Here is a 70,646-nt window from a genome sequence, read left to right as displayed (position 1 = left end):
TCCCGACACTCACTAAAAACAAAAAACAAAACCCAAGAGCAGCCCCATGCACGCACCTCACCTCTAACCCCAACGCTGGGGAGGCAGAGGTGAGAGGAGCCAATCAAAGTTAACCCCAGTCCTGAGGAGGCAGAGGTGGGAGGAGCCAGTCAAAGCTAAAGATTCAGTAAGAGACCCGTGCCTTAAAGCTCAGGTGGAGCACACTTGAGAAAGGCACCCCCTGTCACCCTCTTGGCCAGGAATGTGGCAACAAGTGCCAGACATAGAGGCAGGAACACGAAAGCTCGCAATTGAACTGTAAGCAGGAAACAGAACGGGCAAACTGGGAATAGCAAGAGTCACTTCCTCCAAGGCCATCATGCCTCCTATGCCTCCCCCAAACAGCGCCACCAACTGGGAACCAAGTATTCCAAAGCCCGAGACTGTGGGGGACATCTCATTAAAACCGCCACATACACATACATGTGTGTGCCCCCAGACACGTGAACACAGTCTAAGGAAGAGAGAGGAGAAGATGAAAACAGTTCTACTGGTTAAAAACACTTGCAATCCAAACCTAATGGCGGAAACTAGATCCCCAGAGCACATGTCATAGTCACACAGTCATAGCACAGCCTCCGGCAAGATGGGAGGCAGAGAGAGGCGAAGCAGCCAGGAGCTCCTGGGCCCGCCAGCCTGCAGCACACAGCGCGGCTGTCAACCAGAGACCCTGCCTCAAAAACAAGGAGGACAGGAGAAACTGTCCGCTGACTTCACACCTCTAGTTCTGCACACATATACCAAACGCTATAATTTTTTGAAGACTTTTTTTTTTCAAGACAAGGTTTCTCAGTGTAGCCCTGGCTGTCTTAGAACCAGACTGGCTTCAAACTCAGAGATCTGTCTGCCTCTGCCCAAGGCATGCGTCACCATACCTGGCTAAAGACTTATTTTTTAAGATTAAAAGAAAAAAAAAAAGGGCTGGAGAGATGGCTCAGTGGTTAAGAGCACTGACTGGTCTTCCAGAGGTCCTGAGTTCAATTCCCAGCAACCACATGGTGGCTCACAACCATCTGTAATGAGATCTGATGCCCTCTTCTGGTGTGTCTGGAAGCTATAGTGTATTCATAAATAAAAGGAAGTAAATAAGTATTTTTTAAAAACCTTTTATTTTATTTTATATATAGGACTTTTCCCTGCATGTGTGTCTGTGTATCACGAGAATGCCTGGTGCCTGCAGAGGCCAGAATCAGACATCAGATCCCCTGGAACTGGAGTTACAGATGATTATGAACCGTTGTGTGGGTTCTAGGAACCAAACCTGAGTCTTCTACTGTAACAGTCGGGTGCTTTTAACTGCTGAGTCATCTGTTCAACCAAATTCATTTTATTTTTAATCGTGTGTTTCACTATCCCTCAGTGTGTGGATATATGTGGTGTCTGCAGAGGCCAGAGGAGGATGTCAGGAAGCTGCCAGTGTGTGCTCAGTGCCTCTGGGAGAGCAGTAAGCACCCTTGGCTTGGCGTTTTGGTTTTTTGGTTGGTGTTTGGTTGGTTGGCGGTTTGGTTGGTTTTTTGAAACAGGGTTCCTCTGTGTAGCCCTGGCTGTTCTGGAGTTTGCTCTGTAGACCAGGTTGGCCTCGAACTCAGAGATCTGCCTGCTTAAAGGCGTGTACCACCACACCAGGTGTCCAGTGCACAGTCTTAACTGCTGAAACATCTCTCCACCTGCTCCCCCCTACCTCCTGAGCCATCTCTCCAGCCCCCGACATGTTCTTTTTTTAAAAAATACCATCTGTTGTTTTATTTACTTTCAATTGCATCTTGTTTACTTATTTTTTGCATGCAGAGGAAAGGGCTCCATGTGCTGCCGTGGGGGGGTCACAGGACAACTCTCTGTTGTTGGTTCTCGCCTTCCACTATGTGAGACGTGGGACTTGAACTCAGGTTGTCAGGCTTGGAGGCAGGCACCTTTATCCAGACCCTCTGTCTCTATTTCTGACAATTTCTTAAATATGGGGAGGATCAGCTAGACATGCAAATGTATGAAACGGGAGAATGTGAGCTTGAGGCCTGGGCTTCGTATGGGGAGCTTGGGGTGAGGGGAGAGGGGAATACAGTAAAACTATCTCAAAAAAGAAGGAAAAGAAGAAGAAGAAGAGGAGGAGGAGGAAGAGGAGGGGGAGGAGGAGGAGGAGGAGGAGGAGGAAGAAGAAGAAGAAGAAGAAGAAGAAGAAGAAGAAGAAGAAGAAGAAGAAGAAGAAGAAGAAGAAGAAGAAGAAGAAGAAGAAGAAGACGACGACGACGACGACGACGACGACGACAACAACAGGGCTGGAGAGATGGTTCAGCGGTTAAGAGCACTGACTGCTCTTCTAGAGGTCCTGAGTTCAATTCCCAGCAACCACATGGTGGCTCACAACCATCTGTAATGGGATCTGATGCTGCCTTCTGGTGTGTCTGAAGATGGCTAGAGTGTACTCATATATAGTAAATAAATAAATGTTTTTTAAAAAGACAGGGGAAAAGGGAAGGGAACATGGTTTGCAGTTTCAAATAGGGTAGTATGTAGGACTTACTGCAAGAGATCTTTGTCCATGTGGGCGTTGCTTGCCTTTAATCCCGTCACCTGGGAGGCAGAGGTAGGTGAGTGTCTGAGTTTTATGCCAGCCTGGTCTACATGACAAATTCCAGGATAGCCTGGTCTACATAGTGAGACTCTGTTTCAAAAAGAAAAAGAGAGAGGGAGCCTTCGAATAGAAATCAGAGGATGTGGCGGGGCGGGCCATGAGGACCTCTGAGGGAGGGATGTCTCAAGTAGACGGGGCAGCAAGTACAAAGGCCCTGGGGTAGCACGGTAACACAGGCAGTTAGTTTTCTGACCGGGTGGAAATGAGTCAGGGAAATAAAGCAAGGAGGCCAGATGTGGGAAAGCCTCCCAGACAGGGGTACCCAGAGGAAGCTGTGGCCTCTGTGACAGAGACATACGTGGAGAGAGGAGGCGCAGGACTGCCTTCCCCGGCTTTGCATTTGCGTCCCATTACCCGACCACACCTCCTGCGGCGCAGAGGAATTAATATTTTCTATAAATCCTGTAATTATCCCGTGAATAGCACAATTAAGCTGCATTACATTTTGTGCCTGTTCTAAGCTTTCATTCGTTAGACGTAAACATTTAAAATGCGCTGTGCTCTCCGCAAGCTTCCGTCCCCCCCCCCTTTTTTTTTTATTTAATACGATGGAAACCTAAAATGAGAAGCCACGGGGGCTCTCCTTGTCCTCCAAGGGGCTCTGGGGAGAAGGCTGGGGCTCACACCCACACACAAACACACAGCTTCCCACCCTCGCACTAACCCACACCCACCCACAGAGCCCCACCAGAGCTGAGAGCCTGAGACCTAGTCCCCTGCCAGCTCAGGGTGACCTTGGGCAAATCATCACAGCGTTTTCCTCTCTCCTGGCCCCTGACACTTCAACACATTTTGGCATCCCTGGTCCTTAACTACAAAATGGGCAGAGGTTAGTGTGTCCACTGCAAACAGGTAAACTGAGGCTCTGATAGGTGTAGCTGCTGAAGAAATCTAAGGAGACGGAGAGAGGAGGTTGAAAGTGTGGCTCAGTGGTTTGAGGCTTGCTTTGCTAGTCTATATGAGGCCCAGGGGTCCGTCCTCAGCCCGGCAAGAAGAAGAGAGAAGGGCAGAAGAGAGGCGCACAGGACCTCAGGCCAGCCTGCGGTTGAGCCCCTAACCCACATTTATTTATCTTGGTCCAATGATAAAATCTCCTAGATCCTTGTCTGATGGCACAGTGTCCACAGTGGCGGTGATCGTGACCCTAGTTCCTACCTTGTGATTTGATATTGCCAAGAGGTAAGGTAAAACCTTTATTATTATTATTATTATTATTATTATTATTATTATTATTATTATTATTATTCAGTCTTACCAAGTCTCATGATCCTGGAAGGGGACAGGCAACAGGCAGGATGGGAGGAAAGCCCCCAGGTCAGACCCAGCCTGGCCACACCCGGCTGTGGGGACAGTGGTTATTTTGCGGTCACTGTTTGTCTGTTTGGTTTGGTTCTTTGTCTTTCTGAACCAGGATTTCAGGCTGGCTTGGGACTTGCTTTGTAGACGCTGAACTCGAGTTCCTGGTCTGGTTGCTCCACCTCCCAGGTGCTGGGATTACCCACGTACCTCTGTGCTTGGTTTAGGATGTCCTGGGCTTTGTGTGCACCGGCAAGCGCGCTACCCACTGAACCACAGCTGCCGCTACTGTACTGTGGATGGGTTTGTGCTCATTCATCCTCCACTCTTTCCCTAGGGTCTCCTGAGTGAAGTCAGCATGGGGCTGTGTTCCTACGCTCCCCGACAGGGGGCTGATAGGCACACACAACAGAGAGAAATTAGGCGGAGGACCAGTGGAGAAAAACGGAGGCCGTCCCAGAGAGAGACTCCGAAGGGGTCCAAGTTTAATCTCTGCTAACCTGTCCAGCAGCAGACCCTGTTACAGCTTAGGGAGACCCCAAATCTCACAGCACCCAGGCCCCTGCCTGATGTCCCTGGTGAGGTGAGACGGAGGGATTGGGATGCAACCAATCTGATAACTGCCACGCCCAAGCGGCCGGCGGAGGGCGAAGAGGTGGCTCTCTGCCCACCCCACCTCCAAAGGTCTGTAGAACCTTAGGGAAGGAAGTGATCTGCTTGGAGTTCTGTGTCCCCTCCATATTGTCTTTGTGGCTCCTGGTGGGGCTGGGGTGAGGGAGTGAGGGGGATGATGGGGTGAAAGGACTAGGGGTTCTGCAACTGCTCTAAGTTTAGGCTCTCTCTGGGACCCAGACTATACAGTTGCTGGTGACCACAAGCCTCCCAATGGGCCAGAGCTTGAACACGCCTGGACACAGGCTGAGAAGGCAAATGAAGGCTTTGCTAAGGTGACAGCATGCGGTGCAGGGCAGGAAGTGGGGGTTAGGGGTGGGAGTGGGGGTTGGGGGGTTGGGGGGGTTGGGAGGGGGAGGGCAGACCTCCACTATTGACTGGATGCTGAGGGTTGTACAAAGCGGCTCTGATGAACTACTCCAGAGCTGGCCCAAACTGAGGCAAGGCACTAGGCCTCTGAGCCTCCCCACTTATCAACTATACTAGGGCCACTGAGCCTTGCAGGGAGAGGAGGAACTTGGGGAGTAAGGGCTAGGGGACAACAGTGACAGAAGTAACAGAAACCAGCTAAGAAGGGCCAGGTGGCAGGAGTCGGGAGCCCAGTTTATCCCCAATGTGAACCCTTTGGGAGGGGGCCATGAGCTTGGTGTCTTCAGGGAAAAAGAGCTACAGAGAGGGCAGAGAGATAAAGCACTTCCTGTGTGGGCCTGAAGCCTGGCGTTCAGGTCCCCAGAGTCATCAGAGAGACAGATGCTGTGATGCACATCTGTAATCTCAGTGTTCTTACAGCCAGATGGGAGACAGTAATAGAACTCCTAGAAGCCCAAGGCCCAGCTAGTCTGCTGTGAGCAGTGCTAAACCAGAGACCCTGTCTCAGTTAAGGCAGAAGTCAGGGACTCCACCCATGCACCATGACATACATGTGCCAAGTATGAACAGTCATGAATGTGTATGCATGCAAGGTCATACACGCGTTTATTTTATTTTATTTTGAAACAGGGCCTCCTTATATAATCCCGGCTGGCCTGGAACTCACTATGTAGACAAAGCTGGCCTTGAACTCACAAAGATCTGCCTGCCTCTGTCTTCCATGTGCTGAGATTAGAAACATGCATCTCCACACGGGACCTTATGTGCACACATTTTTATTTTCAAGTTGGAGAAGAACTGGGCCAAGGTGAGGGGAGAGCGTGCTGGGAAGCTTCGGAGGTTTGGGTGCAGGATGAAGTGTGAGGCCTCAGGTGCTGACTGAGGAAATAAAGGGGAAGAAGCAGGAAGTAGGAAGCTGGAGCCTTGAGGAATCTTCCACTGGTGCCAAGCCAGAGCCTGCAAGACAGGCTGCAAGGCAGTGCCAGACCCACAGGGAGCCAGAGGGTGCTACAGAGCACCCTACACCCACGGATCCCAGCAGGGAGGCCAAAGCTGGAGAAGTCAGTCACCTCACAGGCCTCAGCCACCCCAGCAGGAGCTGTGAGGCTGGAGACCCCAACGTCGGTGAGGAGGCCAAGCCTGCCACCCTTAAGAAAGAAAGATTGGGTGTCCAATCTTTGGAAATATGACACACGGTTGTCATTTACAAGCATGTTAGGACATGTTCATAACTATCCCAGGACATATGTGGCCCCAGGGCCACACTGGACACACCTTGTAGACTTATCACAAAGTTCTCTTGGCTGCCACGTTTGTGGAACGTTCGTGGAAACCATGTGTGTCTGGGAACTTCCCTGGTCAGCCTTAAGGTCAGCATGGCCACTCAGCCTGGGTCACAGTGAGAACCCACTAGATGTCAGAAGCCTGGGGCATAGATGAGAAAGGACCAGTCTCAGGGGACTTTCCGTGTCTTTTGTAGTCTGGACCCCATCCTGGGCTGAGATGGAAACCAAGTTAGAGAGAGAAGATGAAGTAGTTTGGTATGGGCAGGACCGTGGGTCTAAAACCAGCTCCCAGTGAGTCTCCAGGAACAGACCAGAGATGCAAAAGAACCAAGAGAGGGAGGAGTTAGAGAGGATGCTTCAGGGGTCTGCCTGTGAGGACAGGGACATGAGGACAGAGAGAGCAGCAGTCCCCTGGGTGGGGCCTTACAGAAGGGAGAGAGTTCCATGAGGCTTGAGGCCAGTGCCTGAAGGAGGGGTGAGAAACACGGCCCTCTGGAACAGACAACCATGTGGCAGTCCCCAGTGTCCAGCCCTTGTGCCAATGTCTGGAACCCCATTCCAGTCTTTGAGAAACTCTACAAGCCCTGACACCCCACAACCTGGCCTCCCGAGGCCCCTTTCATAAGTCTTCCCCCTCAGGAGCTTCCTCCCTAGAAACTGCTGCTTCAGCCCACAAGCAAATCAGACAACAGGAAGGACTTCCTGACTGGGAGGGATAGAAGGCCAAGAAGCTGTTCCAAGAAAAGGAACTGGATGAAAGACTGCTGGGAGTCCTCTATACATGTGGGTGGGAAGAGTCAAGCTCCGCCTGCACTGGACAGGAAGGGCCGAGGAACAAGCCTGAGAGGAGGTTAGTACCTGCTCTTAAAGAGACAGAACTAGAGTTCCTGAGTTCAAACCCCAGTTATAGCACTAGGCAGCTGTGCAACCTTGGCTAAGACACTCAACCTCTCTGTGCTTCTTCTCTTCATCTATTACATATAATGTTCCATTGTTTGTTTCTACAGTTTCTCAAGTAACCCAGGCTCACCTTGAACTCTCTCTGTCACCAAGGCTGAGGCTGAATGTCTGATTCTCCTGTACCTAGCTCTACAGTGACGGGACTCCAGGGTATGCTCCCACCCCTAGATTTCTTTTTTTTTTTTTTTTTTTTGGTTCTTTTTTTTTTTGGAGCTGGGGATTGAACCCAGGGCCTTGCGCTTCCTAGGCAAGCGCTCTACCACTGAGCTAAATCCCCAACCCCTAGATTTCTATAAACCATAAACAGGAACCAATATCAGTACAGTCTCAAGGGCCCTTACGCTGTTTAAACACCGGAGCTGAACCTGCAAAGTGCTCAGAATAGTGACTGGCGCATCTTGAACGCTACTTTAAATATGTGATGCAAAGGGTCTGACGAAATGGCTCAGTGAGTAAGGACATTTGCTGTGGAAGTCAGGTGACATGACTGGAACCCGCAGAAAGGTAGAAGGTGAAAACTGACTTCACAGAGCTGACTTCTGACCTCTACATGTGCACTGTGACCTCTTCTCTTCCCCCCCTCTCTCTCTCTCTCACACACACACACACACACACACACACACACACACAACACACACACACACACACACACACACACACACACACACACACACACACACACAACACACACATATACACAGACACATAGACACACACACAACACACACACATATTCACACAGATACACACAGACATACACACAGACACACACACACAACACACACAGTAATTATAACAAATAAAAATAAATAAAATTTAAAGCCGGGCAGTGGTGACTTTCACCTTTAACCCTATCACTTGGAAGGCAGAGGCAGGAGGATCTCTGAGTTTGAGGCCAGCCTGGTCTACAGAGGGGGTTCCAGGATGGCCAGGGCTACACAGAGAAACCCTGTCCTGAAAACAACAACAACAACAACAACTAATAAATAAACTTAGTCTGCATGGCGATATGCTCCCTTAGACCTAGCATGGGAGGCAGAGGCAAGTGGAGTTCTGTGAGTTCGAAGCCAGGCAGGGCTACACAGAGAAACCCTGTTTTGAAAAAACAGAATAAATAAATAAATACCTAGAAATCTAAATTCTGACCAAAGAAAGAAACGTTAGAGGAGCAGGCCCTCCCTGAGGGCGTCTCCGTGACAGACGCGGCCAGGTTATTCACTTGTGTTCCCAAGGGGATTGTTATTCTATTACCCTGCATGACAACTCTTGGAGTCTCCGTCTTACAAAGGACCAAACCAAGGCGGGGTTTCTGGTTTCAAGGTGCGGTCACTCGCTGGTCTAGAACAACTCAACAAGTGATCTTTGTCATTTTGGTCTTTGAGACACGTCTTACACTATAGACCAAGCTAGCCTGGAACTCACAATAATCCTCCTGTCTCAGCTTCATAAGTGGTAGGATTACAGCCACGAGTCACCAGCTCTGATGTCTGCTAGCACTCTTAACTGTCCCAGGGTGTTGCTTTCCCCTACTCCAAAAACAAAGTGATAGTGAGGCAGGAGAATGGACAGAATGACCTCCAAGGGTCTCTTAGGATCCTTGAAGTCATAGTCCAGGGCACCAAGTCCAGAGCCTGTGAAGATTCCCACAGAGTGCAGGTTAAGTACCTTGCTGGGACCTGACCATCTCATCTCATTAAGCAATTACCCTGTGAGCTCCACAGCCAGGAAGTGACCTCCCTGCCAGTTGGACACCACCACTGCTGTGAAATGACAGAATGAGAGTAATCATGGCCACAGCAGCAACAGTGACATCATCAACTGTGACCGGTGAGGGGTGGGGGCAGTGGTGGAAAAGATCTTGGTGTCAGGAAGAGAAGAGACAACGCTGGCAATGAGTAGGTGGCAGTTTTGTCCATGGTAAATGGTGGTGACACATCGCAGCCTTGATGGACAGGTGACGTGGCCAGGCACTGCGGCTCAGTGGTTAACACTCCTGTGATACCCTCCTGGCTGGACAGATGGACAGCTGACAACTCCATTTCCTCCCTTGCAGTGGCTCAATCCAAGCAAGAGGCAGAGGGCAGAAGTGGGCCCCAGCCTTCTGAGATTTTTGAGAAGGTTAGGCTGACTCCATGACAGGCTTCAAATTGGCAGTTAAGGAGACCAGGCCCAAATCGCCGTTTCTAAGAACTAGGCAATTCCAGGCCAAGTCCAGGCCTCAAAAGCTGCCCCACACCTGACTGAGGCAAGGACAATGGGTCAACAGCAGTTTCCAGACTTCCTCAGCAACAGTTTCCAGTCCCCACACTCCAGTAATAGAATGTCTGCAGAGATGGACCAGACAGACTAACACAGAGGTCACCTACCCTGGAATTCCCTAATGTGTTTTAAATCAGGCCTGAAAGCTTGCTCTTGGGTGTCTCTCTAGTCTGGTAATGGGAGACCCCAGCACGCTGGACTTCTGCAGAATAAAACATTCTGCGTTTACATACTGTTTGAGTCTGGGGCCTCATTCTTCGACAGATCGTGGACCCTTACGCTTTCTTCGTTGTACAATAAAGACAGCTGGGTAGAGCCCTAAACAACTTACCTGGGCATGCGTGAAGCCTTGGGTTCTCTCCGCAGCACAACAGAAAACATGCATGACCATCCTACCACTCAAGAGGCAGAAGCAGAAGGATCAGGAGTTCAAGGACATCTTCAACTACACAGAGTGTTTAAGACCAGCCTCAAAAATAAATGGATAGAAGGAAGATGGCCGGGACTGTGGAGATGGCTCAGCAGTTAGGAGCACTGACTGCTCTTCCAGAGGTCCTGAGTTCAATTCCCAGCAACCACATGGTGGCTCACAACCATCTGTAATGGTGGTGTGATCCGATGCCCTCTTCTGGTGTGTCTGAAGACAGTGACAGTGTACTCATATAAATAAAATAAAATTTTCAAAAAAAAAAAAAAAAAAAGGAAGATGGCCACCAAACTCCACAGAGTCCTAGAAAGCACCATTACCCTTGGCTGCCGTAGAGATGTTATCTTCTACCACACCCTGCCACACTCTTGCTGGCTTACCAGCCAGTAAGTGCAGTAACACAACAGGTTTCTGCAGAGCACAGCAGCTATAGTGAAGTCAGTGCATTTTTAGGCATCCAGCTTCCTGCAGGCCCAGCCCCAGCACAGTGGGCAGAGCAGTGGTGGGTGTTTTGCAGACCCAGCTTTCAGGGCCTTGGGGCGACATTTCTGGGGGTTCTCATCAGTTTGTAGCTCTAGTATTGCTTGTAGCTCTCTTGTTGGGTCAGTGATGCGTGGTTCAAAGCTCACTGCCGGAGGTCTGGTTCAGTCAGCCTCCCTGGCTCATGCCTGAGTTCCTACTTCTCTGGATTAAATACTAGTCTACCAGTCAGGCCCGGAATCACAACTGTTCAGAAAACTGAGGCAGGAGGATCAGAAGCCTGAGCTGCAGAGGTAGATCTGGTCTCTAAAACTGCAGTAAAGAAACCGTGGACCGGACAAAGTGACTAGGGGGCGAGAAAGGGTGGTGAGTCAGCAGTAATGGGGCCACTGAAGGTGGGGGTGGCTGGAGAGCCCTGTGAAAGCCTGGGGAGAGGACAGGGTTGGGAGAGCCTTTCGGAGCTAAGGCTGAAAGTATGAGGAACTGGCTGGACAGGGAAACGAGGGGCAGGTGTGTCTCGAAGTCCCCAAAGCAGGAGCAAGTTTGCTGAGTTTGCAGAACAGAGTCGCGGCCACCATGTTCCAGAGCATAAGGGGCCGTGAGCCAGGAGGAGAGGAAGCCAAAGACAGCCAGGGAGAGGCCTAGCATTCTATTCTTGTCCCCTGGAAGCCACTCAGGGTGTCCTTTGATAAAACAAAGGACACGTCCTCATAGTTACCCAGGCTTAACTGGGTAAGGACAGGATAGAAATGGGGAGCGTGGGCTCAAGAGGAGTGGAGTGAGGTGGGCTCCTGTCTCCTCAGTGAGGAGTGGGACCAGGGAGTCACTGCAGGACTCAGAGCAGGAGGGGAGAAGGATATGTCACTAGGTCATAGCAGGCCAAGTGTCTTAGCTACAGACACAACATGTCCCAAGTGACTTGGCTCCCAAGTGGCCTTTATGCTCCCGGATGGAGAGTGAGTGACAGAGACACTCCCTGTCACTGGGACCAGCAAGGAGAGCCTCAAGAATCAAATCCACGGGGTTGGGGATTTAGCTCAGTGGTAGAGCGCTTGCCTAGGAAGCGCAAGGCCCTGGGTTCGGTCCCCAGCTCCGAAAAAAGAACCCCCCCCCAAAAAAAAAAGAATCAAATCCACAATACCAGCTAAAGCCCAGGTAAAGTGGTTCCAATGACCTTCCCACCAACAATCACAAAGTGACAGCACCCTGGCCAGGCAGGTCACCAGGGGCCCAGCCCCTTCCAGAGCTGTCCTGGGACACAACAGGGGGGCATGCAGGGAGTGTGATGGGGGCAGGAATGGGGACTGTCAGTTACTGTCTTCCACCAGTGCTTTTCTAGTATACATAACTCTGTGTGAACAGAGTCCTGCAGACCATGGGAGAACCTACCCACACTCCTGTCCCTTTGCAGAGCCAGATACCAGACCTGTCCCTGGTGCCTCCAGCTTCTGTAAGCAGCAGAACCTTGAATGGAACAACAATAAAGATGGCAGCCACAGGCCTCAGTCCTGGCAGGTGTGTTCTGGGGTGGGAGAGGTTCCTAAGCCTCACCTGATGCTCAACAGCCTTTCCCCCATTGCACTCCTGCCCATTCCCCAAAAGCTACCTTGTCTCCCTAGGAGCTTAAGGCTATGGGCTCCAAGCCACTTCCTGACTCAATCTTTTGGGGCAGGAATCCTGGGTTGGATCTGGGCTGGGAAGGACCAGGCAAGGCTGAGTCTCCCTGTCCTGTAGCCTAGGATGAACCCTGACCCTGATCCCTTGACTGAGCCTGAACATGCCGACCGGGATTGTGTAAGGCCCAGACATAGCTCCTTCTGTTGCAGGCCGGGCCCGACTAGTCGAAGGAAAGCGTTCATACTTCCATTTGAACCCACAGCAGGCTCCACTTCAGCTCTAAAATCATGACAAAACCTGGTCCACGAGTCCAAACAGGCTCAGTAGCTTTTGCCTCTGCAGCCCGGGCCTGAGTCTCCTGCCTGGGAAACCAAACGTGGAAAAATAAAGCCAGATTAAAACTATGCATGGTGGCATACACCTGTACTCTCAGCACTTTGGCGACGAGGCAGGAGGATTGGTAGTTAGAGACTAACTAGCCCGAGCTGCATGGCAAACCTGGGTCTGAAAAAAACGAGGGTGAAATAGAAACTTAGGGCGTCTTTGGAAAGTGGGTTGGATGGTGTTTCGCTGGGGTGAACACGTGAAGGAACGTTTTCGTTAAAGTGGACACAGGTGTGAAAGGCTAAGGCCGACTCCTGAAGGAACGTTTCGCTGAAGGAGACATAGGAGAGAGGGCGTTCTGCTAAAAAGAGCATGTGAAAGGACACGTGGTGAAGGATTCTTTGCTAACGACATGCATGTATTGGTCTGCCTTACGTGTGTAGTTAAGCTGCATTTGCCGAGACACCATAGAGAAAAATGCACCCAAAAAACTTCTGGTGGTTTATTGTCACTGCCCCCAAGGACTCGGGCTGATTGGATGCAGGCACTGAGGCAGGGCATGTGGAGGACACGTGATGTTTGGAGGGTACAAATGAGACTCCACAGAGTGACAGAGGCAGAGCTTGGCTTGCAGTACAACCATCTGTGCAGTGCTTGTTGGTCTCTCGTCTTCACTGATCTTCACTTACCTGAGAGAGGCACAGCCAAGAACTTCTCCTGGTGTCCCTCCTGATCCTTCCTGCTGACTGGATGGAAGCTGAGGCCTGGCTGTCTCTGCTAGGTCACGCCATAACCCAACTCTACCGGACTGGACTGCTGGTGTATCCGTGAGGTGTTTTTCAGTAGATGGAGCTGCCGCGGCTGACCTGTGAACTGAACTGCTGATTTTCAGACAACACTGATGGGCGTTGCTCCAAAGAACCTTTCTTTTCTTTTCTTTTCTTTTTTTTCGGAGCTGGTGACCGAACCCAGGGCCTTGTGCTTGCTAGGCAAGCGCTCTACCACTGAGCTAAATCCCCAACCCCCCCCCCAAAGAACCTTTCTAAACAAGTCCACTTCCCCTATTCTTTTCCACTACCTCTGATGGGTGGCGGTTACAAGGAAGGTTAAGAACCATCATTAAAAATAGGATTTGAAAAAAAAATTAAAGTTACACGGCCAGGGTGTGGTTTAGGAACCAAGAGCTTTCCTAGCTTGTGTAACGAAGGCCCCGGGTTTGATTCCCAGCACTGCAAAATAAGTGGACAAATAGGAACCAGTAACCCCTTACACCTTCTTACTTGGTGATGCCTCTTTATCTTAGGAAGTAAAGCCTAAAGGCTTCTAAGGCATTAGCTCCCCTTCCCTCGCTGACAAGCTCCTCTTTTGATCTGGAGAACTCTTACCTTAACCCTGACCTCCTATATCCTAACTGCCCCGTGGGAGCTGGCAGGAGACAGCCTTGTGTTGTCAGTCCTAGAGACTGAAAGAACAGAGTGAGGGTGTGTGATGTGGTGTGGTGTGTGGTGTGTGGTGTGGTGTGTGATGTGGTGTGGTGTGTGGTGTGGTGTGTGGTGTGGTGTGGTGTGTGGTGTGGTGTGTGGTGTGGTGTGTGGTGTGGTGTGTGGTGTGGTGTGTGTGTGGGGGTGTTTTTTTTTTGTGTTGTTTGTGTGGTGTGGGTGTTTGTGGTGTGGTGTGTGTTGGTGTGGTGTGATGTGTGTGTGGTGTGTGGTGTGGTGTGTGATGTGGTGTGTGGTGTGGTGTGGTGTGTGGTGTGGTGTGTGGTGTGGTGTGTGGTGTATGGCTAGAGACTTGCCTGACCTGAGGGCAAGACTCCCTCTCTGCCTTGCAGTTCTGACATCCAAACCTAGAGATCCCATTGGTCCCTCAGAGCCCCCAGCTGCAAGCATGCCAAAGGTTTGCTGTCCGGAATGATGCAGGCCCAGGAGACCCAGGAAAGTTACCTCGGTACAGTCCAGCATATAAGGTTCAAACCCTGGACCTGTTTCCTAGCTCAGAGACCTTGTGTTAGTGACTCGGCCTCTCTGGGCCTGTTAGTCCCCTATCAAATGACAATACAGCAAATTTGTGAATGTGGCGGAGGCAAGAAAGCACCCCCAGTGAAATGCTTTGGGGCCAGCAAACTGGCTCAATGGGTAATGTCACACAAGCCTGGAGACCCAAGTTCCACTGCTGGAAGCCCAGTGGAAGGTAGAGACAAAGTCGGACTGCATAGAGACATCCTTTGACCTCCACATGCTAGCCACAGGGAGTGCTTATCCATCATACAAACACGTCACTTTCTTTTTATAAAAAAAAATATTTTTTTATCTTATGCATTTGGATGTTTTGCCTGTGGATATACATGAGTAGCATTCACGTGCCTGGTGCAGGCAGAGGCCAGCAGAGGGTGCCAGGTCACTACAGGAGTAGTGAGTCTTTGTGGGTCCTGAGAACCGAACCCAGGTCTTCTGCAAGAGGAGCAAGTGTTCTTAACCCCTGAGCCGTCTCTCCAGCCCCCAGGCATATAGTGTTTTTTTTTTCCTTTTTAAGTATTTCAAATTAAAAATTTCAAAGACTTTGTTTTTCAAATTGTACTTATTTCTGTGGGTGTTTCATGCGTGTCCGGCTATCTTCGAAGGCTAGAGGTATTGAATTCTTTAGATCTGAGTTACAGGTGGGTGTGAGACGCTCAGTGTAGATGCCAGAAACTGGACTCAGGTCCTCTGAAGGAACCTGAGGCTCTATTAACCACCAAGCCATTTCTCCAGCCCCTTTGGAAACTTTTATAATGAAAACAAGCACTTTATAAACTGTAGACGGGTGGCACTTGGCGTTGTTAGTGTGCGTTAAAGCTTCACCTGCCAGGGGAGTGCAGGGCGGAGATCATTCTCTGACCTCACTCTAAAGAGCACACAGCCTCCCTAGGACGTGTCGGTCCCTTACCCGAGAAGTACATTAGCTCTCCGAGGATGCCTTCTTGTAAGATCAGGATGGAGAGACAGTTAGGTCGTCTCGGACTCCCCATGGCTGGGACCTAAACCAGACAGGGCAGAGAATGACGGAGCAAAGGGAGATGACAGAAGGGAGCCTAGGGAATCCACGCCAGGACTGGGATTTTCTTACCAGGCAGAGGGTGGGGCGCTGAGGCCCCGCCCCTCTGACGTCAATGCCCGGGCCTCCTCCCTTGCCTGCGGTGTGTTCCTAGGACCCACGAATCCCGTGGGAACTGCTGTGTCTGCAGCTGGTGCCCAGCCATGTGGGTGCAGAGAATGAGGCTGAACTGCAGGGTGCGCCCAGGATGGCGCAGCCCCTCACTCAGGTCTGGAAGGGGACAGCTCTAGCCCGAGGACCTTACACAGGGTACTGGGCGCCCTGAGCTCCGCGGCTGCCCACAGCTGAGGAGGGTGGGGTGCTTCTGCCTGCAGCTAGTGGAGCAGCAGATGTGCAGCCACCAGTGGAAACCTACTCAGCTCTCTCCGCGGGCTGATAACATCAGAATCTGCATTAATCAGTCCCCACCTGACTCAGACATGTCTGTGACAAAACCCAGGCTAAGTACATACAGGTCAGAAATAGAGGGGCCCTGTAATTACTTTCCAATGTTTCTTTACATTTCAGTGATTCCTCCTCCCCCCCTTCCCCTCTCCTCCCCCTTCCCCTCTCCTCCCCTCCCCTCCTCCTCCCCCTCCCCTGCCCCCTCCTCCCCTTCTCTCCTCTCCTCCTCCTCCTCCCCCTCCTCCTCCTTCTCCTCCCCCTCTTTCTTCTCCTCCTCCTCCTCCCTTCAGCCCACCCCTCCAACTTCTCTTTTCCTCCCTCCCATCTTCTCCCTCCCTGTCCTCATGGAGCCTGGTGTGGTGACCCAAGCCTGAAGTTGGGAAGTAGAGGCAGAAGGGTCAGAGTTGTAGGCCCACCCTGAGACCTTGTGATTCCCCAGTCCACAGCTCAAATTGGGAGTGAATCCAAGGCTGTTCTGTATCAGGAAGTGAGTTCTAGTGAATAAAGACTCGTTACAATGTATCTGTTAGAGGGACAGTGGAAACTGGTATGGGGGGCACATGCCTGTAATCCCAGCACTTGGGAGGCAGAGGCAGCCTGGTCTACAAAGCAAGTCCCAGGACACTAGGATTATTAAATAGAAAGACCCTGTCTTGGAAAACGAGGGGGGAGAGAGTAGAGGGGCGGTGGGATCGCTGACACCCAGGAGCCCATTCCTGCGCACTGGCTCCTGTTTCAGTATAACTATCCAGGCCCCACGGGACAGAAGTGAGTCCACTGAGGCCACCTTCAGGAGCCTCAGTTTCCTCACCTTCTTTGTCTAGTTGCTCCACCTGCCTCCTCTCTGATTGGATGACCTGAGTAGCATGGGAAGGCGGGTCTTCACTAACTGCACAACTGAGGGAAGTGAGGTCAAGCTCCTTCCTGCCCTGCCAGCCACTCTATCTTCTTTCCTCCACTGTCTTGTCTTCCATCCAGCTATGCTCTCTCATGGCCCTGCCTCTCCCGCTCGACTCTCTCTCCCTACTTTCTGCTCTTCTCTACCAATGAACAGACACACCACACCTGTCTGAAACTTGGCCCAGATTATCAGCAAGTTAGCACTCTCTGGAGAGTGGGCAGAGTGAGGCTGAATGCTGATACACGGGATGTTCCACGCCAGGCCTGGAAGTAGCCAGCAATCCAGTGAAGATGAAAAACCCAGGCACAGGGAAGACAAGTGAACAACACCAAGGCCACAGAGCCTTAGGAGGCTCCACTGCACCAGGCTTTCTAGGAAAACAGGAATCAGCTTTCAATGACCTTAGGGAGACCCCAGTGCAAAGTCTCGCCCCAGGTGATCTAAGGCCAAGCTTCACCACTTCCTGCAAGATCTGGTTAGTTAAGGGTCTGGGCACAGAGCTCAGCTGGGAGAGCACTTGCCTAGCATACATAGGTGAAGTCCTGGGTTCCACAGCAACACAGGAACTACAAACCAGGAATCCCAGCTCTCTAGGAAGTAGAGGCAGAAGGATCAGAAGTTCAAGGTTATCTGTAAATTGAAGGTCAACCTAGGCTACAGGAGACTGCCCAAAAGGAGGAGGAGGAGGAGAAAAGAAAGAAAGAGTATGTGAGTTCTCCAAAAACGTGTACCTGGAGAGATGGAGTAATGGCTAAGAGCCCTGGCTGCTCTTCCAAGGACCCAGGTTTGATTTCAAGCACCCACACGGCAGCTAACTACTGCCTGCAACTCCCACCCCAGGGGACCTGGCAACCTCCTCTGGTCTCCATGGACACCAGGCATGAAAGTGTCACACACACACACACACACACACACACACACACACACATACGTGCAGGCAAAAACACCTATATAATATAGAGTATATAAAACAGATAAAATAAAGATTAATTTAAATTTTTTAAATAGGCTGATGAGATGGCTCTGCAGGCAAAAACCCGTGCTAGCAACCGTGACAACCTGAGCTCAGTCCACCACTCAAGACAAGGCTCACACGGCAAGAGAACACCAGCTCCCAAAAGTTGCCCTCTCACTGCTAAAGGAATATGGCACTTGCAGCCACATAAATACTGTACGAGTGCACAAATGTAAAAAAAAAATCATAAACGGAACCGCAATGTGATCTAGTAATTCCACTACTAAGTGGGGTTTGTTGTGTTTTATAAAAAAAAGAGAAAAGGAGCCAAGGTTATGTTTGATAGAGCGAGGTATAGTGAGGTGGGAGGGCGTGACTCTGCAGGCCCATGCTGAGGCATCCCTTCCCCTGAGGGAGCAGCCACAGGACGGGTATAGTATAGAATAGAGTTTAGAATCGAGTAGAGATAGAGAAAGACAGAGAGAGGAAAGGAAAGGGAAGGCCAGCCAGAAACACATGGAGAGAGATGGGGGAGTAGGGTATGGAGAGAGGAGGAGAAGGGGCAGGGAGTAAGAGAGGGAGTTGGGGCCAGACAGCCCCTTTTATAGTAAACCAGGTAACTGTGGAGTGGAGCCTAGAATGGATGCTGATAGGGTTGGAATTTAAATCAGCATCTGAAGAGACATCTGCTTCCCATGTTTACTGTGGCACTACTCAAAGAGTCATCCACAGAACAGATAAAGACAATGCGGTTGTATACAAACAGTAAGATATAGAAAGGTGGGATCCTGTCTTTGTCAGTACATGGTTAGAAAGACAAAAACCACATGATCTTATTCATAACACGGATGTGTTATTCTTGGGCTGGAGAGATGCCTCAGGTTCAGAGCCCTGGCTGAGCTTCCAGAAAATCTCAGTTCATATTGGGCAGCTCACTTCCTGTAACTCCAGATACAGGGCATCCAGAGCCCTCTCTGGGCCTCCTGGGATACCATATGCATGTGTACAGACACAAGACACACCTCAATTTTAAAAATTATATAAATCGGGGTTGGGGATTTAGCTCAGTGGTAGAGTGCTTGCCTAGCAAGCGCAAGGCCCTGGGTTCGGTCCCCAGCTCCGGAAAAAAAATTTTTTTAAATAAATCTTAGCCAGGTGTTGGTGGTGCCTTAATCCCAGCACTTGGTAGGCAGAGGCAGGTGGATTTCTGTGAATTGGAAACCAGCCTGGTGGACAGAGTGAGTTCGAGAACAGCCAGGGCTATACAGAGAAACCCTGCCTTGAGAAAACGAAAATAAGTATTAAATAAAGGTTTTTTTTTTTAAGTTCTCAGCAAATAGAAGTATCAAATAGAAAAGTAGTTAGCAAAGACTAGGGGAAGCAGAAAGGAGAAGAAAGATTAGATTGGGTACAAAGTTAGCTAACAGTTACAGGAGGATTAAGTTTATGTTTATGTAATAGATTATTATGTATTAAATTATGATTTTGCTTGTGGGGTGTTGTTGTTGCTATTGTTGTTTTGGGGTTTTGTTGTTGTTGTTGTTGTTGTCGGTTGGTTTGGTTTTTAGCTTTTTTTTTTTTTTTTTTCGGAGCTGGGGACCGAACCCAGGGCCTTGTGCTTGCTAGGCAAGCGCTCTACCACTGAGCTAAACCCCCAACCCCATGTTTTTAGCTTCTTTTTTTTTTTTTTTTTTTTTTGGTTCTTTTTTCGGAGCTGGGACTGAACCCAGGGCCTTGCGCCCCTAGGCAAGCGCTCTACCACTGAGCTAAATCCCCAACCCCGCTTTTTAGCTTCTTAAGACAGGGTTTCTCTATGTATCCCTGGCTGTCCTGGAACTTACTCTGTAAACCAGGCTGGCCTCGAGTTCAGAGATCCAAACTGCCTCTGCCTCCAGAGTACTGGGATTAAAGGTGTGTGCCACCACCATCACCACCACCTGGCTAAATTATGTAACAGATATTTCCTAATAGCTAAGAGGAGGATTTCAAATTATTTCAGCAAAAAGAAATGAGGGATTTTGAATGTGAAATATATGCTGATGTTATCATTGTATAATAAATGCATTTATTAAAGTACAGCCTGCACCCCATAAATATGTGCAATTATATGCTGATAAAATATTATAAGAGAATAGGCCTGGGGGCTGCAGTTCCAGCACTCTGGAAATAAGAGGCAGGAGGGTTAAGAGCTGAGGGCCAGCACTGGTTACTGTGAATTCAAGTGAATTCAGGCCTAGGCTGGGATAGACATCTTAGGAAATGGGAAAAGGGGGGAGGGGGAGATGGCTCAGCAGGTTAAGAGTGTTTGCTGCACAATCATGAGGGCCTGAGTTCAAGTCCCCTGCACTCAGGTAAAAAGCTAGGCCTATAAACCCAGCACTGTGGGCAACAGGGAAGGAGGAGCTCAGTGATTGCCAGAGACAAAGAAAAGAATCAAGGGTCTGAAGACATTCCTTAAAAATCCTCAAATGAGAGCTGGAGAGATGGCTGAGTGGTGAAGAGCACTGACTGCTCTTCCAGGGGTCCTGAGTTCAATTCCCAGCAACCACATGGTGGCTCACAACCATCTGTAATGAAATCTGATTTCCTCTTCTGTCATGAAGGTGTATAGGGAGACAGAATGCTCATATTCATGAAATAAGTAAATCTTTCCCCTCCTCTGAGGAGAAGGGGTGGGGCAATGGGGGCAGGGATTTCTAAGGATGGGACTGGGAAGAGAGGAGGGAGGGGAAAGTGAATAAAAAAAATAATAATAATAAACCTCAGATGACCAATGGGTACTTGAAAAGACATTAGCAGCTACAGAAAACTGTACGTCAAAACAATCGCTAAAGCCAGTGACAGGGCTCTGAGGGTAAAGGCCATGTGGTATCAAGTCTGACCACCTAAGATTGATCCCCGGGTTCCATATAAAGGAAGAAGTGAACCAACTCATACAAATTGCCCTATGCCTATGTCCTCCACAGCCCAAGCCCTGCGCTCGATAAATACATTTAGAATAGAAAACTAAAACACAATCATCTCACACTGACTGAAATGGCCGTAAGAAGAAAGGACCCCATAGCTACAAGCTCCAACAGGCAAGGAGGTAGAGAAGTCGAGCCACCGTGGGCACTGCGCATGGGAAGGTAAAGGGCGCCCCTGCTTTCAGAGGCTACTGTGGCAGTTCTCCTAAGGCCTCACAAGAGTCGCCTTAGCAGTTGCACCTCTGAGAACACACCCAAAATAAATAAAACCACGCAACAGGAAAACACACCGATAGGTTCACAACCTTCTTTATAATAGCCAGGAAGTGAAACCAACACAAACATCCATCAGCTGCTGGATAAATAACAGATAAACAAAACATGGACTATTGTGTATCAGTCAAATATAGTTGGCGTGAAAGGAAAGCCGGAACTGAGAACCAGAGCTGGGGTGTAGCTGGGGGGTGGGGGGTAGAACACACATTTGGTATCTGTGTGGGAGGGATGGTGGGGGAGGGGTTTAATCACCACTCGAGGATAAAATGCAAGGAAGGTCCTGTTACATGGCTATATACAGGTAATCTTTTAAAAATAATATTTTGCTTTATTCTGCAGTTCATGTATGAATCCAATACACGGTTTTTGTCTTATGACTTTTTCTTCCAGTACGCATGCTCTCGGAGGTTTCTTCTACCAGCAGCAAAGACAGGGTGACTCTCGAGTGGCTCCCACAGGTGCAGCCATTCTGACTCACTGCATCCAAAGCTTGTCTGTGCCGGTCCCTGCCTTGTTCCTGTCACTCACTTGTAGGAGGTCAACAGGGGTGTCAATAGGCACCACGTGATACCAACTCTGCGTATATAAATTTCTAGGTCCTTTACTGAGGGTTTGTGACACTCAGGAGGCAGAGGCTGGCAGATCTCTGAGTTTGAGGCCAGCCTGGTCTACAGAATGAGTTCCGGGACAGCCAGGGCTGCAGTGAGAAACCTTGTCTCAAAACCAAACCAAACCAACTAACAACAACAACCAAAGAGAAAGAAAGAAAGATCTGTGACCAATTGTCAGTGCCCACCTTGCACTTAGAGCACAGTGGTAGGAAAGTCTGCATGTCAGACACAGGCTGGGAAATGAACAGGACCTACGCTCCACCCTGGTCTTAGGTGGCTGAGACACTGCCCAGGCAGTATGGTCTCCCCGTCAGGTGGCCTAGGGGCAGTCTGAAATCTATGGAGCTGGACATGACTTCTGCAGAGACCAGAGGAGACAGCGCCCTGAGTCCCAAGCTAAGGGAAGTCATCCCATGGACACTCTGGCATGGGTGTGTGAGCTGCAGGCCCTGAATATCCATCTCGTTGTCTGGAGTCTGCCATGTTATTCGGATGTCAACAGCTTGGCTGGCCTGGACGTGGGAGATGCAACTGGAGACACCACTCACACAGAAATGTCCCTGAGGTGAATCCAGAACTTTGCAGTCCAAACTAAAAACGGCTTATACGCTAATGCTACCCAGAGCCAAGACTCCGTGAAAGGACAGTCTTATTTGGTAGTGTTTTCTTTCTTCCTTCCTTCCTTCCTTCCTCTCTTTCTTTCCTTCCTTCCTTCCTTCCTTCCTTCCTTTCTTTCTCGGAGCTGGGGACCGAACTCAGGGCCTTGAGCTTGCTAGGCAAGCGCTCTACCACTGAGCTAAATCCCCAACTCCTTGGTAGTGTTTTCTATAGTTGGTTTACAGGGTCTCTCCATGTAGCCCTATCTGGTCTAGAACTTACTATATGAACCAAGCAGGCCTTGAATTCTCTCTCTCTCTCTCTCTCTCTCTCTCTCTCTCTCTCTCACACACACACACACACAGAGAGAGAGAGAGAGAGAGAGAGAAAGAGAGGGAGAAAGGGAGAGAGAGAATGAGAGAGAGGGAAAGAGGGAGAGAGTGAGAAAGAGAGAGAGAATGAGAGAGAGGGAGAGGGAGGGAGAGAGAGAATGAGAGAGAGGGAGAGAGAGAGAGAGAGAGAGAGAGAGAGAGACAGAGAGAGAGAGAGAGAGAGAGAGAGAGAGAGAGAGAGAGAGAGAGAGAGAGAGAGAGAGAGAGAGAGAGAGAGAGAGAGAGAGAGAGAGAGAGAGAGAGAGAGAGAGAGAGAGAGAGAGAATGAGAGAGAGAGAGGGAAAGAGGGAGAGAGGGAGAGAGGGAGAAAGAGAGATAGAATGAGAGAGAGGGAGAGAGGGAGGGAGAGAGAGAGCTGCCTGCTTCCACTCCAGTATTTGGATAAAAGGTGTGCATTACAATACCCAGTGCTATTTAAAAGAGCACCCTCTCACAGAAGATGCACAAGCATGAGTAGAGGAATATTTTTAGAAAACACCACAAAGGGGCCAAAAGGAGACCTTGGCTTTGCCTCCTGCTTCTCCTGATGCTGGGCCACAGCCGGAGCTAGGAGGAGCGGTGAGAGCTGACAATCGGGTCCCAATGATTGGGATGTGGAACTGCTCCATGAGGGATGCAGGTGTCTGTTGACATTGTCCAGTCTATGCCGTGGGTTCTGGGTGCTTTCTTCAGCATCCCCTTTCCTCCTGCCGCCACCCCTGCATCCCAAAGGTCAGCCAGGCCTGTAGCGGCTGTTCCAAGCGGCACTGTTTCTTTCTCCTTCATCTTTTTGCTCTTTACATCACTTTAGGGATGTTGGCTTCTTCTTGAATTCTTCTACATGGGGTGGGAGGGGGTAGGGATGGGAAGGGAGCTGTAACAGGAAAGGAAAAACAAAGAGAATGTAAAGGTAGTTGGGGGGGGGCTTCTCCCATCCCTTTTGCTCCCAAAGGATGACACAGCATTTCTACCTGCTCTATCCTATTTTAGCTCCTGAATAGGTGACATTGGAAACATAAGAAATTTATTAACAAGCTATGCTGGACAGATATTCAGCTATTCTAATCTCTATGACGGCCTTTCTTTCCCAGCCATGTGGTTACCTGCAATCTGAGTCCTGCTCTCTCTGTTTTACGTGTGTCCTTAATGGGTGCTCTCTAATTGAGAACTCATGGCAAATCCTCCTGACCCCTCTTCTTCCCCTGGTCTCTCTCCTTTTTCTTTAGGACCCCCTAGCACGGATTGGAAGTCCCGCCCTATTCTCTTCTGCTCAGCTATAGACTGAATCAGCTCCTTACTAACCAATCAGAGGTGATGGAAAAGCATTTTTACACATCATTGAGACAGGAGATGGCTCCAAATGTCATGACGATATCAACGTCCAGGCATAATGATCAGCATCCGAATACACAGTGCACAAAACCATCCTCCAACAAGAGAAAGAAGAAGCAAAAAAGAGGAAGAAAGGAAAGGAAAGGAAAGGGACTGGAGAGGTGGCTCAGTGGTTAAGAGCACCGACTGCTCTTCCAGAGGTTCTGAGTTCAATTCCCAGCAACCACATGGTGGCTCACAACCCTCTTCTAGTGTGTCTGAAGACAGCTACAGTGTACTCACATACATAAAAATAAATAAGTAAATCGAAACAAACAAACAAAGCAAAGAAGAAAGAAGGGTAAAGGAAAAAAGGATGAGAAAATTGAGGGTTAGAATTAGCAATGTGGCCTTAACCCTGACGAAGGCAGTTTAGGCGGAAGGACGGAACCAAATGTCTCCCTCCTGTGTATGGAGATCACAGCACACACCCAGATTTTTTTTTTTCAAAATTATGTCTTAATGCAGATTAAAATGATCCAGTCAATGAGAGAGGGGAAATCCTCCAGTCGTGTAAAGAAGGGAACCGGGATGCTCAAGGAAACACTCACATCCCTGTGGTGGAGAAGCTGAACCCAAGTAGAGAAGCTGGAATGGGTGGAGGAGGCATTGCGAGCAGAAGAAAATGTCCTTCTGATTGGTCTGTTCTCCTATAGTATGGCACTAATTCTCAGCTTGTGGGTCATGTCACCTTTGAGCCTAAGACCACTGGAAAAACAAAATTTATATCATGACTCACAGGAGTAGCAAAATTATAGTTATGAGGTAGCAAGAAAAATAGTGTTATGGTTGGGGGGTCACCCCAACCTAAACAAACGTATTATGGGGTTGCCGCATCGGGCGGCTTGAGAACCAGCGAGAGTACTAAGATGGCTGAGTCACATGGTAAGTGGCGGACCCAAGGAGAAGTGAGCTCAGCAGATCGCCCCTCCTGAACCACAGTCAGCTGTGGAGGATTAGCCAGGGTGTGGTTTTGCAGGTGGTGGCAATTTCATGAGCTGAGCAGGAAAACTAGGGAGTTCGGGGTGTATGCAAGGAAGTAATTACTGCTCTGTCCCTGGACTCTGAGGGAGTTAAAGGGGGTGGGGGGAAACTCAAGGACAGGAGGGGATCCAGGAACAGTGAGAGGAAGGAGGTTTGGTAGAGTAAGGGGCTGGTGGGCGAAGAAGCTAATGGGGTAGGGTTGGGAGTGAGGGTAAAACAGATGTGAGGTGATGCCTGCTAGGGGTACAATTATCAGTAATGACAACGTCCATTACCTTGGCCATGAGCACATGAAGTAGGCTGGAGGCCAAGAGCCACAGGAAGAGGGAATGGGTAAACCTCTGCAGGGAAGGATCACCTGTGTATAATTTGGCTTCCCAAAGTCACCCTCCCAGGTGAGGTCTTCACTAGGACTTAGGATTCAGCCAGACCTAGATACAAAGTTTCTCTTTTCAATTCTAAGGCCACATGCAAATGACTTCATTTACCCCGTCTTCATTTTCTCTTAAGGCAGAGTGAGCGATCTAACCCTCCTGGGTCCTGAGATTATGTTCTGAAATCTGAGGAGGCGTGGCAAGTGTAAGGCAGAGGAGAGCATGCTCAGTGAGGTGGGTTTGTTAAATAGCCACACATGAGTTCCCAGAATGCTTTTCTTCTGGCGTCCCTGCGCTGAGGACTCAATGGAGCAAACGAGCCTCTTGCTTCTAGTCCTCAGGTCAAATGGTATGAATGGGAGAGCCTGTCCCTGTTTCTCTCCCATCTTTCAGAATAAGAAGCTGGGGTCCAGACAGGCAAAGAGACTGCCCTCTATCACCAAGACTCTATTATCATAGAGTCCCCTTTAAAATCAACTGGAGTCATAATTAAGATTGGGAATGTGTAGAGGTTCCTAGCAAAGGTTCATCCATATAATCCTGAAGCCACCCAGATGCACCCAGACTCAAGATGTACCCTCAAAGCTGGTTTTAATGGAAACAAAATATCTTACTGGGCACATCTGGGCTCTGCCCCCCCACCCCCTTCTCTACTCCCACCTCTCTCCCCTCTTGGCTTCCTACATCCCCCAAGTCAACCCTAGCTCTATTGGGCAAACATGGACGGCATTAGCTTTGTAATGGAAGCGTTGACAAGAGGGTGATTCACAGTACACGTGCAGGCTAATTGCTCTCCCTAGCCCAGACAGAAGGAAGGAGATAGAAAATGAGATTTGAAGGTCCTTAGAAACCTTGTTCGAGTTTATATGAAGGGCACTGCTCTGGCTTGTCCTGAATGGTTTTCAGCATAGCTGGTCCACCTGGAATAAGTCTGTCCTATTTTTTAACCCCACTTTCTCCATCTGTACATTGAGAAGATGAAGACAGTGGATGCCAATGGCTCTTAGCTGCAGCCTTTAGGCATCTATGAGTGTGTGGCCTGACTATTCGGGGACAAACACAGAGAGATAGGGCAGAAGGGGGCCCGGCAGATTCACCTTGCCAAGAAGCTGCCCTGGTCAACATCTAAGGTCTCTTCTCCCCGGTTCAGTTGTTCCTTCCTGTAGTTCCGACTCCATTTTCCTCTTAGCATACCATCCAAGATGTCTTGTTTACATCACTATTGCCTTTCTACAGTCGAAAGTTCTAGAAGGACTAGGACCTTGCCTGACCTATCTCACACTTCAGCACCTGGTACCTAGTAGATTCCCTGTGAATGTATGTTGACTAAAGAATGATTAAATAAATGGATGGGTGTTGTGGGCAGTGCTGGGGCTGTGCCAAATGTGACCCTGTGACCTGTGCCAACTTCTAAGAGGAGGGATTGAAAACAGAGTCAGGAGACCTGAATTCAAGCCCTATACTGCCAATTAGTGGTTGTATGACTTTGGGCCCGTCAGGACCTCTGGAGCCTTGGTTTCTTAATCTGCATATCTGGAAAAAATGATCTCACCTGCTGAGGCATATTCTCAGGAATGAATAGTTACATATGTAACATAACTTAGTGTATAGTAGAGGTTTAAGGGAAGTTGTTTCCTTCTCCCCTCCCCCACCTTCTGCTGGAGGACCAGAGGAAGAATGTGTCAGGGCTCTGTTGTGGCTTTGTGGTGGTTTGTGTTGTTTGTGGTGCTTGGGGATGAGACCCGGGCTCTTGCACTAGGCTGGTATTCTGAGCCATTGAGCCAAATCCATGTGCAGGAGAGTATTATGGCTGGACCTCAAACACTTTCATCGGTAGCCTCAGGGATCTTGGTAGGTCTAGAGTTCAGAGAAAACTCAGCCAAAGATCTCCTCTTTATTTTCCCTGTTTTGTGACACCAGAGGTTGAAGCCTGGGTCTCCAGCACACTTGGTAAGCAATTGGTCATAGCTTTACATCTCCAGTCTTTGTTATTATTATTGTTGCTGTTGTTGTTATTACTCTTATTATTAAAGACAGGGTCTCACTATATAGCCCTACCTGACCCAGAACTCAACAGGTGGACACAGATAACTGAACTTCTGATCCTCCTGCCCACACCACTGGAAGGAAGACTGGGGTTACATATCTGGCCCAGCACACGGTGCCTTCTCCAGTGGTTTCCAGAAAAGGAAAACAAGACCAGCCTGATGCTGGGCTGGTTTTCAGAAAGAAGAAATGTGTGTTCTGGTCCGAGGGCAGGTCCAAGTTGAGCCCTGACAGACACTGGGTGTAGTAGCTTCCTAAGTCCTGGTTTCGCCTTCCCTGTCTTTTATTCCTTAGCCTGCCTTTCAGGAGACTGGAAGGCTACAGAGTTTGATACATTATTATGAGGATGACAAGAAAAATACTGCAGTAACGAACAGGGCGATTCGATTTCTATTCTCCCTCCTCCTCCCCATGACACCTATGTTTAAAATCTGAAAAGGAGAAGGCGGTAAGACTCAAAAGTAACAATAAGCCTCTATGATCTCTAAAGAGAAAGAGAAAAAAAAAATTAGTGATATCCATCCCAGAAAAATTCTGGGTCAGCCCAGATGGAACAGAGAGTTGCATAGATCATTACACCTCCATCAGGACCATAACCAGCACTCACACGCTACGTGATGGTGGGTAATGACGCCCTCTCTCTACGCAGATTTCACCTCACCTAAAATGGAACAGGTACGCCAGGCATGCTGTGATTCGAAGGGCCAATCAAGGAAATAAATTAGAAAGCAACCGCCTCGTTAACACTGCAACATTTCTCTACAGAAACCTCTGTCGCTGGAGGGCGCTGTCCCTCTAAGTCCCGCCAGGCTCGGGCCAATCACAAGCCCAAAAGAGGGAATTCGGTCCGAAGAGAAGGGGTGGAGAAGGGGTGTGCCTTTCGGCCAATCAGAGAGCCAGCGATTCCCTTGCAAAACTGCGTTGGCCAATGGTAGGGGGAGGGACGAGAGGAGGGCATCCTGCTGTGTGACAGCTGTGCCGACCAATGGGCGTGCGGCCCGCGGCCTATAAGTGTCAGCTGGGCCCGATCCGCCTGGCTCTAAGATCTGTTAGTCCTCCCTGCCGTCGGAGTTGTTCCCTGGGTTTGCCTCGCCGCCGCCGGGTCCCCGCACCCCGCCTTGGCCCGTGCACAGCCACTCTCCCTGCCCTCCTCGCCTTCACCATTCCCGGGTCTCGGCCGTCGAGGCACCGGGGCCGGGTGAATGATGCCGTCGGAGAGTGGAGCTGAGAGCCTGGAGCAGCCAGCTGCGCAGGTGGGGACCGGTGCAGCCTCGGCAGTGGCCACGGCTGGGGCGGCCGGCGGCGGCCCGGACCTGGAGGCCTCCTCGGCCTCTCTGGGACGGCACCAGAGCCGACTGAGCTGGCCACAGGTGAAGCGGCTGGACGCGCTGCTCAAAGAGCCCATCCCCATTCACGGGCGAGGCAACTTCCCCACGCTGAGCGTGCAACCCCAGCAGATCGTACAGGTGAGGGGGACCGTGACAGGGTCGGGGCTGGGGGGTGGTGCTCTGCTGCAAGGCACCTGAACTCTGCGATTGGCCTGGCAGCTAGGGAAACTAAGGAACTGAATGAAACCCGGGCTACCAGTTCGGCTCTTCCTGCACCCTGCTGAGCTTGCCTGTCAGCCGTTCTGGGAACTCCTTATTCCCTTGGGAACCACTCACCAAGACCCTGGCTGGGAGGTGGGAAGGAGATGAAGGAGGCACTAGAATGGGGCATCGCCCTGGCAGCCCCCAATGAAGAGTGTGTATACTTGATTCCAAAATAGCTTTTCTTCTTCTACTCCACATCCTTAGTAGAGTTCTAGGGGCACTCTGCCCTTGTGTCCCCACAGCCCTTGGCTCAAGAAATCTTGGCTAGGTGAAACAGTTCAGAAGTCCTTGGGGAAATCTCCCTGCCTCCCACGTGTTGTGGCCAGGCTGGAGACCTCACCCCTTTGAAGATAGCATCAAATTTCCATTTTAGGTGTTCCTCCTCCTGTAAGACTGGAAAGGAAGGCGGGTCCAAGGTTCAGACCCCAAAGCACCATCTCCCTCCTGAGGCTCAGATTCTGTCAGCTGCCCCTTGCATCAAACGCTACCTCTTCTTTTTACCTAACCCTGCAAGGGTTAACTCTTAACTCTTTCCGTGTAGAGCCAGAGCCCTATGGTATTCTGAAATACCAGAGGATGTCTGTTCTTATCCCCCCCATTCTAACTGAGGCCTCGGGTGGGAGGCTGAGGTACCTAAGGCTATCCAGTGAGATGGAGGTCAAGCTCAGGGAATCCTGGAGCCCTCCAGGAGCAGATGGTACCTGCTCAACGGTTTCCCACCCCTCCCCAGGTTCCCAAGCTCAACATCTAGTCCTGGAGTCCCTGGATAGTGAAAATCAGAAAAGTTAGCTAATGCTAGTTCCTGTGTGTTACTGCCAACCACGGTCTTTACACACAAGCCAGGTAAAGCTGGACTCATCACACACACCCCCTTTTGCTATAGCCTTCCCCCCCATAGCTTCCCCCCTCACCCCGCTATAGCCTCCGACAGTGCCCTCCCTAGGAACGAGGAATGAGGTGGAAGGGGGTGGGGACGGATTCTCCTGGGCTGACTCACTGGCTGTCCCAGTGGGGATGGCTAAGGCATTCCATGCTCTCCTGACGTTGCCTGGGTTATTAGTAAATGGCTTTGGCTTGTTTTGTTTTGTTTTGTTTTGAGATGGGGTCCTATGTTTTGTCTGGGATGATCAAATGATCAAAATGATCCTCCTGCCCCAGCTTCCTCAGTAGCTGGGATTACGGTATGTTGCTACCCTTATGCTGGCTTCTCTTTGAGGAAATACCATAATCCCAGGCACGAAGAGAAGGGAAGAAGAGAAGGGAAGGGGGTGCTCACTCGGGGTGCTTGGCATGATTAGGCCTCTCTATAGGGACGAGTATCTAAACTGACGCTGGGAGCTTGACTGTGACTGGGTTTCGACCTCTGTCTCCCAGTCATGTAGGGGGTTGAGTCAGTGGAAGTCAATTTCATGGCATGGTCCTCCTGAACTGCTCATCCCAGAAGGGGAGCTGTTAGCTGTGGACTGGAGAGGTGGCAGAGGCCTCCGGGCTACTGGGTTCATTGTTTATTCCTTCTATTGGGCTTAGTGGCCCCATCTGTTCAGTGGATGGGGTTTGACTACTCTGCAGAATCCTTTCTGGTTCCAGACTCCCAAGGGACCACACACGCCTTCACCTGCCTATGCAGTGAGTCTGTCTCCTGGTGGGAATCCACAGCTAACAGCTCTTAAAGCTGTTGGGATGTGAGGGGCTGCACGAGGGAGACGTTGGGGGGAGAGGGAGGAGCCTGCTAGGGCTTCTCACTAGTGTTAAATTGTCTCCCGGTTCAAGAATGGAAGCCTTCTGCTTCTGAGCCCACCAAAGTTTTCCCTACGGCAACAGTCTGAGCAGCTAGGAAAACAGATCCTTGCTTGTGCCTGGGGGACCCACTTTCTTCCCCCCCCTTTTTTTTTTTTTTTTTTTTTTTTTTGGAGCTGGGGACTGAACCCAGGGCCTTGAGCTTGCTAGGCAAGCGCTCTACCACTGAGCTAAATCCCCAACCCCGGGGACCCACTTTCTTAAAGGAGGCCCCTCTGCTATTGCCCTGGAGACCAGGTCCTAGTTCAACTCAGCCACTTGCTGACTTTGTGACCTTGAACGAGTCATTTGCTTTCTTTCTTTGGGCCTAGAGAATTGAACTGAACAATCTGATCTCTCCAGCAGCAGCCAGAGAGCTTGCTCTTGCAAGCTTTGCAAAGTCTTCAGTCTTCCTAAGATCTCAGCAGAAACCCTGGACAGAGCAGTTTGGGGAATTGGGTGCCTCAGCACCTGAGGAAGAAGGCTACAGTCACAGCCCCCTCCGTGGCTGGAAAGTCTGATTTGGGAGGCTGCAAGGAGCCCTGCAGTCCTTGGGTGTGGCAGTATCTGGCTATAGTCATACCTGGGAACAAGACAACAGCCAATGGATGGGTGACACAGCTGGCCCCATGGCCCTGACGCAGGGGATTTAATGAGGGGATTGCTACCTGCTTACCAGGCCCGAAGCCATGCCCCGGGGTGAGCATCAGCTGGGGAACAGGAGTTGACACTAAGGCCCAGTCAGCTCACCTGGGACTGGGGGAGGGGTATGGTCTGCACTTCTCTCAGCCTGGGGACAGTTGCCAAGGTGCGCCAGGACAGATCCATCTGATAGCTGTGGTAACTTCCCAGTCCCCACATTCCCACCACTAACTGCTCTGGACTCAGTGATTTCAGGTTCATTCTCACTTTAGGAAAAAAAAAAAAAAAAAAAAAAAAAAAAGATATGTAGTGTTGCCCCTGCAATCCATCCCTTAGAAGATGGAGGTGGGTGGGTTGGACGTTCAAAGTCGATCTCAACTATTTTGAGGCCAACTTGGACTACTGAGACTCTGTCTCAATTTTTTTTTTTTTTAAATTAAAGGCAAACAGATAGATGACAGGCATGGAGAAATTGGTTTAATTTTGACACGCAGTTTTGCTATAATATCCAAGGTTGGTATCCAACTCTTAGTAATCCCCCTGCCTCAGCCTCTCTCAAGTGTTAGGATTTCAGACATTCTCCACCATGCCCAGCTGAAGTTTTGAAAGGACAGGAGGAATAAAGTACAAGGGGATACAGTCTGCTGCTTCTGAAGCCTGGGGTTGAGCATAAGTGAGAGGGTAGGCTATCCCGGGGAGGAAGTGGGGTGGGGACACTGTAGAGAGTAAGTTTAGCGTACAGGACCTCTAGGTTCGGTCCTCACTCAGCAGTAAAATAGAAGGACGGGCTTGGAGTCAGCCATACCTGGTTTTGATCTTACAGATGTATCTTCATGCCTGTGAATCTGAGCTGCCCCATCTATAACACGGGGATCATGAAGACCAACCCTGTAGGTTCTCATTGGTCTGTTAGGTTTTGGTGCCGGGAATGGAGTCCAAGGCTCTACATGTGTTGAGCCTGTACCCTGCAGCCCAGCCACACCCCGGTCCCTTCACCCACTGTAGATTCTGCTGAGGTCCTGCATCTGGTGCTTACTAAATACCTAACCACAGTACTCCTCCCTTTCCCACCCCTGTGCTGAATGTTCGGATGGCCAGTCCTTTCCTTCCCACCCCAATTACCATGACAACTCCTTCCGGAAGTCTTCCTGAAGGGAGCCGCCCGCCTCGGATTGCCCCACCATAGCTTGCCACCTCAGCATTTAGATGCATTCTTTGCAGTTAATTCCCTGGGAGGCAGGAGAACAGCCTGCCCCAGAGTTGGCGCTGACTTGGCAGTGAGGTGGAGTGGCAGAGTCACTAAGAACAGGAATGCTGCCTGGTCACTTTCAGGACTGTGTGTGAAGGGCTTGGGGTTGCCGAGAGACCTAATGTCTGTATTCACCGCAGCTCCACTCCTCTCCCACGGCTGCCACTGCCCAGGGCTCTAGCTAAGAACCAAGTTCCCCAAGACTTACAGGTGTCCCCGTCCTGTTCCCACGCCATCAGCCCTGGGGCTCCAGGCGGAGTCCCCAGATGCTTCTGCCTCAGCCTTCTAAGTGGCTGGGGATTACAGTTTAAGAGTCTGAGTCTTCTCATCTGGAAAGTTCACGTAGTATTTTGCTTCCCTGGTTCCTTGGAGTGGGCTGGGTGTGTGCGTGCGTGCGTGCGTGCGTGCGTGCGTGCGTGCGTGCGTGCGTGCATGCATGTTAGTCAAAAGAAAGACCTGGGCCTGGAGAGAAGGCTCAGCAGTTGGGAGCATTGGCTGCTCTTGCAGAGGACTAGCTATTCCCAGCACCTACCTAACATCCCATAACTGCCTGTAATTCCTGTTCCAAGAGATCTGAAGACTTCTTGTAGCTTCCATGGGTGACACACATGTACCTATGCAAGCAAAGCACACATACACATAAAATAAAAATAAGTCTGTTTTTCTTTCTTTCTTTTTTTCAGAGCTGGGGACCGAACCCAGGGCCTTGCGCTTGCTAGGCAAGCGCTCTACCATTGAGCTAAATCCCCAACCCCAAAAGTAAATCTTTTAAAACTTGAAAATTTTTAAAATCTATAATCATGGGACACCATTAATCCCGGACTCATTAATCTTGAGTTTGGGGCCAACCTGGTCTACAGAGCAAGTTCCAAATCAGCCAAGAGCTATACAGAGAAACCCTGTCTCAAAACACCTCAAAAATTTAAAAGTTGAAAAGAACATATGTGGACTTGCAAAATCTAACCAACTTGGGATCTGGGTCTTAGCCTGAAGACTCTATGGCCTTGAACCTCTCTCTTTCCACCTCTGTGCCTCGGATCTTCTGTCCGCTGACTGGAATAGTGGTCCTCAAAATGGATTATGGTGGACGTTAATGCGTGCAGGCATGTAGGTTGCTAAGCAGCCTCTCCCCCCCCCCCAAGTTGGTTACACTCAGTGCCTCGCATGATACCAGGTATGTGGCGTGCACTGTCAGGAAGGTCAGGTAGCACAGTGGGAAGACCTGGGCCCTATTTACTAGCTGTGTGACTTTGGACAGCTCTCAAGCTTCTCTGTGCTTCTATTTCCCAACCGGTGAAGCAGGACTAGACCTTGCCTCAGAGGGTTGTTAGGGAGATTAAGTGAGGCTGTATTTTAATGTAAAGTGCTTAGTAAGTTCTCTGCTTGCTTTTGTTATTTTTATTACTCCTCTGAGTCAGTCCTTTCAACTGGGCCCTTCTCCAGATTGGCAAATCGAGGCTTCGTAAGTTAAAAGAGTTCACAGAGCCGCAGAAGCTAGTCAACCGTGATGGATGGTAAGATGATTAATCCCGGAGGTTGTTGGTGCAGACCTGAGGGGCCCAGGCGCCTGACCCGTTTCTCCTCCCCTGCAGGTAGTTCGCAGTAGCTTGGAAGAACAGGGACTGCATGTCCATAGCGTGCGCTTGCACGGCTCAGCTGCGAGCCACGTGCTGCACCCGGAGAGTGGCCTAGGCTACAAGGACCTGGACCTGGTCTTCCAGATGGACCTGCAGAGTGAGGCATCCTTCCAGCTGACCAAGGCAGTGGTCCTGGCTTGCCTGCTGGACTTCCTGCCCGCGGGAGTGAGCCGGGCCAAGATAACGCCGCTGACACTCAAGGAGGCCTATGTGCAGAAACTGGTGAAAGTGTGCACAGACCTGGACCGCTGGAGCCTCATCTCACTGTCCAACAAGAGCGGCAAGAACGTGGAACTCAAGTTCGTGGACTCCGTGAGGCGCCAGTTCGAATTCAGCATCGACTCCTTTCAGATCGTCCTGGACTCGCTGCTCCTCTTTGGCCAGTGCTCATCCACACCAATGTCGGAGGCCTTCCACCCTACGGTGACTGGTGAGAGCCTGTATGGGGACTTCGCGGAGGCCTTGGAGCACCTGCAACACCGCGTCATTGCCACACGCAGCCCCGAGGAGATCCGAGGTGGCGGCCTCCTCAAATACTGCCACCTCCTGGTACGGGGTTTCCGGCCAAGGCCCAGCACTGATGTTCGCGCCCTACAGAGATATATGTGTTCCCGTTTCTTCATCGACTTTCCGGACCCGGTGGAACAGAGGCGCATTCTGGAGCGCTACCTGGAGGCCCACTTCGGCGGAGCAGAAGCAGCCCGCCGGTATGCTTGCCTTGTGACACTGCACCAGGTGGTCAACGAGAGCACAGTGTGCCTCATGAGCCACGAGCGCCGCCAGACCCTGGACCTTATTACCATGCTAGCCCTCCAGGCACTAGCGGAGCATGGCCCTGCCGCCATGGCTGCCCTGGCCTGGCGGCGTCCTGGCTCAGATGGGGTTGTACCGGCCACCGTTAATTACTATGTGACCCCCATGCAGCCTCTGCTGCCCCGCGCTCACTCCTATCCTACCTGGCTGCCTTGCAACTGACTCTGATCCTGGCCAGAAGGGAACGAGCTTCATGGGTGGGGTGGGGTCATCAGGTATGTGTTGAGGATGTAACCAGACACAGGCCACCTGTGCCAGCTGGCCCGGCACTATAGGGTTGGGCCTTTGAACAGACCAGACTTTCCTGCACGAGGCCCCTATGGACTTAAAGCCAAGTCAGGGTTCTTGACAGAAGGTCCCCTTGGTCATCACACTACACTCTTGGGCCTGCATAACTGTGGGGACACAGAGGATACTTGCCTTGAGAAAAAAAAAAAAAAAAAAAGTAAGCTTGTACGGTAGCCTCAATAGCACCTTTGGGTTGATTTCAATGGCCTAGAAGGGTCAGCTCACAGGGATCCAGATGCTCCTATAGTGGCCACAATGTATCTATCACGTGACAGGACTATTCAGTTGGGGTCCTGCTGGGACCCCACAGAGCCTGGTGGTCCAACCTCACTAATCTTTAGGAAGAGGCAAACTGAGGCATAACACAGCTCCTTGGGTGTTTGGCGGGATGGGAGTTCAGTCTCCTGAAACCTGTGTCCTTGCCCTAAGCTGTGAGGATTTCCTGAGGGCCAAGGTATACAGTGGACTGATTTCCAAACAACCAGAGTAGGATGCGACCCATACACCTCCCAGTGCGTCACCCATTTCTCTTCCCCCGTGCCTCCCAGGAGCCCTACTGTCCGGGCACTATGGTTGGAGGCTGCTGGGTTCAAAAGTGTCACTGTTAAACCGACCACTCCCTCCCCCACTTGCTTGGTAATAGGACGGGCACACGTCGGGAAGGAGGCATACCCCATCCTTTCCTCACTCCTCTGGATTTTTTGCTATTTTGCACTCTTCCCACCAATAAAAATGTCTACACTGAACATAACTGTTATCTTTCTCCTGGGGGAAAGGATCTCTTTGACATAAGGCTGGTATTCCCTCCCTGGACTGACTTTGACTTGTATTGTGGGAGGGGCCAAGGAGTGGCCTTGGAGTGTCTCTACTGTCCACAGCTTGGCAACTATGAACTTAGAACACGGTTGGTCTCCGTGTTGCCTCAAAAGACTAGACCTCTTGTTAAAGGGAATAAATAGTCATCTCCCCAGATTCTCTCCCTGGAGTCCTAGAGACCCAAAATGTGGCCTCTGCCGAGAAGGTCTGCCCATTCCACCTCCCCAGGAAGCCAGCAGGGTGAAACTGGAATGAATGCTGAGACCGGAGGACTTGGAGGGTCCTCCATAGCCTTGGTAGGGTCTCTCTAGCAAGTAGACGCGGGCATGTTCTGCCTTATTGTAGACTGGTTCCTTGGAGAAGGGCAGGATCTCTCTGAAGCCAGATGGGGCCAGCTAACTGGTCTTAGGAGTGCAGCTTTTGGGGAGATGTTCCCTCAGGGCATTGGCCACTCATCTCTGGACGCTGCCCACTGTTTACCCTGTCTCTTTGATCTGGGGGTTGCAAAGCCTTAAACACATTCAGTCTCATTAATCTCCTCTGAAGTGGTGACTTTGATGGGTCCAGTCAGGATGGAAAAAAAATAAAACAGCAAAGGAGGCCTTGGTCATCAGAGGGCAACCTCACCTGCTTTGTGGGTCTGGCTAGGTGCCTCAGTTCCTCCTGCTGGTGGCTCCAAATGACTGGAAAGGCGATTGGAATGGCTGCCTCAGAACTTATTCGACTTCCTGATTTGGCCACGTGACCCTGTGAGCCAGAGACATTGTAACACAGCAGGCTCAGTGAGTTGGGCTGAGGGTTCAGCTGGATGTGCTTGGTTCAGGAAATAAACACAGAAGTCCTGATCTTTATGTGTATTCCCTGTCTGAGCCTATAATTCTGGGCTCTAGGGGCCCTCCCCTTGTGACAGTTACGCCCTAAAAGGTAGATCAACAATGCAGTCCTAGAAGGGCAGCGATGCGTTAAAAAAGGTATGCAGCAAGGGACTTAACAAGGTGTCCCTCCTTGAAAGATGGCATTCAACTGAACAAAGATTTAAAGGTCCTGGGACACGAGCCATGTAGCTGGCCGGAGAAAGTGTTCTGGGCCAAGGGAACTTGTCCATGAATGTACACGTGCCCTGGCAGGCATGTCTGAAGGAGGGCACGTGTGCCCAAGGGTGTATGGCCAGCACGTGTGGGTGTGGGTACTCTCTGGAGCCGGTGCACACACGTGTGTGGATGTGGGAGTGGGGCGAGTGGCGGAAGTTAACACCAACAGCCAGATGCCACGCTTCGGTCAGTGCAAACATGATTTCACGTTTCGCCTCTGTAACAGCTCCAGAGAACAGCATTAAGTTTCAGTTTTTACAGACAAAAGCAGAGGCCAAAGCAGTCAAAGGGGTTCGAACTCCAGATGCTGCACTCCAGCCCTACACTGTAATGCCCCAGCGATGATGGTGACAGTCTGTCTCCTGTGCTTGTGGGGAGGGCTCGCTCTGGCTATTTGCTGTATGACTGGCAGAAGTGGTAACGTGCCAAGACATTTTCTGATGTATCTGTGCCAGTAGTCATGGCTTGGGGTGACTGTCTGGGGCCTGTTGTGGCAACAACACACCTGTCAGCCCGTGGGTGCGGTGCATTGTTTCTGGGTGTGAGAAAACCACTCTGTGCAGGACACTGCTCTTGTGGATCATCCGGGGTGCCACCTTCAATGCTGCCATATGTATAGACATCAGGAGTTTGGAGTCGGCCACAGGATGACAGGTGAGAGGATTGCGCTCTGTCCTTTACCTTCCAAGGGTGGCACGAGCCACAACCCACCTATCCCTTCCTACCAATCTGCAAGCCGGAGGGCCAAAGCCACAGGGATGTGGGCTGGAGGAAGGCAGGTGCACAGTGTGCTGGCCTTTCCAGATACCGTGCTTTCTCAGGGCCCTGGGAAGACTGCTGGATAACATCAATGGCTCCCTTGTTCCCCAGTTTCCTGTTGTTTTTTAACAATGGGAGGCCCCAACAGGAGCCTGAAAGGACAGCATGTGTTTCTCTCCTTGCTCCTTCCCTCCCAGGCTGGTTCACACCCCTCAAGCAATGGCAGGAACCCTTTAACACTTGCCTCCCCGTGGGCCCAACCGTGGGGAACGTCCATTCTGGTGGATTGTTTTCCTGAGCTCTCTCTGGAGCCCCTGACTTTCCACATCCTAGGCAAACACCCATTACTGAACTTATAGCTCCAGTACACAGCGTCTCCCTATGTAGGCCAGGCTAGCCTAAACTGCCCCCATCTTCCTGCCTCAGCCTCCGGAGTGCTGGGATGACGGCCATGTGCCACCAGGCCCGATTCCCCTTTATTGGTTCCTTAGGTAAATCCCACACCTTAAGAGTCCCTTAAAAATTTTCTTCCCAATTTCAATGCAGACTCCTGAGGAGACCCCGAAGGACAGTCACCTACAACCCTATGCTACAAGCTGTTGCCATAACTGCCACAGTATCCCAGCCTCCCTGTGCATTTCTGTCTCTGAGCTTCTCCATCCATCACACCCTTGGTGACAGAGAAACTTCCCAAGGGTCAGCTCTGAACCAAATTAAGGGAAAACCCAGTCTGTGAGTCAGTCAGCAGGCCCAGACTCCCAACCTAAACAGAAGCCCCAGTAGGAGCGGTCAACTGAAAGAGACACCCAGAGGAAGGGCAGCAAGGACGCCGGCAACGTGACCCTCGGAACCACACGTCTCAGCCTCTAGTTATTTAGCTTTATTCTTCCTGCGCGTATATGGTTGGGAACTGAGTAGATAAACAGCCACTTTACAGAAGCCTATGTTCCGGGCGGTGTGTGAGTAAATGTGCCTCCTTCCCTCTATCAGGATACACGGAGAAGTGGATGTCCTTTGTGCGTGTAACTCGACTTTGGAAGTTTGATGTTGCCACCACCTCATCCTGAGAAAAGGGTCCCCCTAGGAGGCAGCAGCCGATTGTCTGCAAGGAGCTACAGTCATGTCCTCACTCACAGGGGGAGGGCAAGGACAGTGGGTAAGGAGAAATGGGGGTGTCCTACAGCAGTGATTTTCCTCAAAGAGGCCTCCTGGAGCTGCAGGTCAGAGAAGGGATCCTGGGGACCTCAGCTACACTGTGACTTGATGGGGACTCCGGTTACACTGTGACTTGTGATGATGCGGACCTCAGCTACACTGTGGCTTGTTTAAGAACGAGTCTATCTTTAAGAGGAAATTCTTCTCTTGGTCACACTAACAATGTTGGCTGCAGTCTCAGCTAATCTGAGAGCATCTCGGGTCTCTGTATAAGCAAAGTCAATTACAGTGTATGGAAAGCAATTCGAAATGTAGCAAGTTCCCAGGACCCAGTCTCTTGCCACTGTAAGGGCTCCTGAGAGGAGGGCGCTGAGATTGGGTACAAGTCAGTCCTGGAAGTCTTCCTGGAGGCGGGGTATCCAGAGAAGGCTCGGAATGCAGAAGTCAGTCCAGACCCAGAGAGTGGAGGCCTGAGGAGCTGGAAGAATAATGCCAAGAGCCTTAATTATCTTTTCCAAAGGCTGCCCTGCCCCACCCAAAACTTCCACATGTGTCTCTTTGACAAGGCCCATGACGGGGAGGCAGGGCAAGAGGGTTTGCTATGGAAAGGGGCTCAGAGAAGCAGAGGTTCCCTTGGGTCTTTGTCCTTGGCTGGGATCCCCACCGGTCTGAGCAGCCGGAATGGAATGTTCCCTTAATGAAGAGCCTGCCCCTCCCCCACCTCTCCCCTTGTGGAACTCCCAGGCTGTTGCAGGGATCCCTGATATGGTGATGCTTCAGAGCAGTTTCTCAGCCCTCCTCATGCTGTGCCCCTTTACTATGGTGACCCCTCCAACACAGCATAAAATTATTTTTGTGGCTACTTCAAAACTAGCTTTGCTACCATTATGAATCATAACGTAAATATCTGATATGTGACCCCCCCCAAAGGGCAGGTTGAGAACTGTTCCTCTAACGAAATCAAGGCTTTGCACTGTCTGATGCTGCTGTCTTTGGCATTCTCTCCCATCCTAGGCGGAGTCCCATCATTCACAGAGCCCAGGTATGTGGCACTCAGTAGGACAACTTCTTTCTTGGTAGGACCACTTCTTTTTCATTCATTCATTCATTCATTCATTCAGTCAGTCACTTATGGTTTGTTTGGTTTTTAGGGTTTCTCTGTGTAGCCCTAGCTGTCCTAGAACTGGCTCATAGACCAGGCTGGCCTTAAGCTCAGACATCCACCCGCTTCTGGCTCCTGAATGCTGGGATTAGAGGGATGTGCTACCCCTGCCTGACTCAGTAGGATTCCTTATACTGAGAAGTTCAACCCTTTCTAGTGTCCTGGCCACCCTCAAAATTCAAGGGCTGGGGAGTTGGGAGCATGTGCCACTCTTGTAAAGAACTGAAATTCGGTCCCTAGAATCCATGCCAAACAGCCTACAAAAAACCTGTAACCAAAAAAAAAAAAAAAAAAAAAAAAAAACCTGTAACCCACCTCTGGGGGCTCCAACACTCCTGTCCTCCAAGGGCACCTGCACACATACAAACACATTATTTAAAATTAAAATAAAGCCTTTCTTTACTTTCTTTCTTTCTTTCCTTCTCACCTTTCTTTCTTCTTTTTAAAAAGGTCAGGTGGTGGTGGTACACACCTTTAATCCCAAGCTCCTCCTTCCCTTGGCAGCAAACATTCCTGCCCAGGGCTTCAGGGAGGGGAGACAGCCAGAGGCGAGCCTCAGCCCCACATGAAGCCCCGAGAACACCTTCGGCCCACCCTTGCCATAAGCCAAGTATGCTGAATCAACTTGACTCAACCCCAGAACCCAGACAAACTGGCAAGGGTGTGCCTAGCCCTGGGGGGAGGGGAAGAAGGCACAAGGTACACTTTGCCACCCCTCCAGCATCTCATACCTCCATTCTCAGGACTTGACCCCTTAAAAGCAAGAACCCAGAAATTCTCCCAAACGGCGCTGCCATTAACCCACTGGCCTGCAGGTAAAGAAGTCCAGGTTCTACATCTTTAAGGAAACCATTTGCCCGCCTCGGCAGACCTGGAGGGGGATCAGAGCCTCGCTTTGAGTGTTTGAGAGAATGTGAACAGAAAACGGGTGTAGAATGCCTACCATGCGGCCTGGTGTAAGGGAAATAGTTAATCTAGAGCTCAGAACTAAGGGCTTTCTTTCCTCATCACGACTGGCCAGGGTGTAGTCGGGGAATAATGGGAGAAGAATTAGGCTAGGGATTTCCCAGCCATCCTAACTACTTCCTCCTGGCTCCTGGAGTGACATCAGAGCACCCAGGACACTGCCCACTGAAGGTCTGGAACACCTTAGCCTGGGCCAGTCACTTCAGCCTAATCTCTAGGAGGCCACCTTGGTCATTAGGTGGTGGCAGGACCTGTTGCTGTCATCAGTGGAACAAATCTGTGAATAGAGAACTGCCTTGTTCACCAAGCAAGTCTTTCCCACCAGGTTCTCTCCTGTGCCTCTCAGGGTTTCCCACCCAGGAGTGATGGATACAGTTCTGGATCCTAGCCCAGCCAAGCTGGAGGCCGGCACTGAAATCACTCCTTTATTAATGGGCCTGGGGAACCGCCACCACCCCTTCTTCTGCTGACTGGTTGATTGGTTTGGTTTGGTTTGGTTTTCAGACGTTTCTTCTTGTAGCCCTGGCTCTCCTGGACCTCATTCTGTAGACTCAGTTGGCCTTGAGATCCAGCTGCCTTTGCCTCTGCCTCTTGAGTGCCGGGATTAAAGGCCTGAGCCACCACCTCCAGGTTATTCTGCAGACTAAAAGCCATTGAAAGCCCCAGAACCACAGACTAGGACGACTAGAGGCCTGGGCCACTGGGGAGCAGAACCTGTTCCAGGACCTGCCCCCAACTCTCACAAAGCAGCTCTACACTGCCCTCTGGTGGCACTGCTAAGCTAGTGGGCCCAGCCAAGAGCAAAGTTCCTCTCCTACATCTTAACTGGGTTCACTGGTTGACATCGTTGATATAGTGCATCTCAATGCTCAGATCCCAAGGGTCCCTAACCTTGTCCCATCTACAGGCTACAGGGGCCATGAAGAATGTTTTCAGCCAAAGCAACACAATGAAGCCCTTTTTAAAAAACAAATTCAAGAAGTCACGTGGGAAGAGTTTTTCTGTTCAGGGGTAGAGAAATATCAACCAAATGCTACAACATAATTTCCAGAGGTTGGGGATGTGGCTCAGTTGGTAGAGTGCTTTCCCAGAATGCACCAGGCCCTGGGTCCAACACTAACACTATGTAAGCACAGCATGGTGGGGTGTGCACCCAAACCCCCATGGCTTTGGAGGTAGAAGTAAGAGATCAGTAGTTCACGGTTGGGACCAGACGGGTGGTTCAGGGTAAAGGTGCCACCTGCTGCCAGGTCTGACCACTTGAGCTCAGTCTTCGGGACTCCTTTGGTGGAAAAGAGAACAGATTCCCTGCAAGTTTCCTCTGACCTCTACACATCACTGTGGCACATGCCTGCTCCACCCCAACGCGCGCACACACACACACACACACACACACACACACACACACACACACACACACACGTATGCATCCCCACACACACACTGGTATATGCATACAAATTAATAATGAATGTTTTTTTTAAAAGGTTCAAGGTCGGGCTGGAGAGATGGCTCAGCGGTTAGGAGCACTGACTGCTCTTCCAGAGGTCCTGAGTTCAATTCCCAGCAACCACATGGTGGCTCACAACCATCTGTAATGAGATCTGATGCCCTCTTCTGGTGTGTCTGAAGACAGCTACAGTGTACTTATATATAAATGAATAAATCTTAAAAAAAAAAAGAAAGGTTCAAGGTCATTCTCAGCTATATATGGAAGTTAAGGCTAGCCTGTCTCAAAAAAAATTAAAATTTAATCAGAACCCCAAATAGGTCTACTGGGATGGTGATACTTGGGGACCTACCGGGAAGAGATTGGAAGGCAAGCCCTTAAAAGCAAAGACCCTCTGCTGCATGTTTCCTCTGAAACCCCTGGAGTAAGTGGTGATCCGTGTCTTCTAGTTAGGAGAGAATGGAACAGACCTGGGAACTCTACACAGTATTCTAGGAGGGCCAGGCAGGGTTAGCTGGTTAAGGTTGGTGACCTGAAGTTCAAGTCACTGAGCTGTGTGCCCCGGCTCAGATTTTTTTTGGGTGAGGGAGCATCATGGCATCTGCAAGGAGAGGGAGGGGCCAGAGCTGCCTGTACCCCCACCTACCCACCCTCCCGTCTCCAGCAGGTATCATCCCTAACTCTCCACGTGTCCACCCACGCCACCTCTAAATCAGGTTGAAACTGACTATAATAAATCCCCGAGAAAGTCCTAACTGTGATGACAGAAAGCACTCTCTGCCATTAGCTAAAAGCTCCTTCATATCAAAGGCCTCATCTCTGTAAACCAGAAACCGTGGTCCTGGAGGCAGCCCAGCTCACGCCAGCCAGAACTCCAGCTGTCACCTCCAGGAAGTCCTGGGTTCTCTGGCTCTCAGAGCTCCAGAATAACGTGAGAGACTTCACTCAGTCCTCTGCGGAGGTCAGACTATGCCAGAGCTCCCACTACCCCTGGGCTAGGGCTTTCTCAGAAGTTCTGAGATTTCCAAGTAAGAAGGCTTTAGGAAGGTCTCCTGAGACTCCAACAGTAAGTGACATGTGGAGGGGAAGGTCTGTGGGGACACAGGTTCATCTGAGGACTCCTGTCTATCACAATACACCTCACTCGCAGGATGACAGCATCCATGTGACACTGACACTCTCCTCCTTTCTCCCTTCTCAAGCTTGACAGGAAGGACAACAGTATTCAGAGACATAAGGAAGCTGATTCAGAGGGGACAGTATTGGTCTAGGTCACTGTAGACAGGGTCCAGAGGTCAGAAAATGCAACCCAGAAGCCTAGAAGCAGGCTCCCCTCCCCTCTCTTCTCCTTCCCCCTCCCCACATCTCCCCTGGCATGTGACCTTGAGAAATCTCTTTTCCAATCTGTAAAACAAGGACTTTAAATTAGCTCCTGTCTCCTAAGCAGAGACCGAGGCCATCTCTAGGTGTGATTTAAATGAGTAAAATATCCTACCATGACTTACAGTGGGAAAAAGAATCCCATGCCCTGTTTTACCTTCCCCACAGCTCTCCTCAGAGGTGGTTATATCCCCTTTCCACTGATGAGTGAGGCTGCAGCCAGGTCACTCACAGCTGAGTGGGGACAGAGGGACGGGGGCCTGAAGAGCATCTGGTCAGGAAGAAGCAGGTGGCATTTCCAGTCTGGCCCTTTAAGGCCCCCCTTTCTGAAGTTGATGCCATGCCTGCTCCCTTGGGGCTGTTAAAGAGTGTCACCTGGCTCCATCCCTGGCAGAGCCATCTTCGAGATGCTTTGGGGAGGGCTGCTAGCTGAGCAGGTGACAAACACCTCATTGTGAATATCTCAGTCAGGTTGTAAACAGGTAACAACGTGATTAGGGCTATGGGAAACACTGTGCCCTAGAAGCAGAGAGGCCTAAGTATGAGGGAACAAACCTTCATCCTCTCTGGGTTTCTGTCTCCTCCAATGGGAGTCACAGACTCAGAGGAGGAGAATCTAGTCATACAGCCCTGAGCCAGCCCTCCTCCTCCTCCCCCTCCTCCTCCTGGGACTTTCTTCTTCTCCTGGAAAGGGATGGAGCTGGGCTATGTAGAGACCAGAAACTTTGAGGGCAGGGTTTTTACAGTCCCAGGGGACCCAGGAGAGCCCACACAAGCACAGGTGAGGAAGCAGATGTTGCAATATTGCAGCAAGCTCCAGCTGGTTAAAGTTTGCCACCAAATCCCCTCGGAAGCCGAGCACCCCTCATTAGTTCAACTCTATAAGGGGACTCGGCACTGCCATCTAACCCGCTATGAAAGAAGCCAGGGGGGGGGGGGACAGATGCCCAGACATGGGAGATCCCGTATCCTGCACCCCTGACACAGACACGCTGTACCCAGAAAGCACCAGTCAACAACACCGCACCTTAGTGTCACTTTCAGGACCCCCATGGACCCCCGCTGTCTCCTCCGCGTAGATGACGCCGTCCATCTAGCCAGCACCTGCATCCGTCCGTACGTACGTCCTCCCGCACCTGGAGACCGCCTGTCTTGGGAGGCCAGGGGTCCGGGGTACTGAGGTCAGCGCTGGGGGGAGGCGGGGCCGCGGGGCGGGCTGCGGCGGAAGGGCGAGTCCGGCTCGGGGCCCTGGCCGCGCCGCAGCCGCCCTGCGCCCCAGGGCACGCAACTCCCCAGGCCGAGGGCGGACGCCAGCAGCGCGGGGGGACGACCCCGGCGACCGCGGCGCGCACCCTTCTTGAGACGCGACCCGTGCGCTGCCAGGTAGAGCTCGGCCTGGGCTACGCCGCCGCTCAAGCGGCTCAGGCTCTCCGCGCGATGCGCCAGGCGCAGCTCGGCAGCCAAGAAGACTCGGTGCAGCTGCAGCACCCGGCTCTCCAGCTCCGACACCAGGCGCCGGCGGCCCTCCACTTCTAGCAGTCGCCGCCGGGCTTCGGCCAGCTCCAGCGCGCGGCCCCCTGCCCCTGCCGCCGCGCCTGCGCCCCCGATCCCCGCCGGGCTCGCGCCCCCAGACCCCCCACTAGCACCCTGGCGCCAGCGCTGCAGCTCCTGCCCCTCCACGGGTGTCTCGGCCGATTCGGGTAACTGCGGTGACTGAGTGGAGGTCGGAGTCGAGGTCGGCGATGAGGAAGGGGGCTGGAGGGACGGCAGGGGCTCCCGGGGTGGCGGCGGGGGCGACCCTGGTTCTGCCGTCCCCTCCTGGGCCCCTGGGCCGCAGGCGCTGATGCGGCAGCCCGGCATCCCCCGCCCCGCGGCGGCCCAGGGCTGTCGGTGCGTGGGGAGGAGAGATGCTGGGCACGAGACTAGTGAGAGGCGGCCGCAGAGCCCACACCCAGGCCGCACGCGCCGCCCAGCATCTTATAGCACACGGGGCGGAGCGATGGCAGCACAGCCAATCCGAGACTTGCGTGCCCTGAATCTGCCCTGCCTCCCGCCAGGGACCGTGTCCCAAAGTACTTCAAGTTCCCTGTCCTTCTCCCAGATTGGCCCCATTTGGGCATCACCCCAAATTTTGGGTGGATAAGTGACGGTCACTTTCCTCGCCTGGAGTCACCTCAGTAAACTTCGATGGTAATGCTTAAAATTCATACATTTCAGTCTCCACCCAGAGGAGGGTTTCGGCTGGGGGTCACCTCTGCTCCCCTGCCGGGCCAGAGGGACAGCAAAAGCCCACCCTAGAACTTAGCTCTCCGGGTCTCTTAGGCCACAAGGTTTGCTAGGACGCCCTCCCCCATCTCTCTGGGTTTGTGAGGTGGCTAAGGCAGACGAACGACTGGAGTCTACTGGAAGATGGGCATATGATGGGATTACTTGCATACCAGGAAGGCACTTAGCTTGCAAAACAAATAGCACGGCCACTGCTATTTCACTGGTTCATCAACCTTCGGACCCCCAGAGAACCCCAAGATGTGCAAAATTGTTTTCTAGCTCCAATTCTGTCCTATGTACTGCACCTGCTAGTACACATGACACCGCCTGATACCTTTTACATGGAGGGGGAAAGAAACTTAGAAGAAGCGCGATGCCCTGTTCAAGGTCAAATTGTAGGAGAGTGGCTGAATCTGGACGGAAATGAGCAAACAAGTTCAACCGTTCATCAGAACCCGTTGAGAAACGTCGATTCCTCTCATTACCAAGCGCGACCCCATATCTAGGATTTTACCATCCTAGCTCTGCCCACTTTCCTCACAGCACAAGTAACCCTTCTGATTCTCTTCCAAATACTGGCCCAGACACCAAGGATTTTGCCAACGATCTTATTTGAAAGTGCCATCAGAGATTGGAGGGGTTCAAGGTGGGAGAGGGCAAGCTTCCCAGGGCAGGAAGGAAGCTCCGAATCCCATTGGGAAGGGCTGCAGCAGGTCCCCTGGTTTCAAAGGATCTTCCAAGTGGGAATCCCCACCATTGGTTAGATCCAGAGAACCTGTCAGATCTGACAGGTTCCAAATCCTTCCAGAGACCTTGGACATTGGTCTCTCTAGCAGAGAGAAGATGATCAAAGCATATTTACTAGGAGCTGGAAGTGTGCCTCAGTATTCAAGCTGGGTTCAATCCCCAGCACCAGATAGAAACAGACACAAGGCAGCTATGCTGGTTCACAACTGTCGACCAGCATGTGAGAGGCACAAGAGGATGAGGAGAGCAAGGTGAGCCACTCCATCCTCAGTCAGACAGCAAGCGCCAGGCCAGCCTGGGCTACACGAGATCTGTCTCAGAATCCAAATAGCTAAGTAGTAAGTGTTTGCTGAATGCACCTGTTTTCTCTGCCCCTTCACGTCATCCCTTAGATGTGAAGGCAGCAGGCTTTTCTTCCCAATAGAAAACTAATGCCTCTCAAAGTCACCTGACTGAGCTGCGTGCAGTGGCTCCCAGCTGTAATCCCAGTGTTCAGGAGGTTTAGGTAATAAGAAGGCTGTGGGTCAGAGGCCAGTCTGGGCCGCATACTGAGTTCCAGGCCAGTCTAATTGTAGTGAGAGAGCCCGTCTCAAAAAGTTGGCTCATCAGCTAAAAGTACATGCAGCACAAGCCTGACAATGTGATCTCGGTACCCAGAACTCATGGTGGAAGAAAAAGAGAACCAACTCCTGAAAGTCCCCTGTGCCACGCACACATGCACGCATGCATGCAAGCAGGTACTCACCAACACCACTTCCACATACAACACACAAACATATATGCACATACACACATACACAGACATGCAACGATAATGACAACTTATAAACATTTTTTTTCAGAGCTGAGGACCGAACCCAGGGCCTTGCGTTTGCTAGGCAAGCACTCTACCACTGAGCTAAATCCCAACCCCTATAAACATTTTTAAAGACAGGACATTACTATGTAACCTTGGCTATTCTGGAGCTGACTTTGTAGACCAGGCTGGCCTTGAATTTACAGAGATCTGCCTGCCTCTGTCTCCCAGGTACTGGGATTAAAGGCGTGTATCGTTACATCAGGCATTCAATTTTTTCCTATCCTCTGTGTACACATGTATAGGATACACTATATGCGCATTATAATATGTATATATATATATACATACACACACATATATTTTCATTATTGATGCACTTTTCCTTCTATACCAGCTTTCCTTATTGATGGAATCCTTTGACATTTAATAGAGTGCTTGAACCTCAAAGCTTGTGTGTGTGTGTGTGTGTGTGTGTGTGTGTGTGTGGCATTGTGCACACTAGGCAAGAGCTCCACCACAGAGCTATACCACCAACCAAATAGACATCTGTTTGAACTGAAGCAGGCACCATCCCCTGGCAGCATGAAGACCTCTCCTCTTGCCCTCGTTCATTCATTTTCTTTCCCTCACTTCTTCACCTCCTCTGCTGGGCTGACTGACAGGGAGGGGGAGGTCCATCCATTAGTGGGAGAAGCCCTGCCCAGGGTGACCGCTGTGGACGGAGCACATGAGGATGGCAGGTGACCGGATGGCAGTCCAGTACCGTTTGTACCTGCATGAGAGGAACACTGCTGCAGGAACGCATGGCCCAACGAGGCCAGCTGGAGAAGATGAGGAGGTGCGGGAGGTGGGATTTCAACTGAGAACAGCAGCGTGAGTCAGTGTGAATGATACAGAGATGGGGGCAGAGTCAGGGTAAGAGAACGGGGTGCAGGAGACCAGCAGAGAGAGCTGGCAGCTGCCCATTTTCTTGTCATCTTGTGTGACTCCACACTCCCAAGAGTGGACCACAGCCAAGCACCTATTAGGACCCTGCTAGCCCAGGAACCTGAGCACTTTGAATGAGGAAGCTGGGGACTGAAGATGTGGCTGGGAGAGTGCTTGCCTAGCGCGTCTGAGGTCCTGGGTTAGATCCCAGGGATCTTAACCAGCGCTGGTAGCACAAGCTTGTAATCCCAGGATTCAGCGGGTCTGGCTGTGCCGCTCTGGTAGCCTGGAAGTTGCTATGTAGACCAGCAGGCTGACCTTGAACTCAGGGATCTGCCTGCTTCTGCCTCCCTAGTGCTGGGATTAAAGGCCTGCAGCACTACACCCAACCTGACAAAATATAATTTTAATTTTGTTTCAAAAGTCTAAGAGTGCCAACCAACCAGAGCTTCCAGGACTAAGCCACTACCTAAAGACTATACATGGACTGACCCTGGACTCTGACCTCATAGGTAGCAATGAATATCCTAGTAAGAGCACCAGTGGAAGGGGAAGCCCTGGGTCCTGCTAAGACTGAACCCCCAGTGAACTAGACTGTCGGGGGAGGGCGGCAATGGGGGAGGGTGGGGAGGAACACCCATAAGGAAGGGGGGAGGAAGGGATGTTTGCCTGGAAACCGGGAAAGGGAATAACACTGAAATGTATATAAGAAATACTCAAGTTAATAAAAAAAAAAAAAAAGTCTAAGAGGTGAAATGTGTGATGTGTGTGTGTGTGTGTGTGTGTGTGTGTGTGTGTGTGATGTAACCCAGGCTGCTTTTGAATATACTGGACACCCGAAGCTGGCCTTGAACTCCTGACCTACCTGTTCTCACTTTCCTAATGCCAAAATAACCATGTCTGTCCAGCTAGGCAATGCATTGGGGGGGGTTTTTTGGCTATTATGACCCTTACATTTTCTCTGACCTTTATAAAAATTACACATTTTTCTTGTAGAAAAATAGAGAAGATAAAGTTAAAAACCAAAAAGACTGGGGATGCATCCATTGGTGGAATGCTTGCTTAGAATGCATAAGGCCCTGGGTTCGATCCCCTACCACCACAGAAGCTGGGTATGGGGGCAGGGTGGCACACACTTGAAATCCCAGCACTCAGGAGACGCAAGCAAGAGGATCAGAGGTTCAAGGTCATCCTTAGCTACTTAGAGTTGAAATGATATCTCACAACAGCGAAATGATTAGAAAGAAGACAGGGAGAAAGGGGGATGTGGGGACAGGGAGCTAGTGTTTGGATGGAGTTTAGCTCTTCCCTGGGAAACTGAGAAGACCTCTTTCCCTGAACTCCAGTGCTGCCAATGGCTCAGACAAGTACTTGAGGATTTGTGCAGGAACTTTTTCCTATCTACCTGACTCAAAGCCCGTGGTCTGTGTCCAAGACATTGGAAGCAAAGATACCACCCGACCGGCCTCCAGAGTCTCACCCAGTATGGACCAGCACCTCTCAGAACTGCCTAGGGAGAAGGGGGCTTAGGGTGAGCTGTAAGGGAAGTAAAGGGGGAGTGGCAAGTGTGGCCGTGGCCCCACCAGGTCCCTCCATTAGCTGAGCATGGGATAGGACAAGTGCCAAGGCCTGAGAAATCCACTTCTATCCCAGCCTAGAAGATTCAAAGCCCCAGCACAGAGCTCCACCCCACCCCCCCTTTCGCATCTTCCTGGCAAGCTGGCCTGACACCCTCGAGGATACGATGGCACTTTAATAATTTAGCAGATGCAGACAAAGATAGCAGCTCTGAAAATAAGGTAGCCAGGTCCCAGCCTCCAGCTCCTGTTTCCTGCAGACATCACCAAAGTCTCTGCCCTACACATCTGTCAGCACCTGGGCCTACCAGTGGACACTTCATCCTTCTTCCGCCCCCCTCCTGCTTTCTCTTTCCACTCATATAAAGAACCTTGGAATCCATTAAGACTTAAAGCACTCCTTCGGTTTCATTCTCAGCGGCTTGAGCATGTCCCCTCTCTCAGGGCCTCTGTTCCTACATTGGTAATATGAGGCCTCTGGTTCCTAAATGTCGGGGGAGGAGGAGGCTGCTTGGACAAGAGACTGGATGTCTTTCCCCGGTAAGCCACAGTACGCAGCCAATGTCATGTAGCCCACAGCCTGCAATCCGCCTGCTGACGCAGCCAGAGAGCTCAGGCTTCCTTTGTGTTTAATCTCTTCGGTGATGGAAATTTTACCCTACTTATTTTTCCTGGAATAAAAGGCTGTGAGTGTTCACAATGAGGCAGCAGACGCCACATGCCTTTGATACCTTGTCACATTTCCAGACAAGTGGAAATCACGTTTCTTTCCCCTACACCCGCTCCTCAAAACCCCCATCAGGACCTCAGGATTTGGTGGCTTGTTTGTTTTTCCAGGAAGGACATTGGTTGTTTTTTGTTTGTTTGTTTGTTTGTTTGTTTGTTTGTTTGCTTGTTTGTTTATTTGTTTGTTTGTTTCTTCTTTTTGCCTTTTTGTTTTAAAGAACCGGGCATCAGACTTAGACCTTCTGCCTGCTAGCCAGGCACTCTACCACTGAGCCACAGCCCCGGGCAGGATTCCAGTTTTCACATCACTAAAACAGCCTGGTGTTGGAAGATAAACAGGACAAAGGGGGTGAGAAAAAGCCTCCTCTTGTGGATCTGTTCAACCACTCAATTAACCTCCTATATATACAGCCATCACGTGATGCTGGGTGATACCTGTTTGACAATCTCAGAAGTAAAAAAAAAAAAAAAGAAACAAAACAGCCAAATCCTAGGAAAGGCATCTTAAAAGGAGAATGAAATAGCCGGCACTATTTCCTGTGTGCTACCTCTGTGCCAAGAATGGCTCCCAGAGATGCTGTTGCATGCGGTGTTTTATAGGTGAAGAATCAGAAAGATAGAGGGCAGTTGTGATGGTTTGCATATGCTTGGCCCAGGGAGTGGCACTATTAGAAGATGTGGCCTCGTTGGAGGAAGTGTGTCACTGTGGGGGTGGGCTTGGAGACCTTCCTCCTAGCTCCCTGGGGATGCTCAGTCTGTCCCTGGCATCTTCCTTCGGGTGAAGATGTAGAACTCAGCTCCTCCTGTACCATGTCTGCCTGGATGCTATGATGCTGCCATGCTCCCTCCTTGATGATAATGGACTGAACCTCTGACCCTGTAAGCCAGCCCCATTGAAATGTTGTCCTTTATAAAACTTACATTGGTCATGGTATCTGTTCACAGCAATAAAACCCTAACTAAGACAGAAGTCATCAGTGTCACACAGCCAAGGAGTGTTGGAACCAGCCGCAGGACATCCAGTTCTAGTTCCCTAGGGTACCACCCTTCTTATCCCAATCACTATCTCTCTCCTCCTGGTCTTCCCTCACTCATCACCTCATCCCCTTCTGAGAGGGTAGAGGCCCCAGCGTATCCCTTCACCTCAGCACATCAAGTCTGCAGGACTAGGAGCATCCTCTCCCACTAGGGGAACAGGATCTACAACAGCTTTAGGGACAGCCTCCGCTCCAGCTGTTGGGGGGACCCGCATGAAGACCAAGCTGCACATCTGCCATGTATGTGGGTGTGGGTCCAGCCCATGTTGAAAGTGATATTTAGTCTGAGACCTGATGGGCAAGACGATGATGGGCAAATAGACTTCAAGAACTGGAGAGAGGAATTTCTCATCAAAAATAATAAGTCCAAATACCCTGGGGCAGAACTGTGTTTGATTTGTCTAGTAAGCCTGCAGGAAAATAGGAGGATTGAGCCCTGAGGTGGAGCCTGCTCTTGGTCCCTACAGGTTGGGCATCAACATGACCTAATTCATTTCTAAAGGATGAGGCTCTTGCTAGGTAGAGTGGAGAGACAGGGCTGGAAGGGGGCGAGGGAGGGCTGCCAGGGGCGAGTTATGAGATTATGTTGGTAATCCACGGGAGAGAGGACAGTGCCAGGCCTAATGGCTTGGGGCAAAAGAGGATGGGTTAGGGTTCAATTTGGAAAGGAGACGACTTGAGAATGGATTAGTGGGGGCGGGGGTGCCCACAAAATAGCTTTTGGATTATGGTGTTCCTGGCAGAGAGGAGAACAGGGGGAGAAGCAGGTTTGGTAGAGAGATCAAGGTCAAGGGTTTACACTGTGGCTGTCGAGATGGTTCTAGAGGTAAAAGCGCTTGCTATGAAAGCCTTACACCCTGAGTTCAGTCTCCGGAACCTGTATGAAGGTGGAAGGAAAGAGCCAACTTTGTGGAGTTGACCTCTGACCTCTACATGCACATTGTCCCTTGCGTGACCCCATCCCTGGGAGGAAGTCAGTATGGAAGATGTAAATATCACACAGAATTACCGGAGATAACAGGTAGAAAGCAGCACTCAGCTGTGCAGGAGGGGCTATGCTGTGGGGACACACACCGTAATCCAGCTCTTTTTTTTTCTTTTCTTTTCTTTTTTTCGGAGCTGGGGACCGAACCCAGGGCCTTGCGCTTGCTAGGCAAGCGCTCTACCACTAAGTCAAATCCCCAACCCCCGTAATCAAGCTCTTGTTACAGTGAGAACCCCCGACCCCCACAGAGACAATCACTCAGACGCAGATTATAGTTGATTGAAGTTTTACTCCAAATGGCTGGGACTACATGTTTGGAGAACTTAGGTGTGGCCCAGACTGTCCAGGATGCAGGGTTTTTAAAGGCAGAAACCACATCCTGGCTTCTCGCTCAATAGCCGCAGGGGGTGCTTCTCAGAAGTAAGCAGTTTGAAGCAAGCTGTATTAATAGAAGCTAAGATAGGTTATCCTGACCTTTGGTTCCTCGGATAGAGCTGGGTAGTATTCCATGGCTTCTCCATCAAGGAGACCAAATTCTAGTTAAAACTGAAATGGTCTGGTGAGGTCCGAATTGAACCTCTTCTGGGACCCCTTGAATGAGACTCACGGAGGCAGCAATCGATGCAAAAACAAGAGGAGCTTTATTGTTCCAACGCGCTGGGGTCACCCCACTTCAGGAGGGAGACCACCCTGAGCAGACTCTAACAGGGAGTTATATACCTTTGATAGAGGCAGATTTCAAACAATAAGGGCAGAATCTCAACAATGGTAGCTAGGCAGGGTACTATTTGTGGGGTGAAGCAACCTTCAGACGGACTGGTGGTCAGTGGACCATCTGGGACCCCAAGGGGGTCGGTTGGGGAGTCACAGGTGACTTTGTCTGATGGTTGGCTTGCAGTTGTTCCAGGAACTAAACTAGCTCGATTCCCTGGAAGGGAGGGGTCTTTGTGCTCGGAGGTTTGTGGTGGAATTTTCCCACTAGCTTTAGATTGATTCCAATTCTGGCTCTTTCACTCCACCCTTTCCTTTAAGCATAGCTTCAATCCTGAAGCTTACAGTCCCCTAGCTCATACTCTTTCTTCCCTGCAACCAGCTGCATATAGTGTTGCCTTGAGATCATTAACTGGACAATGTTTATTCATTCTCTTATGAAATCCACTAAGCAGTTTAAAATGCAGGGGCCGGGCTGGAGAGATGGCTCAGCAGTTAAGAGCACTGACTGCTCTCCCAGAGGTCCTGAGTTCAAATCCCAGCAACCACATGGTGGCTCACAACCATCTCTAATGAGGTCTGATGCCCTCTTCTGGTGTGTCTGAAGATAGTGACAGTGTACTCATATATAAATAAATGAATGAATAAATAAATAAATCTTTAAAAAAAATTTAAAATGCAGGGGCCAAAAGTCAGACATAAAAGTAAAGTTATCAAGGGTCCAGCTTCATAACACAGGAGATATAAGACACACAGTCTATACAGATAGCAGGGACAATAGACTCAGGATTGAGACTGAGTCAACTTTAACTCGAGGGGGTTGGTGTCCTTCTGAACCCTCTGTTTTGGTACAGCTGGAGCCAGGTTTTCTTCTTCAGTGGAGAAGCAGGTCTAGCGTGGTGGTAGGGCATCCAGGTGGTAACTGTGGTCAACAGGGTGATGAAATGTCCCTTTCACCTGGGTTTAGTTACGCCTTGATGAACTCTCTTCATACAGACCCAGTCTCTTTTGACTTGTGTGGTTCTAGAACTGGGCCTGCTTCACAGAGGGCACATAATTTAGACCAAACATATCCATGAGCCCATCGGGTAGCTCTGATCTTAATAGCTGTTGTAGGCTGGATACAATGGGGGCTAGGATACAGGGCAAAGGGAAGGAGCATCATCTAGTCCCCACCAGTCTCCAAGGCTAATTTAGTTAAGGTCTCCTTTAGAGTTCTATCCATCCTTTCTACCTGCCCTGAACTCTGGGGACGATGTACACAATGGAGTTTCCAATTAGTCCCTGAGATCTTAGCAAGTCCCTGACTTACCTGAGATACGAAGGCAGGCCCATTGTCTGATCCTATTACCTTAGGTGCTCCAAACAAGGAAAAAAATCTCTTCTAGTATCTTCTTGGCCACTATCTTTGCTGTTTCTGCCTCTATCATCCATCTATCCAGAGAAAATGTCCACAAATACCAGCATATATTTTGAGCCATATCTTTCTTGCTTGATCTCTGTAAAATCAATTTTCCCAGTAGGCCCCCAGTCTCTTACCCTGCAGTCAGGAATATGGATGTTTGGGGTTCCTGGCAGTGTGGCTCAGCTGGCAAGCTTTAAAGTTTGTCACTGTACCCTCATGAATACCCTGTATATCCTTGGAAGTCACCTTAGATTGTCCCACTGTGTCTGCCATTTGTCTCACTCCCACGTGAGTAACTCTGTGCATCTTTCTGAGAACAGTTCCTGCTAAAGAGGTAGGTAATATTAGCTTACCTTCAGTCAACCATCACCAACCCATTTAATTTCTTCTTCTGCACATATCAGTCGCTCTAGGTGGTTCAGGGTAGGACAGCGGCCAATCTAGAGATGGCTGTTTCCCTTTAAGGCTACCTCCTTAGCAGCCTTGTCAGCCAGGCTGTTATCTCTAGACATTGGCTCCTTTTTGAGGTCCTGTAGAATGTAATCTTTATTTTTGACAGCTGTTTCTTCTGCTGCGAGGAGCCCTCGTTCCTGGTAAATGGCTCCGTGCACATGAGCAGTTGTAAATGCATATCTGGCTGTCCCTGCAGATGCTAATAGCCAGTCCTCTTCCCATGATGAGGGCCTGTGTTGATGTTATTAGCTTGACCCTTTGAGCTGAAGTGCCTGGAGGAAGAGACTGAGTCCAGATTATCTCCATGTCTGTTGTCATCGATGCCCCTGCTCTCCTCTCTCCTCCGACCCTCATGGATGAAGCTGCTTCTGTCTGTAAACCAGGTCTGGTGTCTCTGACAGAGGAGAGTCCCTCAAGTCAGGGAGTAGCAGGGTTCAGGGAAGCAGGTGGCTGGAAAATATCTTAGCCGTGGTTGATTAGTAAAGTCTGATAATGAAGCAGGTAGGCATTACGGAGCCATCAATCAGCAATCAGAATCGCAGGGGATGAGGGTGGGGAGTCATGAGCAACTTCTGTCCCAAAGTTAATTTATCTGCATCTTTATCCAACAGTGCTGTGGTAACAATAAATGCAGACAAGGTGGCCACCCTGCTGCCATTGGGTCCAGTTTCTTTGATCAATAAGACTGCAGCCATTTCTATGGTAGTCTTTTCTCCTGGATCCAAGACTTTGTTGGCTAGAAGGGCTCTAATTAATTTTTTCTTATCTAATATCATATCTAAACTTTGGCCAGATATCGTTGAGACCTGTTTGCAGAGCCTGGGGGTAAATCTGGAGATGCTCCCCAACCCTTACCACATTGAAGCCCCAATCTGGGTGGGTTCCCTGTGGGGCCAGGAGCCAGTTTCTTGGCCTCTGTCTGTGGTGAAGAGAACCTGTAAGAGCTTTTGAGGGGAGTAGGTGTCATGCGCTGAATAAACTTTGTTCTACATTGTGTCATCGTGTGGCTAGTCTCTCAGGGGAAGGAATACCTCAACATGAGCCTACCAGAGGCATCCCCTTTCTTTTGTTATTTTGTCTTTTTTTTTTTTTTCGGAGTTGAGGATCTAACCCGGGGCCTTGCACTTGCTAGGCAAGCGCTCTACCACTGAGCTAAATCCCAACCCCTATATTTCATTATATCTTTATAAAATAAATCTCTTTCATCTTAACAACTCAGAGACCATGACAGGGAGTGAGCATTTCTCTTGGCAAGAAGGATAGCCATTTACTGAACAAAATGAGTGACCAGGAGTCAATTTCAAGCTCTGGTGAAGGATACATAGGCTGACTTGGAGCCTCTCCTGTCAAGGACCCTGGATGCCAGTGTGCACTGTGTCTGCACTTGGCAGAAGGGGAGGGGAAGAGGGGATAAGCCAGTGTGAGCTGTAAAACCCAGAGTCAGTCCTGAGAAAAGAGGAAGTCACCAAGTAGTTACCTGGAATTGAACTCAGGACCTCTGGAAGGGCAGTCAGTGCTTTTAACCACTGAGCCATCTCTCCAGCCCTAAAGCTGATGCTGTCAACAAGGGTGGAGCTGACTGCTGGGCTGGAGTCAGCTTTTGTTGTTCCTATTGATGAAGAGGTGTTAGCAAGGGGGAGGAGGGAAAACTTCTGAAACATCTTATCCTCTACTGCTGACACCCTGGGGAGATAAAAGGTCTCCCTCTGATGGCCATTTAACATCAAAAGCAAGTCACTCCTAGTTGCATTAAATGGTCCTTAACTTCTTTAAAATGAGTCAGAATAAGATTAAGGTGAGAAACAGTCTGTCCCCCCAAGCCCAAAAATAACGTCAGTCCAAGTCCAATGACACAAAGAGACACAAGGAAGACATAGACAATCCATCCCTGCCATGGACTCAAACAATCTGCCCCTGCCATGGGCAGAATATACATAGACCAATACCCCCTTCTGCAGGCAGAATACACAGACCAATCTGTCCCTGCCACAGACAGAACAACTCATATAATCCGTCCCTGCCATGGACGGAATACATACAAAATTCTATTCCTGCCATGGGCAAGATACACACAGATCTGGTGACTTTGCAGGCCCAAGCTGAAACCAAGGTCTTGGCAAACCCACCAGCTCATGCTGGAACCAGAGTCTTGTTACTGTGGCTCTTTGAGCCCTCCTGACACTTGCAAGCATGAATCAAAACAAAAGCAGAACACAAACAGAAAAGCTAGATAGGGGAAACACAGACAACCATGGTACCTGCTCAAGCTGTCATTCCTCTGATCCATTGCCCTCTTGTGGGTCCCCCACAAGATGCGAGATTCCCAGCCAATGCACCAAATGTGAGGTCCAAATCGAACCTCTTCCAAGAAGTCTTGAATGAGACTCATGGAGACAGCAATTGATGCAAAAGCAAAAGGAGCTTTATTGTTCCAACGTGCTGGGGTCGCCCCACTTCGGGAGGAAGACTACCCCGAGCAGACTCTAACAGGGAGTTATATACCTTTGATAGAGGCAGATTTCAAACAATAAGGGTAGAATTTGAACAATGGTAGCTTAGCAAGGTACTATTGGTGGGGTGAAGCAACCTTCGAACTGACTGGTGGTCAGTGGACTGTCCAGGACTTTCCAAAGGGGTCGGTTGGGGAGTCACAGGTTGACTTGCAGTTATTCCAGGAACTAAACTAGCTCTACTCCCTAGAAGGGAGGGGTCTTTGTGCTCAGAGGTTTGTGGTGGAATTTTCCCACTAGCTTTAGATTGACCCCAGCTCTGGCTCTTTTAGTCTCAGCAAGAATACAAGATGGAGGAGCCTCTACACTGTCTTGCCCATTCACACGCTGAGGAGATGGAGGCAAGAAGATTTCAATGCAAAGGGAGCCTGTTTTATACCGTGAGTCCAGGTCAGATAAAATTGACTGAGTCACTAGAAGATGAGTCTCTGGAAAACGAGTCTCTGACTTCCAAAACTGTGCTCACTATGGATGAGTCTAACCGGAAAGACAAAAGAAATCAAGCAACTGGGACCGAGACTGGACTCCAGTAACACTTTGCACACAAGCCTGACAACCTGAGTTTGAGATGCCCCTGCACGTACAAGAAACCAATGGAGAAAGAGAACTAACTCCACAAAGTTGTCCTTTGCCTCTACATGAGTGCAATGATGCTCCCCCAACACACAATAATATATTACATATTAATATTTATATATTAAACACTAATATTTCCATTACATATTAATATCTCTATATATTACACATTATTATTATTTATATAATATCCATTAATATTTATATATTACATATTAATAGTTCTATATATTACATGTTAATATTTATATTACATATTAATATGCCTATATTACATATTAATACTTCTACATATTACATATTTTTATATATTTCTTTCTTTCTTTTAAAGGTTTATTTATCTATTTCATGTATATGGGCATGCTGTCCTTGACACACCAGAAGAGGGCAGTGGATCCCATTACAGATGGGTGTGAGCCACCATGTGGTTGCTGGGAATTGAACTCATGACCTTTGGAAGAGCAGCCATTGATGAGCCATCCCTCTAGCTCATATATATACATATTTCTTTTGTTTTGTGTTTTAGAACAGGGTTTCTTTGTCTAGCCTTAACTGCCCTGGACGTCACTGTTGTCCAAGATGGCCTTGAACTGCCTGCCTATGAGCTGGGATCAATTATGTACACCAGTTCCTGGCTGACCCGTCCAGCGGGTCCAGTTATTCAGGGTCCCGAAGAGGCTTTCTGCAGATAGCATCACAGAGCATGTGGAGCGGCTGAGACATGGTGGCACATATTTGCTACCGTTCCAAGGTTGAGGTCAGACTGTACTACATTGTGGGTTCAGGGCCAGCCTCGGCTACCTAGTGAGATCAATACCATCCTGGGCTACCAAGTGAGCCCATGTCTCCAAAACCAAAAAACACAAAACAAAACTTGTAGAAAACTATTCACAGAGGATGATGCGGCCATCTTGAGGATCCAGCCGCTGACAGCACCTGCCAGAGACCTGCCCAAGACTAACCCCATTACCTCTTCTTCACGAGGAAGAGGGGGGTTGGTGAGTCCCCGCCTCCCTCTGAAGATAGACATTTTCGTCAGTGGTGTAGTGACTTGTAAGTCTCCCTGTTCCTGCAAATAACCCTTCATAATGGTTACTTCCATAAGCACCCCTAATTAAGCCCATTGGTTTACCAGGCTCGACTATGATGGAATTGTCCCTTAGGGGCCCTTTGAACAAGTAGACATTTGTTCATCTCCCCAAGCAAAGTTCACATAGCAGAAACACACACATACACACACTTCCTCCTCCTCTTCCTCCTCCTCCTCTTCTTCCTCTTCTTCCTCCTCCTCCTCCTCTTCTTCCTCTTCTTCCTCCTCCTCCTTTTCCTCTTCTTCCTCTTCTTCCTCCTCTTCCTCCTCCCCCTTTTTCTCTTCCTCTTCCTCTTCCTTTTCATACGAATCAGTCAACCCATAGTGCTATGACCGTAAGCTGTCAAACACTGCTGGCTTTTGGGCTAGGATTAAAACCAGAGCTATGCCAAAGTAGCTTGTAGATAGCACTAATTGCTGTCCCATGAGCACAATCATGAGGAGCCTCTTTGAGGTGACTTTGAATCTGACATCTCATGTGACTGATAGACAAACTGAGAACCTAGAAAAGTCCATTCACTTAGCTCTGGGATGCCCAGCAAGACAAACCTTGTAAGCCCTTCTGTTGCCCAGGGCTCTCAAACGTCACTCTGTCCTCCCCACCCATCATGGCTGCTGGGATCCATACCCACAATCCCTCTGTTTGTCCCCTAATCACTCCTCTCATCTCTTCTCACATGTACCCTGTGAGGACCCAGCATCAATAAGGCTGTGATACTTTGGCCAGCGACACTGGATCGGCTTTTGCCTTCTAGGCCCTGCCATCTGCCTGAAATGCTTCGACAGGCAGTCGGCGCCGGTGCCAGCCCACGGCTCTGCCCCTGCCATCTGCTTTTGGGTCTGGCATTTGCTGCCTCCTCAGAGACTGACGGAGCCAGCTTTTCTTGACATCTGATGCTGATTCAGACTCTGTCGTGACAGGGGAGCAGAGACCACACTCCACTCACTTCCCTCCATCCGGCTCCTTGCTTATGTGGCTCGAGGTAGTCGTGGGTGACAGAAGACTCTGGGAAAAAAACAGTTCACAGCTGGGGATTGTACCTAAGGGCTTCTGTCAGCTGGGGTGAGATGCTATGTCTAGGAGCCCCTTGATGCACCCATGGATTGATCAGACAAAATAACTCAGGGAAAAATCTCTTTCTTTCTTTCTTCCTTCCTTCATTTCTTTCCCTTTCTTTCTTTCTTTCTTTCTTTCTTCCTTCCTTCCTTCCTTCCTTCATTTCTTTCTCTTTCTTTCTTTCTTTCTTTCTTCCTTCTTTCCTTCCTTCCTTCCTTCCTTCATTTCTTTCTCTTTCTTTCTTTCTTTCCTTTCTTTCTTCCTTCCTTCCTTCCTTCCTTCATTTCTTTCTCTTTCTTTCTTTCTTTCTTTCTTTCTTTCTTTCTTTCTTCCTTCCTTCCTTCCTTCCTTCATTTCTTTCCCTTTCTTTCTTTCTTTCGTTTCGGGTTTTTGTTGTTTTGTTATTTTTAATTATGCAGGGTCTCATTTTGTAGCCCTGGCTGCCTGGAACTTACTCTGAAAACCAGGCTGACCTCAAATTATCAGCAACCTGACTGTCTCTGCCTCCCAAGCGTGAGGACTGCAGGTGTCTGCCACCACCCTTGGCTACACGATTATTAAGGTAACAAGACTATGGCCAGGGGGACAGTTCAGTGGATAAAACATTCATCATGCAAGAACAAAGACCTGAATTTGAACCTCCAGTACTCGTGTAAAGCTGAGTGTGTCAGAGCGTGTCAGAGTGTGTCAGTAATCCTGGTGCTCCTATAACCGGGTGCTGGTGGTCATCTAGAAAACTGCAGAGCCCACCAAATAGGATTCACACAGGACTACTAGGGAGAAAAAGAGAAGGCCCAGCCTGGGAGAAAGCAAAAGAACAACTTCAGTGTAAACAGCTTCCTCTAGCATGGGAGCTGTCCTTAACCGGAGTCTGCTAAACAGACTCTGGGCTGGATGCTTTACAGGGACCCAGGTCCTCCCCTTGCCCCTCCTGGGCTTGTTTAGATGCCCTACACATGCACCTGTGCCTTCCTGCAGTGTCTTCTGGGAATAGGATGTACTGTCTCAGGGAGCTCACGTGGTTTCTTTGTCTACATATGTCTCTCCCTGTAACTCTCTACCTCACTTCGGTGGTGAGACAGGAAGCAGAGACAAGAGAATCCCCAGAGGAGGCTCACAGGACAGCAGCCTGGTGGGCAAGCATCAAACAACAAACAGAACCTGCTTCAAACGTGACAGAAGGCAAAGGCAGGCATATACTTAAGTAAACATCGATAAATTATTTCTCTGCTGGTGAAATGAGCCAATTCAAGCCAGATTAGAATATATAAAAAGGCTACTCCATTGGGGAAACGCTCTTGGGTGAGTTCACTGGTCCCAAGAAAGGTCAGGGAAGGAAGTCACCATGGGGAGGAAAATGGGGGAGGGGAAAGAAAAAGAAAGAAGAGAAAAGAGAGAAGGGAGAACCAAAATGTCTGGAGAGAGCCTCTAGGGGGAGTCTGGAGGAAGAGAAGCCAAGTACCTGGGCTGGAAAGTTCAGGAAGAGGGTGGAGTTTGCCAGGTATGGATTGAGGGATGCTGGGATAACCTAGAGGCCAGGTCTGCTTTGGTATGTAAAATATGCACCTCAGCCATCTGTCCAGGGTCTGAAACCAAACACGCCAGCCTTTTGTTGATAATACATGAATAAGGGGCGATATAATCATCAATGAGAACTTCCTGCTGATATTAGTGTGTCATTTTCTTTGGAGATCCTAACAAAATTTGGATGCTAGTCAAGTCCTGAGAGAGCTGACTGTTTCACTACTGTCTAGGCTGTGGGACCATCTGGAGGTTGAAGTGTGTGGGCCCATTTGAGGGTAGCCCATGTGAGGCTAGGCCAGAATGCCTGTGAGTAACTGCTTTGGCCCTATCCTGGATGCAGATTCTAGGAAACGCCTGGACCTGGTAAGGTGCTGGAACAGATCTATATCTGGCAGAAGTTAAAGTTATTGGACATTTGAAAGTTTTAGGCCCATGATAGTTGGAGGGGATAGGTCTCAGGACCAGAGAAAGGGGAATAGATCCCACCCTCAGGAATAGGCAGGTGGGGAGGGAAACATGTTGATTGACAGCTCTTATCTGGAGTCCCTTTGACCTGTGAGAGGTGAAACCAAGTGAGTTCCCCAAAGCTTATAAAAATCCTCTTAAGTTTACAAAAAGAAATAGATTTCAGATGTGTTAGTATTGCCACTGGTTAATGTTAAAGCTCTGATCTTTGAAGTCTCAATGCAACAGTAGCACAGGGAGGGGAAGAAATCTTATGCATTTTCCTTCCTTTCATGGGAAGTAGAAACTTAAGGGTTCTTTAAAAATTCAGTTTTGTTAGATGATGTTTTGCCAGGGCAAACACATGAAGGAACGTTTTCACCAAAGCAGACAGAGGTGAAAGGATGTTCTGCTACAGCAAGCATGTGAAAGGACATGTGATGAAGGATTCTTTACTAACAACACACATGCATTGGTCCATCTTACCCAGTATAGTTGAGCTGCATTTGTCGGGATTCCATAGAGAGAAAAAAGCTCCAAAAAACTTCTGGTGTTGTGCTACAGTTTCTTGCCACTTCCTCAGAATGAGACCAACGGCAGAGTGACGTCAGCTGAGACAAACCCACCTGTGGAGGACATGTGATATTTGGAGGAAGTATAAAAAGAACTCGACAGACAATGGTGGAGGCTAGGCTAGGCTAGGCTTGCTGACAGAGCTAGCTATACAGTGCTTGTTGGTCTTGCGCCTTTGCTGATCTTCACTTTGCTGAGAGAGGCACAGCAGAGAACTTCTCCTGACATTCCTGTTGGCCCTGGTCCCTCCTGCTGATCCCTGTTTGATATCCTGAATCTACCAAACTGGACGGCTGGCGTATCCATGAAATGCTTTCTAGTAGATGGAGCTGCTGTTGCCTGTTAACTGTGAACTGAACCGCTGATTTCCAGACAATTCAAATAGGAGTTGTTCCAAAGAACAGTTTCTAAACAGGTGCACTTCTCCCATACCCTTTCTTTTCTACTAACTCTGGTGGGCAGTGGGCTACCAGGGAGGTTAAAGCGTTTAAGAACCATCATTAAAAATAGGCTTTAAAAAATTAAAGTTACACCCATGTGCCTTCAATCACTTTCCTGTCACCACTCAAGGCTCCCATCCTCCAACCTTCATAACTTGCATTTACCAACCTCAAAACACCGTCCTAGACCCTCAAACATTTTCTTAGAAGCGTCTATATCCTCAGACTTGCATAAACTTTAAACTTTACATTTTTTCCAAAGATTAATTAATTAATTTAATGTAAGTACACTGTCACTGTCTTCAGACACACTAGAAGAGGGTGTCAGATCTCACTACAGATGGCTGTGAGCCACCATGTGGTTGCTGGGAATTGAACTCAGGACCTCTGGGAGAGCAATCAGTGCTCTTAACCACTGAGCCATCTCTCTCGCTCCTAAACTTTACACTTCTAAAGAGTTACTTCCTTCTCCAGGCTTTTTAAAAAAAAAGATTTATTTATTTAATATATATAAGTACACTGTAACTGTCTTCATGCACTAGAAGAGGGCATCAGATCTCATTACAGATGGTTATGAGCCACCATGTGGTTGCTGGGACTTGAACTCAGAACCTCTGGAAGAGCAGTCAGTGCTCTTAACCTCTGAGCCATCTCTCCAGCCCCTCACTAGTCTTTCAAACTCCTCAGAGACCCGAGAAGGTTAAATTGTAATTTAAATGGTTTGTGCTTCAATTAAAATGACAGAGACTAGTCCAAAGTCTATTACCCAAGCAGTTGTCCCAGGCTCCTGTGGCCTCCATGGCACCAAAAGCTGAGGCAGTCTTTGGCCCCCAGGGGCTTTGCCTATGGAGGAGGAACATGGGAGAGATCGACCTCACCTTACCGATCTTAAGCAATGTGAGACAATAAACTCACAGACATACAAAATAAACGTTGGGGTTTGTTCTGTTGCTATGTATTATAATGTTAAATTCTGGACCCCAGGTTCTAGTTGCCTCCGAGCGAGCTCTCACACGTATCAGCTTTTGTTGTGCAAACCTTGCTCCTTAATTTAAAAATTTTGGTTGAATAAAGATGCTGATGGCCGGTGGCTGAGCAGAAGAGAGGAAGTGGAGCTTCGGTCCCTGGGCTTGGGGTAGGTGGATCACGGGTGCTGACCATGAGGGCCGGCCAGTTAGAGTAGGAGCTGCCCAGGCAGGTGGAACGTGGCAAGTGATAACTCGGGGTTATTGACAGGAAGGAGACAAAATAGCAGAGGGCTGATATCTGCCCAGCTCTAGTGCTTTAAGGTTTATGATAAATAGAAAAGTTTTGTGCCTGGGTTGGGGATTTAGCTCAGTGGTAGAGCGCTTGCCTAGCAAGCACAAGGCCCTGGGTTCGGTCTCCAGCTCCGGAAAAAAAGAAAAGGAAAAAAAAAGTTTTGTGCCTTTTATTTGAGAACTGAATGGTCCAAATAATATTTACCACTACAGACAAATGTGGTTTTGAAGAAATAAGGCTCACAGAAAAATAGGAGAGCGCACCCACTCACCTAAGTGAGAAGTTCACAGGAAGCACAATGTCAAAGAGCTGGGATGAGGAGCTTGAGCGGTTGAAGCCTTCATCAGATTTTTCTTGGTTCTTAATGGGCTCATCTGCAGACACTTGTAGCCATAGGCTACAATCCATTTAGGGTTTCTCTTGTCCATAAGTGCCAGAAAACATCTGAATGTAGATAGCTTCATTGGCCAGGACAGTATGATAAGGCCATTTCTGAAAATGGACTTTAAGTGGCCCCACAAAAAAGCACGCACTGAGTATGTCAGGAGAGGAGAACCCTCCAAACAGAAAGGCAGGGCAGGTGGGAACAGGTTCTATCCCAATTGCTCCGGCCCTGCGTTCTGAAGTGGAAACTTCTGCTTTCTTTGGAAAGTCAGTTATGCCAAAAAATGTTTCGCTGAAGCAAACACAGGTAAAAGGATGTTTTTATAAAGCAGACACTGGAAGAACTGTTCTGCTGAGGCAGACACGGGAAAGGATGTTTACCAAAGCAAACACTTAAAAGGACACATGACATTAAGAAGGACCCTGCAGGGGTTGGAGAGATGGCTCAGCGGTTAAGAGCACTGACTGCTCTTCCAGAGGTCCTGAGTTCAAGTCCCAGCAACCACATGGTGGCTCACAACCATCTGTAATGGGATCGGATGCCCTCTTCTCGTGTGTCTGAAGACAGCGACAGTGTACTTGTATATAATAATAGTGTATACATATATAAAATAAATAAGTTTTTTAAAAGTAGGTTTTGAAAATAATGTAAGCCAGCCAAGTTCAATCCCCAGCATCTATAAACCCATGTACATACTTGTAATCCCAGCACTCAAGATGAAGGCAAGAGGCTCAGAAGTTCAAGGTCATTTCTCAGCTGCACAGTGACTTAAAGGTCAGCCTGGGATGTGCGGAACTTTGTGTCTACAAAGGGGGGTTGTATTAGGTGCTTCTCCGTTCCATGATAAATCACCTTGACCAAGACCACTTATAGGAGAGTCCATTCTAGAGTCCCTTGTTGTAGGGGAGTCCACAGTGGTGGCTAAGCACAGCAGAATGTGTCAGGCATGGCATCTGGAGCAGGAAGCAGCGCGCTCACAGCTTTTTGTGGAGGAGAGGTGATGAGACAGGGCATCCTCAGAACCCTGGAACTCACTGTAGACCAGGCTAGCCTCAAAGTCACAGAGATCCGCCTGCCTCAGCCTCCCTAGTGCTGAGATCACAGGTGGATACCACCATCCCCAGTTTCAATGTTCTCTTTTGTTGGGGTCGGTCTGGTGCTGCTATCTATCCAAATGCTAGATACTGCCCAGCCCCCAAGATCTGGTTGCCCCCAATGAGGAGATCCTCGCATACACCAAGTGACGCTATGTAACTTTGCTCCCCAAGTTAATTGGTCAATAAAAAGCTAAAGCTTGTGATTGGGCAATAAATAGAGGTAGGCGGGTTTTCAGTTACCTGGCTGGGGAGGGGTCACAGGTAGAGAGGTAGAGAAAGGGAAGAAGGCAAGGAAGAAAGGAGGAAGCCACCGTGAGAGGAGATGGACCTTGAGCACACAGCCAGGAGAAACAGCGAGTAACAAGGTACGAGTGGCTGAGATGTAAGTCAGAATAGCTCCCAAACCACCCAGTCCAGGCTCACAGCTTGTAAATAAACTACCTGGATCGTGTGCCCGTTATACGGGCTAGAAGTAATTCGTTTTACACACCTTTTACTTGACAGCTTCTGCTTGGCCTGCCTGGGCGGGCAGCACTGCTGTGCTTGTAGCTCAGGGCTGCAAATAAGAAAAAGAATTATTTCAGCACAAGTTCTACAACATGGAGACCATCGGTCTGAGGGGCTGCCCAGTGACTAAAGAGAGGGTAGCATACACACTGTGTCAAAGGGCCAGGACGAAGCAGAGGGTGGCACCCATGCTTCCCAAAGCAGCACCTGACCTAAACGCACAGATCGAGTGTAGAGATGGCTCAGCAGTTCAGGCGGAGTCGTGCTCTTGCCGAGAACCAGAGTTCAGTTCCCAGCACCCATGTTGGTTGGTGACTCAAAACCACCTGTAAGTCCAGTGTGTCCCGTGCTCTCTTCTGGACGCCATGAGCACCTGCACACACACACACACACACACACACACACACACACACACACACACACACCCCTCATGCACACACACGCACACACACACACGACTTAATTTTTTCAAAAATCTTTAGAAATATTTTTTTTTTATCTTTTAGATTTTATTCGATGTTTGGTGTTTTGCGTACATACATGTAGACCTGTGTACCCTCTGCCCAACAGAGGCCAGAAGAGGACTTTGGAGTTACAGACAACTATGAAGAGTCCTGTGGGCCCTGGGAAATTAAACATGGGTCCTCTGATACAGCAGCCAGTGCTCTTAACTATGATGCCATCTCTACAGCCCTTAAAACAATTTAGTTAATTTTATGTGTATGCATGTTTTGCCCACATGTATGTATGTATGTATGTATGTATGTATGTATATATGTATATATGTATTTGCTCCACATGTATGCATTCTGCCTGTGAAGGTCAAAATAAGGCACCAAGTTCCCTGGAATTGGAGTTATGAATACTTGTAAGCTGCCACGTGGGTGCTGAGAACTGGACTCTGATCCTCTGTGAGAGCAGCCGGTGCCCTGAACCACTGAACAATCCCTCCAGTCCCAACATTTTAAATTCATGGAATGTTTATTTCTAGAATTTGTTTTGATTTTGTGTGTGTGTGGGGGGGGTTATTTGGGGGGACATTTCTCATTATTTAACTCTGTCTGATCCAGAATAATGAAGACCAGGCTGCGTTCAAACTTGCAGCAATCTGCCTGCTTCTGCCTCTTGGATATTCTGGGATTACAGTGTAAGACAGCGTACTGGTCTCTATTTCTGAAATCTCTCTGTAATACCGTAATTGGCCCCAGGTAACTGGAACTGTAGAAAATGGAGCAGTGGGTTGGAGATTTAGCTCAGTGGTAGGAAGAGCACTTGCCTAGCAAGCGCAAGGCCCTGGGTTCGGTCCCCAGCTCTGAAAAAAAGAAAAAAGAAAAAAAGAAAAGAAAAAAGAAAATGGAGCAGCAAGCAGGGAAAGGCTAGTGTGCTACCACCCACTACTTCCCAGATATTTGAGAAACACAGAGAAGTTCTGTGCTTAACCGAATTCACAAATCCAGTAACAGAGCTGTGCACAGTCCAAAGCCTCTGGCTTCCGAGTTCACCCTGTAAACAAATGTGCTATCTTAGCCGAAGCTGAGCCCGTCGTCTATGAGAAGTACTGACGTTCAGGTCTGTATTCACACAGCATGTGGACTGACGCACAGCCAGAATTCCAACTCAGGGCCGGTGAGCCAACTCTGGGCATTTCCACTGTTGTGTGCTGCCCCCTAGTGCTTCTATGGGAGAATACAGCAGAGGCAGGCAGCCCTCAGGTAGGACTCAGGGAGGCTTGCAGAGTCTGATTATGGTGTCCATCTACAGTCTCCTGAGCCCCAAAGTAGCTGCGTGCCCGCTCCAAAACAGCCATCCGTGTGTACAGTTGTAATGTGTTTGACTGCCTCGCGACCCTGAAACCCAACAGGTACAACCTAATTTAACATCATTCTGCCCCAAGCTCTCTATCCATCCAGTTGCACAAAGATCTAGATGAACTTGATACACCTCTCTTCTGTCAGAAGACCACAAAGCCAGACGCCTGAAGTGGAGACCAGCGAAGGTGACTGGAAAAGTATAATCAAATATAGCAGAGAAATGATGCTAAAAACAGATGTTCTGGGCAACGGCCTGAGGTCAAAGCTATCGGGCATAAAGTCGGGAGGCACTGTACACAAAGCCAGGGCTCCAGGTTGTGACCCGAGACAGCAGTGACCGGGTGGGTAGAGGATGTCCCCAGCATGCTCTGGCTTTGAAGAAAAAAGAAAAATCCATTTGAGTGCTGAAGTGTAGAATGCTTGCCTAGCATGTGCAAGGCCCTGGGGTTTAGAGCTAATACTGGGGGGAGGGGGGAATCCTTTAACTAAAATAGAAAAATGTTTCTGTTAGGCCTGTAGATCAATTGGTAGAGTGCTCACCCACATGCATGAAATCCTAGGTTCTATCCAGCACAGCATAAGTGAAGCAGGTTTTAATCAGGCACTTGGAGATGGAGGGTAGGGAGTGCGAAGAGGAGTTCAACATCATCTTCAGCCCGAGTTTGAGTCCAGCCTGGGTAACATGAGATTCTGACTCCAAAATAAATAAATAAATAAATAAAATTTAAAAGTGTTTGTTTTATGTTATAAGAAAAAAAAACACTCAAGGAGAAAGGGTGTTAATCTGAATCCTTCACCCCAGAAACCTGTTCTGCTCTTTGCCTTGTTGGACTCTAGGCCAGTGAGACACCCTGTTGTGTTTCCAGAATGTCGTCTTCTGTTTTGTTTGCTTTAACAAGAAGTGAAATTGTGCATATTCTTAGCTGGGCATTGGTGCGTGAGTGTGTGTGTGTGTGTGTGTGTGTGTGTGTGTGTGTGTGTGTGTGTGTGTGTATACCTTTAATCACAGCACTCAGGACTGGTCCACAAAGCAAGTTCCAGAACAGACAGAGCTACACAGAGAAATCCTGCCTCAAAAAACAAAACAAAACAAATGTGCATCTTCTTTTATTTTTTTTGTTCGTTCTCATTTTTTATAGTTTTTGACATAGGGTCTCATTGCATAGCTCAGGCTGGATTCGAACTCACCAGGTAGGTAGAGCTGCTCTCAGATCTGAAACTCCACTTTCCAGCTTTCTGCACACCTGGCTTAACCTACTTTTTAGTTATTTTGTCCTCTGTGTGTGTGTGTGTGTGTGTGTGTGTGTGTGTGTGTGCTGTGCATGTTTTATGTGTGTGTGGTATGTATGTGTGTAGTATGCAGGTGTGTGTAGGTGTATGATGTACATGTGTATGTATGTAGTGTGCATGTGTGTGCATATGTGTATGTGGTGTGCATCTGTGTGGCATGCATGTGTGTGTGCATGTGTGTGTATGATGTGCATATGTGTGGTGTGCATGTGTGTCTCTGTGTGGTGTGCATATCTGTGTAGTGTGTATATGTGCGTGTGGTGTGTGTGTGCATGTGTGTGTGGTGTGCATGTCTGTGTGGTGTGTGAGTCTGTGTGGTATGTGTATCTGTGTGGTGTGTATATGTGTGTGTGGTGTGTATATGTGTGTGTGGTGTGCATGTGT

At 49.6% G+C, this 70,646-nt stretch overlaps 2 protein-coding genes across 3 annotated transcripts; one reads left to right on the top strand and one right to left on the bottom strand.

Moving 5' to 3' along the window:
- The first annotated feature begins 28,341 nt into the window (after positions 1-28,341).
- Positions 28,342-35,433, top strand: Tent5b (terminal nucleotidyltransferase 5B). Its single transcript, XM_032896545.1, has 2 exons — positions 28,342-28,753; positions 34,139-35,433. The coding sequence occupies exons 1-2, from the start codon at positions 28,490-28,492 to the stop codon at positions 35,156-35,158; spliced, it is 1,284 nt and encodes a 427-aa protein (XP_032752436.1). The 5' UTR covers positions 28,342-28,489; the 3' UTR covers positions 35,159-35,433.
- A 3,376-nt stretch (positions 35,434-38,809) lies between these two features.
- Positions 38,810-46,012, bottom strand: Trnp1 (TMF1 regulated nuclear protein 1). 2 transcript variants are annotated; one of them, XM_032896536.1, is made up of 3 exons: positions 45,091-46,012; positions 40,583-40,619; positions 38,810-39,583 (listed from the first exon to the last, which is right to left on the bottom strand). In XM_032896536.1, the coding sequence occupies exon 1, from the start codon at positions 45,921-45,923 to the stop codon at positions 45,246-45,248; it is 678 nt and encodes a 225-aa protein (XP_032752427.1). In that variant the 5' UTR covers positions 45,924-46,012; the 3' UTR covers positions 38,810-39,583; positions 40,583-40,619; positions 45,091-45,245. The 2 variants fall into 2 exon arrangements, with proteins under 2 accessions (XP_032752427.1, XP_032752432.1); XM_032896541.1 differs by lacking the exon at positions 40,583-40,619.
- Between the last annotated feature and the right edge of the window lie 24,634 nt (positions 46,013-70,646).

Source organism: Rattus rattus, chromosome 1, assembly GCF_011064425.1.
Source record: "Rattus rattus isolate New Zealand chromosome 1, Rrattus_CSIRO_v1, whole genome shotgun sequence".
Taxonomy (NCBI): domain Eukaryota; kingdom Metazoa; phylum Chordata; class Mammalia; order Rodentia; family Muridae; genus Rattus; species Rattus rattus.
The sequence above is the reverse complement of the archived record's forward strand: the minus strand, read 5'-3'. Positions and strand labels throughout refer to the sequence as shown.

Bases quoted from the DNA above. Each gene is read 5' to 3' on its own strand.
- Trnp1 (XM_032896536.1), bottom strand. From the start codon at position 45,923: ATGCCGGGCTGCCGCATCAGCGCCTGCGGCCCAGGGGCCCAGGAGGGG.
- Tent5b (XM_032896545.1), top strand. From the start codon at position 28,490: ATGATGCCGTCGGAGAGTGGAGCTGAGAGCCTGGAGCAGCCAGCTGCG. The intron at 28,754-34,138 runs GTGAGGGGGACC...CCTCCCCTGCAG, and splicing joins AACCCCAGCAGATCGTACAG to GTAGTTCGCAGTAGCTTGGA.